The 69204-nt window shown below is 41.1% G+C and overlaps 2 protein-coding genes and 2 long non-coding RNA genes across 4 annotated transcripts; 1 reads left to right on the top strand and 3 right to left on the bottom strand.

Moving 5' to 3' along the window:
• Window positions 1-3255: 3255 nt before the first annotated feature.
• On the bottom strand, window positions 3256-10964 carry LOC125298311 (the record flags this gene model as incomplete). The annotated part of the gene is made up of 6 exons (XM_048249013.1): window positions 10659-10964; window positions 8105-8160; window positions 5703-5912; window positions 4280-5283; window positions 4099-4168; window positions 3256-3356 (listed from the first exon to the last, which is right to left on the bottom strand). Coding segments are annotated over exons 1-6 (1551 nt in total), but the record flags the coding sequence as incomplete, so codon positions are not given.
• Window positions 10965-13277: 2313 nt separating this feature from the next.
• On the bottom strand, window positions 13278-17726 carry LOC125298312. The gene is made up of 6 exons (XM_048249014.1): window positions 16196-17726; window positions 15913-16004; window positions 15205-15399; window positions 15044-15123; window positions 13473-14367; window positions 13278-13286 (listed from the first exon to the last, which is right to left on the bottom strand). Exons 2-6 carry the CDS (start codon window positions 15943-15945, stop codon window positions 13278-13280), a joined length of 1212 nt encoding a protein of 403 aa, XP_048104971.1. The 5' UTR covers window positions 15946-16004; window positions 16196-17726.
• A 22254-nt stretch (window positions 17727-39980) lies between these two features.
• On the top strand, window positions 39981-43278 carry LOC125298567. The gene is made up of 3 exons (XR_007194226.1): window positions 39981-40193; window positions 41773-41904; window positions 43202-43278. It is a non-coding gene; the product is annotated as an uncharacterized LOC125298567 (long non-coding RNA).
• Window positions 43279-46078: 2800 nt separating this feature from the next.
• Window positions 46079-46812, bottom strand: LOC125298563. The gene is made up of 3 exons (XR_007194221.1): window positions 46754-46812; window positions 46380-46485; window positions 46079-46107 (listed from the first exon to the last, which is right to left on the bottom strand). It is a non-coding gene; the product is annotated as an uncharacterized LOC125298563 (long non-coding RNA).
• Between the last annotated feature and the right edge of the window lie 22392 nt (window positions 46813-69204).

The following is a 69204-nucleotide window of genomic DNA, read 5'->3' on the forward strand; positions in this document are numbered from 1 at the left end:
TGTGTGTGCCTGTGTGATGACCACATTATGTTGAAAAGACCTTGTCTAATTTAGCTTCTTTTTTTTTAAATCACCAGTCACAAGGACAGGGTGTTTGTCCCTAAGGCCAGAGGGCGTCAACTGATGAAGGTCTACTCAGACACAGGGCTGACAAGAGAGGAGAGTGTTGAAATTGTGGCCTGTGTTCCACCCTCTCTGTGGCCAGTTCTCCAACTATGGCCACAGAAATGCCCTGTTGCCCTGGAGAAATTAATCAGGGCACTGGCGAAGAACAGTGCAGCATGTGCACTGCTTCACCCTTCACCGGAGCTGCACCATTTTGTGCAGAGGATGGCGGATGGAGCAGATGTGAAGCAGTCTGTTAATGACATGCTGTTTCTGCAACATCAAGGCTCTGGCATGGTCCTGCGTCACATTTGCGCGTGTCCAAGACGTGCGTCATTTTTGCCGTGGACGTGAAGCATACTCCAATTTCTGCTGTCCTGAATGCGCGTTAAATTGTTAAGGTTAGCGCCTGCGCACTACGGATTAACTGTGATACTCTGCCCCACCAACTGGGGGCGGTACGTCGAGCCTGAAAGTAGGACACAACCACCAAAGAAGCCTGAAACGCCTGAAGAAAAGAAGAACTTGGGATGTGCGAGCACTAAAGGAAGGAAGAGCTGATGAAGGAAAAAGCACCACGAGTACGTTCGCCTGTCTGCTGGGAAGTTTGATAAGCTGGCCCATCGCATCGCTCCATTTATCATCCACCAGAACACACACAGCACACCCGTTGGTATAGCTGAGAGACTAGCTTAGCCTACTTGCTTATTAGGCTACTTAGCCTGTAGCTAAGTGACTCGGTGCTGCGAGGGCAGCAATATTGGTGCGATACAAAGTAAAGACATTTTTCTGAACACATGCAGCAGTGTCATGGTAAGAAAGAGTTGTGCGTACAGATGTCCTCAATTAAATTTGTATTGAGTCTTCACACCTGCCTCATACCAAAAAGTATGAACCAAAAACCTGTAAATATGACGTGCCAATAAAAGTTTTGAAGTAACTATTTGTGTTCATAATGTATGTCTCACTGTGATAATGGGTGTATTTAGAGCGAGCGGTAGCCTAGGTTATTCCTTCAATTATTATTATGATAACATTATCCGGTGTTGACAGGCGAGTTTCGAGATTGAGTTCAGCATTGTTCAGGAGTAGGCTAGGTGATAATGATTGCACCTGGGAGAGGTAGGCTACATTCCCTTTATTATTATAATCACTATTGATAACGCATTATATAAGGAACAGGCGAGAATGCATCTCGATCAGCAAGTGTTACATGGGATTCGCCTGAGCGTTGTAGATAGATACCTTTAATTGGCTCTGGGTTTTGCGATTTGATTTCAGCATACGCTCATTTTTAAAAGATGCATTTAATCCGAAGTCATGCCAGCTCTCTATGCAGGTAGTAGGGCTGTCACTTTTATTCGAACATGACGTGAAATATCCGTAGTCGAACTATAAATAAACTATTCGGTTTTTAGTGCTGTGTAGCGCATTTCCCGGTGTTGACAGGCGAGTTTCGAGATTTGAGTTCAGCATTGTTCAGGAGTAGGCTAGGTGATAATGATTGCACCTGGGAGAGGTAGGCTACATTCCCTTTATTATTATAATCACTATTGATAACGCATTATATAAGGAACAGGCGAGAATGCATCTCGGTCAGCAAGTGTTACATGGGTTTCGCCTGAGCGTTGTAGATACACTCTTAGAAAATTCCCTGTAAAATTACAGTACAGTACAGGCAGCACGGTTGCCAGTACTTTACCGTAGAATTAAGGTGCGATACAGTACTGTAATACAGTTTACAGTAATCATGTGATTGCTGTTTTACTACAAGGTTGTACTGTACTGTACTATACAGTACAGTACTGTTTTTTGTTACTGTTACTTTTTTTTTTTTTTTTAATTTATTTTAGTATTCCTCAATTGCATTTATTTATTAATCAATGTATTTATCTATCAGCCAACACTTACATATTATGACAACAATATTCAGTTTAAGTATTTAAACAAGTGAAATGTTAAGTCACACAGAACAATCTTACATGAAACACTTTTATTTATCATTCTTGAAGATATTTCATTCATTTTACACAAGCTGAAACACTGAAACACATTAAAAACACTGACACACATTACAATATCATTAACTTTTGCTACACAGAGAGAGACCGACCGAGACTCTCTGCAAAGGCAACGATTTCAACATTAAGGTGTTGCTTCAATTATTTTAGTTTAAAGCAGAGCTAGTATTTAATCAAGTATTTAAACAACCAATTACATTAGTTTGAAACACAGGTCCTCCTCTACCTATAGCCCCACACACACACACACACACACACACATACACACTCATATTGCATTAAAACCATTAATGAGAGTCACTCTTCTTACTCATGCAAAGGCAACATTTTGAACAGTTGTTGCTTCAATAATTTTACATTTTAAAAAGTACAGAGCAGACTGTCAAGTTTCAAACATAACTAGTATTACTTCAAGTATTTAAACAAACAAAAGTTTGAAACAGGTTCTCCTCTACGTACACACACACACACACACACCTTCCTTCTCTTCTTATCTTTTTTCATTTTGTTTTTCATCTGGCACTGTGACGTCACACACAATCTAGTGTAATGTTTAAAGCAGAACTATTTTAACTCAAAAGTCTGAAACAAGTAAATCAGTCCCCACCCCCCCACCCACTGATACAAACATCACTCAAAGACACCTCTCTCCCCTTTTTTTTTTTCCCCTTTGTTCTCTGAGCTGCTCACACAAGTGGTATCACATACATACATGCACACACAAACATTTAACCCCCCCTCCCTCCCTCTCTCTCTCTCTCTCTCTCTCTCACACACACACACACACAAAACCTGTTAGATGTAACTGCTTAGTTAGAGGTCTGCCATTCAAAGTCCAGCAAGGAGCGAATGAAGTTATTAACGTGGGAGTTGATGGGTGGTGCTTTTTTCTGGACAATTAGTCCGGTCTTCTTGCTCACTCCCTGTCGGGCTGTGCATTTCTTTCCATCTTCCGGATTAATTCTCACCAGAAATCTATAATGTGAGATTACATTTTAACTTCCAGTCTATAATTTTATAATTGATAAAAATAAAACATACAGAATATAACTTACCTCTGAACAAGGTCCAAAGTGCATGCAGCTGACTCTTGGTATTCCATGTTTAAGGCGTATCTGATGCAAAAAAGAGTGGCGAAGGCAGCAGGAAAACTGTCTGATCCAGTGAATGTAATAGCAACTGTTCCTTCAATGGACACCATCCATCTTTTTGCTGTCATGAGCGAGGGTCCTAAAACAAAACAATGTACTTTATTTTGAATATGAACTTCAAAAATACTGAAAACTGAAACAATGCATTAACAGACCGAGTTCAGATGTACACCCTATAGAGAATATCTGAAAATCCTTGATGACAAAGCAGTGGTTTAAGGTATTATCTGGAGTCAACCAACCCATAACCCTGTTGTTTCACATTACTAAGTGCTGTCAGAAGGTATGAAAACTACAAGACTTGGTACAACATAGACCAAATGGTGAAACATCAGCCAGCACTAACTGGTAAGGGCAAAGAAGTTTCATTTTCATCTGTTAGCATTAGCAAATTTGGTCACTGTTGTCCCAAATGCTGTGGTTCTTTTACCTACCAGCAGCACTCACCAGACTCAAAGAACAGAGGTACAGAGATAGTTTCAGAACCCAACTATAGCTGCCAAACTGTGGAAGAGACTGCAAAAAGATAGGATCAAGATTCTGCTAACCAGGGATCCTTAAAAAAAAGCAGTGGAATACCCATACCCATATTCTATCAAATTCAGATTAATGAAGATTAATAATATTTATGCAATGTAACACAAGTGGGAGTGAGGTTGTTCGTGGATATCCTCTCGGGTGTAGTTCAGACAAAGGTAACCACACACATAAGGAGATCCAAGAACAACCTCACAACCACAAGTGTTATATGGCTTTTATAAAACCATTCCATTGCTAAATAATAAAGTTTACATACAAATGAAGAGGAAAAACATACTTACCAAGCATAATGAGTCTGGGTGTGTCAGGCAATCTCTCGTGCCCCTCTATGTCTGCCACGGTTTCAGTGACCTGTATAAAACAAAACAAAACAAAAAAACATGGGCATTACAGTTTGTTAATTTGTCATGCTATTACTTACAAAAAATTAAATGTTAGATGTCTTTGTAGAGCATTACTTACATCAGCCAGAATGAAGAGAGAATCTGTCTGCTCTCTGAAGAATGCCATTAACAGCAGGATCGCTGAGATTGCCATGAGGTTGGTGTCATCTAATGTCCTAGTGTCATTTCCGATCTCCGTTAACAGGGACTGGATATCCCCTTTCCATTTCAACCTCTGTTGCAAGAAGAAGTTGACAATTCGCCTGCCCTTACTCAGAAAAGCCTCTGTCAGCCTTGAAAGAAGGTCGATCCCTGTCAGTTTTTCAAAATGTAAACAAAGCCATCTCTTCTGGGATAGAAAGGGCCACTCCTCCAGTATTGTAGAAACTTGAGGAGGGGGGCTGGAGTTGATAAGATCACGTTGTTTAACGTATGTCAACTGCATAAGGTCATCAACCCTAACCATGTCCACCCGTCTAGGTCCCTCAGTTTTGTATAGAGTCACTAACATCTGCCTTTTGACTTCCAGGGAATCTGAGGTTTCACCTTCAGGAAGGTCCTGAGGTTGCCAATCAACACAACCATAACTGTCCAATTTATTAAATGAGTTCTTTTGGGGAATGCTTTCGGGATTTGCTCTCTTTGGTTTACGAATTCTGGCAAGGGTGTTGTTTCTGTTCACATGCTCAACTCTGGTTTTTAATTGATTTAGAAGGGATGTGTAGCCACATCCCAAGAGTTCTCCTTCATCAGTCACATCCCCAAAGGTTTTGGGGTACTGTGCTACCACAGTCCTGGCTATCTCAGCACACTGAGCTCTGGTTGGGTTAACACAATGCAATCTGACAGCATCTATGATAACCCTAATCATTTGAAGTCGGTCAGGCTGGGCTGCCCTTTGTTCCTGAGACATGGCATTTCTAAGTGAAACTGGCATTTTTCCCCATGGAACCTGAAATTCCTGGATCCATTGGGAAGATGTAGAGATGGCAGAGAGTGAAGATGAAGAGGAGGCAGCTGAGGGAGGAGATGGTGCAGGCAGTGGCGGAGAAGAAGTCGTTGGTGGCATTACAGAAGAAACGCCTGGATTCATCAGCACAGCAGAGTCTTGGGAGAGAAACAGAAGAACAGATAGTAGCCTTTTGCTTGTATGGTGCTTGTATGAGGTTTGTAAGGTGTGTGTGTGATAGGATGTGTTTGATGGGGTCTCAGAGGCCTAGGTTATAAATGAAAACTGATTGTGTTTATCTTCGGGAGTTTGGGGCATGTCCACAAATTCACAGGCAGTGGGCTTACACAGTGGGCTTGCTATCTCTGAAATATTTGAATCCTTTCTGTACAAAATATAATTGGTGGACTCAAATATACAATGCATATGTGTGTGTGTGCGTACTGGGGTGTGGAATTTGGGGGCATAGAACAGAGTACAATACAGCGTAAGACAAAAATGGCACAATGACAAGTGCATTCAACTAATTGAAATATCAGAACTTTATACAAACCTCTCCTTCGAAAGGCATCCAAAAATTTGCGGTATTGACATGGTGTAAGGATGTCCTTAATATCGTCTTCTGTCACGTAACAGAGATCTTGGACTTCTTCTATGCAAACAACTAGTAGAAGCCGTTCAAGAAGACTTCGCAGCCGCTCCTCATCTAATTTTGGAAGTACAGAGGTCACAACATCAAGGATGGTTTGTGACATCCTGCCATCTGCAAAATTAAACACAAATAGAGTGATGAAGTGCAACCACTGGAATGTCACATAAGTGATAGAGTGGTAATGGATAGTAGTCAGCTAGACTGTCTATGTCCATACACATGTATTCCTCCTGAGCAGTCAAGCTGTGAACCCCAACATCAATGAGCAAAACGGACACATGTTTCTCCAACATCAAAAACACTCTGTTCTGATGAAGCAAAATCCACACAATCTTGCCAAACACAATTCCCCCACTGTCATGTGCAACTGCCACAATTAGTCCCTTGCAGTATTTTGTGTTCTTGTACACTACAGCCGACAATTCTGTTGTGTCTTTTCTGAAAACAAATTTTCTGCAAAATGCCTGTTGAATCAAGGGACTGTAGAGCTTCTCCTCAAAGTTGGTTGTTGGGCCTACCACTTGAATATTGGGAGAAAACAGCTGCCCAGTGCTTAAGTATGCCTGCAACAATTGATGTCGTTCTGCCAATGAGCTGCACAAGTTTTTGAAATTGTGTACGCTCCTTGCACAGTGTTTGAAATAGCAATGTTTGCTTTCAAAGCGTAGGGTCCACAATCGAATAAGAGTGTTTCAGGCTGTTGAACATGGAATCAAATTTAATTCCATTAACAAGAGGGTGTCCATCTCTGAGTTCCAGAACACTTTCCCTGTAATTCTCCCGAGTCCTGTTGGGTCCTACCTGTCCTGGTTGTTCCTCAAATGTTGCCCTATCTATTAGGCAGTAGCATGGAATCAAATTTAATTCCACAGAAGTTCTTACTCCTGCTAAAATTTTCTGTGAATCCTGGTTGTTCCCCCACACAATGTGATCCAAGATTGTCCCCCCCGATATTGCCATTAATGATCCTTTTAGACTGTTGCTAATTTCAGTTTCAATTCCAAATTCCTCAATGTCTTTCAAATCCGATATAAGAGGCGTAAAAATCTTTTCTTGCCCAAAGTAACGGAAGTCATTCTCCCTGCACAGCAACACCAACTGCATTGGATCTGTGCAAGAGCGGTTGTGGGGTAAGATTTCACCCAGGGTCAAGTACACAGCCAATATTTTATGCTTCTTTTTACCAGACCCAATAGGGTTGGCAACCTCAAATGAATCCTGATAAAGAATTACAGTGAGAGATGAAGGGGATTCTTTCAAAAGAGCATTCTTTCTGATGGATTCCCCATCCATCAAGTCTTTTAAAACATCTCTCTGAGAGTCTGACATCAGATTCATCTTTGTCTCTGTGTACTGGTCTTTCACTATTGCCTGACTTAGAAGAGACTTTAGGGTCTCCCTTGACTGGAATGTACTGAAAGGAGCTGTTCAATGCCTGCTGCATCTGCACCTAAATAGATCTGAGTTGGTTCAACATAATTAAAAGTCTTCTTGAAAAATGTTTTGCGAGTTTGGTCAGATCGCAAGGGCCCTTCATAGCATCTTAAAGATATCTGCTTCAGTCAAATCATTCAGAATCTCATTGACCTCACTATCAGGCAGGTTCAATTTGGTTAGTTTATTTTTAAGTTTTGACAGGAGACATCTCATACCAGAATTATGAACCTCTTGGTATTCCTCTATGATGGTCTGGACCGTGCTTGCTGGAATGAGCATTTTAGCTTGCATTTTTAAATAAAAAATTGCCAGATTGTTCAGAAACTGTGTGTCATCAAGCACCATATCATCCTCCACATGTACTCTGTCCACAGGAACATCAGTGGCAATGTCATCAGACAAGTTGAACAGCTCCTGTTGCTGTGTATCTGGAGTAGTGTGACTTGCTGTTTCACACTGAACTAATTTATGATACCTACTCAAATAAGAGGAAAAGCTTGACCTAACTCTGAAGTATTTGGTGCAACCTGAGTAGGGACAATTCACCTTTTTTCCATCTCCAATATGCCATCTCAAGTGTGCACACAGATTTGCAAAATCTATGCCATGAAATGTGCAACCTTCAATTTGGCATGACATTATAACATCCTGCCTTTGAACTTGAGCTTGAGTTTGTGCTTTGTCCTGGTGATGTCTATACATGTGCGATCTAAATGACTGAAATTTCTTAAAACTGCATGAGCACTGAGAAACACCACATGCATACCAGTAATTAGCCAAATTTCGGTGTGACCTTGCATGTCTAATGTAGGTGTGTAAGAAAGTGGTCGAATAACTGCAGGCCTTGCAGTTAAGGACGGACCTACTTGGATGTCTGGCACTGTGCTCAAAACCGTCAATTCTTCTCACTCTACTCCAACCACTGTAGACAAAGACAGAAAAAGGCAAAAGTTAAAACCCTGTTCACAACCTCACATCTTCAATTATTTCCAAAAGCTAGGTTTACAAAAAGATAGGTTTTAAAAAAGAAAATGTATATATTTTATTTTTTTTAGAGGGAAATGTCACAATCCTAATAGCCTACATTTTCTAGCCTAACGTTAGCAGATGCTACCTTGCAGGGATTAGACCATTTCTAACCCAGAAAAAAATATATACAAATACATGACTAACTTCACAATATAATGCTAGTAATGTCACCAGGATAGTAGCATGGAAAAATAAACTATATCAGACAACTGTTAAACAGGGCCAAATACATGTGCTGTCTGTTTTGAAGTGCTAAAATAATTTTCGAAAGTCAGTGTATGCTGGCTTTGTGGACAAGATTATCATCGTTTTCGTTTAGTCCATGAAATAGCAGACAATATGCGATACTACATTTGTACAGATTAAAATGACGGCATAAAGAAGGCTAGATGATCTTAGTTTAAACAAATAGGCCTACCTTGCTGTTAATTCAAACTAGGGTTAGCTGTGCTTAGACGTAAGTCAACGGGCTATATGACAGACTTCACAATATACAGACGTATGTCGCCAGGATAGTAAAATGGAAAAATAAATAATATAAGACAACTATTAAAAATGGGCAAATACATTTACTATTACTTTTGAAGTGCTAAAATATCTGACGAGAATCGTCAATGTCTGCTCTAAGTGGGGACGAGAGTCGTCGACATCGTTTTCAATTTACTTAACGTTAGGCTAGCTTCTAGTCCTTGAAGTTAGCTGGTAATAACAACAGACAATACTTTTCAACGACAAGTCGATATTTTTAACTGTAAACTTACACAAGTTAAAAGGAGGGCATAAAGAGGACTAAATGATTATAAATTATCTCGATGAGGACTAGATGATTAATTTAAACAAATAGGCTATGCCTACCTTGTTGTTAAAGCTAGCTATGCTTAGCTGCTAAGCCAGAGACAATACTTTGCTATCGACACCAGGTTTGATACCAGCAAACAAGCTATGCTCGTCTTTTTACTAAACAAAAATCTACACAATGCTGGGGTAAAACTACTTAATGAATGCGAAAACCAAACTCACCAAATGTCAATGACTTGCGCTCATTCCACTATGGGTCATGTCTTCAGAAGAGGAGTAAAGTCGTCGGTTGGAAGAACTTCGTTCTCGATATTACAGCAAGGTGGCAGCAAAGTTACAGTATGGGGAAAATGTACTGTAATATATTCCCGCGTCAATAATATTACACAGAATGCAACATTAACTACAACACTGTGCTGTAAAGACATGATATTGTATCATACTGTAGAATTTAGCTGTACTGTACTGCAAAACCTACAGCCACGTTTAACAGTGTAGATACCTTTAATTGGCTCTGGGTTTTGCGATTTGATTTCAGCATACGCTCATTTTTAAAAGATGCATTTAATCCGAAGTCATGTCAGCTCTCTATGCAGGAGTAGGGCTGTCACTTTTATTCAACATGACGGAAATATCCGTGAGTCGAACTATAAATAAACTATTCGGTTTTTAGTGCTGTGTAGCGCATTTCCGGTGTTGACAGGCGAAGTTTCGAGATTTGAGTTCAGCATTGTTCAGGAGTAGGCTAGGTGATAATGATTGCACCTGGGAGAGGTAGGCTACATTCCCTTTATTATTATAATCACTATTGATAACGCATTATATAAGGAACAGGCGAGAATGCATCTCGATCAGCAAGTGTTACATGGGTTTCGCCTGAGCGTTGTAGATAGATACCTTTAGTTGGCTCTGGGTTTTGCGATTTGATTTCAGCATACGCCATTTTTAAAAGATGCATTTAATCCAAGTCATGTCAGCTCTCCATGCATGGAGTAAAGGCTGTCACTGTCTATGATTAGTTTTATTTTATTGTTTACCATCTCATTCAGTGCTATATGATCCAGGGCTCATGACCAAATCAAGCCAATATAATAGCCAGTAGCCACAATGAGCCCATGCAGCCACCCTGTTTCGACAATCAAAGGTAACACACAGAACGGCCAGCAGACAGATAATTACGTCCCCAACTCATCTAAAATGTGGTGTCTTGAAATACTTTGGGTTCTACACCATAGATGGTAAAGTGACCGTTAAATATAATGTTAAAGAATGTATCTGTGGATTGTGGCTTTACATCGGTCGAAGTTGACTCCATGTCGTGGTGTCTCATGTAACTCAAAGCCAGGCAAGTTGAGGACAGGCTCTGTTCCATCGTCGTTATGGTAACCAAACAAGTCTTCTTCTGTCTAGGTTTGTTTCTACGTTTAAGTGTTGTTCTTCTATGTGGTCCACCTACTGGAGGGGAGTGTTTACAGCAGTTCCGTTTCACACACGCGTGCGCGGGACGCAGACGCGGGACCATACTTTAGGCTTCAGTGCCCTCTGTTTTTTGACATAATGAAAAACAATGAAGAGAGCCATGTACCGCCATACCTGAGGTCACTCCTCCTGGACCTGCTGGACAGAGCAGAAAGACCATTTGTTGCCAGGAAAGAAATGCCTGAGGATCCATGTCCCGAGGATCCAAGCCTGCCACACCCCATGTCCTTTTTCCCTGCCCTGACAAAAGTAAGGGAGAGGGGGCACTATGTGGCAGACAAGCATGGAGTTCAACCTGCCTGCCGTAAAAGCACCAGTGGGCACCCCTCCCTACTTCCTGGAATATTCCTGGTGCATTGTTTGCATGGTTTGTAACTATTTCAGAATACAAGCACTAATTCGCTTTATGCCACAGGCTATTGTGACGTCCTTCCGCTGAAATGTCAGCCACCGCGATTAAGCCCGTAGCATAGGCGCCTACTTGTTTTGGTAGGTAGCTGCTACGCTTAACGTTAGTTGACAAGACATGAAAAGTCAACTTTAAAACCAGAAAGTGTCTGGTACAACTGCGTAACACTGCTGTGTACCACAGTGCCAGGCATCTGCAAAGTACTTAGTTTTTTTACTTTTCCCTGCCATGAGGAGCTGAGGCGCAGTGGATTGTCGCTTATCCGCAGGGACAAATTTAGTGTAACGCCACACCCGGTGTGTAGCCGCACTTCAAAACTGAAGACATCCGTGAACCAGCAGCAGAAACAGGTCGACGGCTGTTGAAAAGGGGCTCTGTTCCTGTGTTATTTGAGTGAAACAACTTCTCCCTTCCACCTATAAGACCAGGAGTTTGGGAGAGAAGGGAAAAGACCGCCAGAGGATGACCGGGAGGGTACACCGATCACGAGCATTCGGACGCCCCATGCAACACCACTCACGCCCAAACCTGAAGCTGCAGTCGCTGATTTGGTGTTGAGGAAAATATGTCTCTCCGGAGGAAATTCGCCTGTTACGCCAACAGATCGAGGGTCTTTACACTGAGGCAGCGGTTCGGCATTCACCGCTTTAAGCGGCCTCGACAAGGATATCAGGTTCTTTACAAGGTAAGTCTACTCTAGATATGTAGGCTGAGCCTGCGCGTGTGTGTGTTGGGGGAGATTGTAAAGTACAATGATCATGTTGTGCTGTAGTGTAGTCTAGTTAGCTGTAGTAGGTATACTGTGATGTAGAAGTTAGCTGTGGTAGGTACTGTATACTGTGATGTAGTAGTTAGCTATAGTGGGTATACTGTGATGAACCCCAAATAATACATATCCTTGCCTATTTTAAGTGGGTATACTGAGGTGGTGATGCTTTTAAGTGGGTATACTATCAATGTAGACTACACCACTAATGTTATGTTAATGTTATGACGATTATAAGCAATGAGTCAGGAGCACACTGTATGTAGGGGATTGCAGTATGTGTGTGTTGTCAGAAAACTCTTGTGGTGTAATAGTAACACCGCCACCCAGGTACATTTAATTCAAGCTATTTGTGTACATTTTGTGTAGTTAATTATGCACAGTTATTTATTATCTGTATTCCATTTCTTTAGGTTTGCATCATATGATCTACTGATGCGTTTCTGGGGCTTGATTGCAAACTCTCTACCATCCATGGTCAGTGTTCGACAAGCACAGAGAGGAGTTTTACAGAGTCAAACGCCACCCATTCCCTGCAGCCCATTGACGAAGTTTTTCTTATTTTTGAATTACCTTGCCCCTTGGGTCCAAGCAACGGGACCTTTGCTGACCGGGTACAGTATCCATCAGTCCACAGTTAGCAGAATTATAACAACCTGGAGCAACTTCCTGTTCACAGTACTCCGCTCAGTGAGGATCTGGATACCCCAAGACTAGATAATGGAGAAATCTGCCTGCAGACTTTAAGGACTACCCTGACACCACAGTCATCCTTGACTGCACTGAGCTGAGGTGTCAATGCCCATCTTCCCCTCTCCTCCAGAGTGAGGTATTTTCCTCCTACAAGTCCCACTGCACTCTGAAGGGGCTCATTGGGATCGCCACATGGGCCAGTGACATTCGCCTCAAGGCTGTTTGCTGGGTCTATCAGCGACAAACAGATTACCCGTGAGTCTGGTGTCCTAAGTCTGCTCAAACCTGAGATGGCTGTCATGGTAGACAGGGGCTTCCTCATCAATGACATTGTGCCTTGCAAGGTCTACAGGCCACCCTTCCTCTCTGGCAGGTCTCAAATGTCTGCCTCTGAGGTTACGGAGACACAGGCCATAGCCCGTTTAAGGGTGCATGTTGAACGCTCCATTCGCCGGGTCAAGGAGCACAAGTTCTTTGATTCAGTGATTCCCCTACGGGTTTTTGGGAGCATTAACCAACTCTACACAGTGGCTTGTCTGCTTACCAACTATGAAAATGGGCCACTGGTAAAGGCTTGGGCAAAGAAGCCTGAGGTCTTTCTAACATGTACATTTAAAAATCTTAATTTTGTTCAAGAATCCTTTTTTTAAACCCCTTTCAATTCCTTAATCTGATCAGTTTAGAGTTGAGTGTATATTTGTTTAAATATAGTTACATTTGTTTGTATACACCTTTTGCTACTTTGTTAAAATACTTCTTTGGTCAATCTGCTTTTGTTTGGTCTCATTTTTAATTACTGTCTCTTACCTTTTAAAACTTAAGCCATACAAAACACCGAAATGCTTAAATCCAAGTAATTTATTACTCATTGACCCTAAACATCACATCACAAATAAAAACACAATGCAGCAACATTTCACTGATGAGGTTGAAATTTATTTCCTACACAGTAGCTTCAAAAACATTTACACTGCCATCAATTCGTTAGTTTGCCAAAAAGGCATTGAGGTAGAAATAAAAAAAAGAAATAGTCAACTTTTTCTTTAATGGTTTGTATGACTTCCATGTCACAGGGAATTCTCTGGATAAACATGTCATCTGCTGTGTAAACGACAAAGTCACACCAGTCACACCCAGAAACCAACATTTGTCCCTGGACCTGCCAGTAATAAGGATGGGATTGTCTCAGTGTTTGTGTCCCATCCTTTATCATAATGTAAGGGCAGTCCACAGAGCTAGCTACGTTTGGGCATTTAATTTCTAAAAGGCCAAACACTGGCTGCCCCACAGGATCATACACTATTCCATCAGGTGTTGACCCCATCCATGGTGCCTCAGGGTGGATCAGGAACCCACATGGGTAGTGGTTGACCTCCCTTACCTTGCAGTACTCCTTTACTGCTACAGGCTCCAAGGCAAGACCCCGCCGCATGTCAGCAGTCTGATGACACGATCCCAGAAGCCTTTTTGCAAGGTTCTCAGCAGAACTTTCCCCCCTGGTGTGGCAAACTTCTCTAAATTTGGTAGATGTGATGCGGCACCTCCTCAGTTGGTGCCACTCAATGCAGGAACTCTGCTCTTGTGTGCTCTTTTCAACTTGGTGTGCTGTTTCAAAAGATGTCGCGAGGGATACCAAATGATGGTGCTGGTGTTCAGAAAGTACAAATGAACAGGTAGAGGGTCCGAGTCTGTAATATGACAGTGGTAGCTGTGGAGGGGAAGGGGCATCTGTGTGGGGACGGGTAATGGGGACTGTCCTTATTGGTAGCTGATAGGACAGCACACTTCCCTCCTGCACCGGACCGAACATGGACTCAACCAGAGGAACATTGCTGGAGAGCGCCATTGCTGTGATCATGGGAGCTTCATCTGCATTAAGTCCATGGTATGCCTCCTGAACTTTTAATGTGGAGATGTCTGGCAGAGGGCAGCTCACTCCTTTATACAAGTTGCTTCTGTGGAAAAAGACAAACAAATGTGTTCTAATCAACTCATTGAATGCCAAGCTGTTTTCGGGAGCATTGTCCTAGAGTGCCAGCAATCTAGACCATTGTTGATGATTTTTGTACAGCCACAGCATATTCTCTGTTATAGCTATGAACACATACAATAGCTTGATTAAAAGGCGAGGCTAAGCTCTCGGTGGGTGCAAACCGTGTATTTCTACACGCCTCTGTTCCTGATAAATCCCAAGCAAAACAGTGGCTAGTTTTCATCAAAATCGCTGTTTTTTTTCTAGAAATGGAGATATAACGTCTTTCATGAAATACAAAGTGTTGCCTGTTACTTACTTGTGCAAATTTTCCGGGAAGTGATCTGCGAGATCTGGCGAGACTGCCACCTAGTGATAGACCCACGGAAATGGCCTGGTTTTGACCTGACGTGCATGTGTCACTGATTCGACCCAAAGCGGAAACCGAGTTATGATAAAATGTCCAGATTGTGCGTTTTCATGAGTTTCACGATCGTCATATATTTCATTTCCATTCATCACAGAGTTCCCAAAGTCACATATAAGGCGTGTTAGAGTGTCTAGTTTCGTAATTAAAAAAAAAAGCTAAAAACGTAATATTACGTTTTTGGCACTCAATGAGTTAAGAAGTAATAGTAGTAGTAGACAACAACACATACCTTATTCCTTCTGCAAGCCTCCTCTCTCTTGGTCTGGCTGATATGATGACCATGTCATTAACTGGACCAGGTTTAATACCCTGCATCAAAATACAAACATGTTTGAGAAACATTCAAGAGATATCCATACTTAAAATGAAAGTCATTGAAAGGCTTGCTACCATGGTCCTTGGTTTGTGCCACTTTTGTTCAGTTTCTGTGCAGCTGAACACTGGGGGAACTGATGTAAGCCTCAGCTGGGAGTAGTGCGCTGTCTGATACAGTAGAGCTGCCACATGACAGCACAAAGCTGTACCGGCCACACAGGTACACTGGCATCTCTCCAACACCACCGGCTTAGAATCCCTTAGCACAATCTGTTACAAACCCAAATATTTGTTAGAAAAAATGTACCAGCTAAAACTGCAATTAAAAACAGACAGCCTTTCACACACTACATTTTGTTAGTGAAACTTTGTTAGTGAAACTTTTGTTAGTGAAAATTTGTTAGTGAACTTTAAAATATGTAAAGTGATACAGGGATTGATACAATTTAGCCTGGAGTTTACCATGTCAAATGTAATAGGATTGATAAGGATTAATATCATTTTACTCATTTTAAAATAGCAGTGCAGAATAAGTAACGATAGCTGCTAACTCCTAACAAAATCTTGCTTCTGTGGGAGTCATTCATTTTACATTCTTTCTGGTACAACCTGTATTCATATCACATGATATCTCAGGTACCATATGATTAATATAGTGCAATGATTGTGTTTTATCTGTATCTAATTCACATCAATGATATAACTCACAGAAACATGATTTTGACAAACAGGAACCTGTTTCTTTTGAACCTGAACTGAACCTGCAGGCTGACTTTCCCTTACACTCAGACAGTGAGGCTTCTGGCTTTTCCTCATAGATCGGAAGCACTCCGACCTAACCGTGACCTTTCCTCCTCCTGACTCCTTGTTTGAAACTGTGATTAACATGGAGGTTAGGGTATCGCATTTTCAGAAACACAAATGATTCACAACGTTAACCTATCACTCTGCTTACGTTGTTAACACTACTTCTTCACTGTGCTAACTTTGGCTAGTAAAAAGCCAATGAGCTAGTATAGCTTCTATCGTCGTTTGATAAACTCAAAACAGTGGCTTGTTAACTTACCTTCATAGTTGTGTATATAGCTGGCCACATACAGTTTAAATCCTTTATCTCTGTTTGCCGTTGGTGTCTTTGATGTGGCCTGGATGATTCGGTGAACATCGTTTACCGTTATCCTCGGCAGGTCCTGCAATGATCTTGTTAAAAAACGCCATAGCTAAAGCAGAGAAAGCGGGCTCTGGCTTAAGTTAACGTCAACGTAAACCGGAAGTTCTGATACGGGCTGAAGAGTCCGGAAGCATCCGAACGGAAGTCCGCGGCATATAGGCTATTGTTGTCATCTTAAATTACAACTGAAGTAGAGTTCTCAACGGGCCTGAAAATTACAACCCGACCCGACCCGACCCGTGGCTTTTAAAGCCCGGACCCGATGTAACCCGACACATCAACATGAATTATCTGCCCGAACCCGGCCCGCGGACCGACGTAAAACATAGGCTACGTTTTGACTGTTAAACCCTGACTTTATTTAGGTGAAGATTCAACACATTAGCGTGACAATTTACTTAAAACGGTGATTTTCTCCACTTCTGGCGTATTGTGACGGAAGAACCATGTAACTTTGGATGCTGTTATCTTAGCGATACTTTTTGCAATAGGCCTACCCTCGATATACATATTGTTGGAAAGCTTAGTTCATGTGAGCACAATAACTTAATTTTGTAAATTTTACCAAAGCGACGCCTTGCAGGGTGACATTTCATCAGCACCTTGCATTTTGAGCATTGCCCATAACCTGTAGAATTTTCATCAGAATCCAGCACCACTCCAAACACTTTCCAGACCTCTGATTTCCCCGCTCCTGTAGTAGCGACGGTGAATTCACCTGCGGCAAGTTTAGCCTACTTTTCACCAACTCCATCTTCTTCTCCAGGCTAAAGGCGTGCACGCAGCGTCTGCCCCTGCCCCTCTCCATGATGCACGTTGCACGCAGCAGCAGACCTTCTTTACGGTAAACAGCTGCGATGATTAATACATGTTTTTTTTTTTCACTGAGCAGAAAAGATTAAGCCCGAGGTCCGACCCGACCCGAGTCATTTGCTTATATTTTCGACCCGAACCCGGCCCGAACCTGCGGGTCCCGTTGGGTTTGTTGGCCCAACCCGACCCGTTGAGAACTCTAAACTGAAGCATCGTCATTTCTGTCTTTGTCTCACTATCAGGAATATGCTACGGATTTGAGGTCATGGTGAAGTGTGAGTCGCCAGACACTCCATTTACTGTGCTCAGGACACGTTTCAGGGAAAGTAAGTAGAAATACCACAAACAGCATCATTCATTCATTGCACTTCCATGGCAATTGCACACGGATTATCTTCCTTTATGTATATTCCATTATCTGTACTTACTTGAGTATTAATCTTTTTGGAAACTTGTGTCTTTTACTCCACTACATTTGAAAGGCAAATACTGTACTTTTGACTCCACTATATTTGAAATAGGCCTATGAGCATGAATTACTCGTTACTTTGCACATTTGAAAAAGTGAACATAGGTCAGATGTTTTCGTTGGATGTAAGGAACTAAAGGTCTATTCAAGTTTTATGACTGACCAACCGTATTAATGACCAGATAAGCATTACATTACAATACATTAAAAATGACAAATACGTGTACTTGTATTGGAGTAATATTTATTGTGTTTATGTATTTATAATTTCACTTAAGTAAAAGAATTGTGTACTTCGTCCACCTCTGCCTTTACCAGTGCCCAAGGTTGTCGTGTATGACAATAGCTGCAATCTACACCAATATGCGTTAAACCGGGACCCGGTGCTCTTTAAGGACACATGGTTCTTGGTTGATCGCCTCCACTGGAGGAACCACACAGGTCAGGAATTAGTGAAGAGCATAAACCACAAAAAGAGCACTCTGAATATGACTATGAATAAATTCTTCAAAAGTTTCACAATAATGATTCTTCATTTGGTATCTTTATTTTCCCTTTTCTATTACAGGTTGTTCGGTGGGGTATAAATTGGCTGCCTATCCTCAATTTGATGGGATACATTTGCAATTGGTGGAGCAATGCAATGCCTCACTAAAAAAACTGAAGGGCCAGTTGTCATACATGTCCCTAATATTGTTCCTGTGGCAAAAAAAACAGGACCGGGTTTGAGGCAGGACTCTACCCCCCACCTCCCCAGAGGCAGGACTCTGCCCCCACCTCCCCATGACCTCCCCCAGAGGCAGGACTCTACCTGTCATGTTCCTGTCATGTAGGGATGTCTTTGTATGTATCCTGTTCTTCTTGAATTAAGACATGTATAACATGTAAAATTATTTGTCCATGGGGTAAGTAAATGTATCTGAAATTAAGTGAAATTTACTTACCCCATGGACAAATAATTCTACTTATTTTATGTCTTAATTACAGAAGATTTTGACTTATTTTAAGTCAAATAATTGTATGAGAAAGCTCAAAGTAAGTATCTTTATAAAGTACAAAGTAAGTATCTTTTTCCTAACAATACAAACTAGATCTTTTTTATCTTAATATAAGATTATTACACTTGGTTAGATATCAGTTTTGCAGCACATGGTACAGAACACAGGGCACTGTGCCCCTGTGTTCTGTACCATGTGCTGCTTTGTTTTCCTTGTCATGTGCTTTTGTTACTTCCTGTGTTCTGTAATCTAGTTTGAGTCCACTTCCGTTCCACTGATTTGGTGTTTCGGTCCAATCAAAAATGCCTTTTGTTTTGCCTATTTGTCACAGTCGGGCATGATTTATTGTATAAGCTTTGAATGTTATGTGATGCTTGGTTATGTCGCTTGTTTGGAGTGGGTGTGTAAGTTTCAATTTACTGTCACGCCTGCCCTGATTGGACTGGGGATTCACGGGTTGATTGCTTATTGAAGCAATTAGGAGGGAAATGCATCCATTGAACTGCCCGTGGCTTCCTCCACTCTTGCACAACGGTGAAATTGTTAATGGGAGGAATTATTTGACTGTCATGCTGATTGCGGAACTGACTCCTCGACATGCGATGTGATGTGTTATCTAATGTGTGGCGTGTTGTGATCTCTACTGTTTGCTGTGATCTCTATTGCTTGCAGTGATCTCTATTGGGTGTTGTGACCTTTATTTACTGTGGGGAAACTGATCTCATGTGTGAATACATTGAAAGTGAAGTGGGGGCATTTTTTTTTGCATCAGTCATGTACTATCAGTATTTGTAAATGCTGTTTATTATTTTATTTCTTTTGGTCTCATCTGGGGGTTGTGCTATCAGTGGTATTCTGTTCAGCCTGGGCCTTGGGAGGAGGGGTAGTTGCCTAGAATGTCAGTTCTGGTTTAGCTACTCTACCAGCCTGCTGGTCCTGTTATTGTGTGTTGTGGACCATGCTCTCTGTACAATAAAATAACATTGCCAATATTTGTGTGGTATTGTGTCTCCGAACTTGTCATTGGTGGAGTTAAGGCTACGACATATTCAATTGCCTATTTATTGTAAAGTTGTCTGTCTTTAATAAATGTAATATATGTTATTGCTACTCCACGTGTGACTTTTTCTTTCCTGTGATCTTGCCCTGAGCCAGGCTATGTAATGCTTTTTGTAAAATGTCCTATGGAAACTCCCCATAGGACTTCTGGTAACCCAAAATGCATACTGACAAAAGCCTTATTGTGTGGCAACCTCTTGGTGTAGAAGCATAATTCTGGTCTCAAATGAAAGGTAACACACTGAGGTTTCTTGTAGACTATTTGGATTGTATGTCCAGTTCTGATGTAGAATGACTACACAAATAATATATAATGGAATATGGAATAATAACACAAAACACTATTTTTGCATTTTCTTTGTTGGTTCAGATAGATAGATAGATACTTTATTGATCCCCAGGGCAAATTCAATTCAATGGGTGGGTATTAGATGGACTATATACATCTGCACAATATTGAATGAATATTCAATTTCTATGGGTTCCTGTAAATATTTCAGTACCCAATATGCTGCATCTACCTATTCCTAAGGATACACACTGCAGCTAAGGTAGGGAAGCACCAAAGGTGGAGGAGAGGGAAGTGTGCATTTTTTATACAAATGAATTAAGACATATAAAGATTAATCTGACAATGTAAAAATGCAGCCTAAACAAAGGCAATGTCCTCTGTCTGTGGTAGTTTCAGAGGATGCTGCCTTCAGGAAAGTGCATGAAAGTATTGTAAAGTTTGTGTCTGTCAATTGTACCTAGGGTGATGAGAATTAGTCAACATATTAATGTTTGATGAATTCACCTTTGGTGAGCTTCCGTGTATACAAAATGCAGCCCAAACAAAGGCAATGTCCTCTGTCTGTGGTAGTTTCAGAGGATGCTGCCTTCAGGAAAGTGCATGAAAGTATTGTAACTCACAAATATGAGTTTGTGTCTGTCAATTGTACCTAGGGTGATGAGAATTAGTCAACATATTAATGTTTGATGAATTCACCTTTGGTGAACTTCTGTGTATACAAAATGCAGCCCAAACAAAGGCAATGTCCTCTGTCTGTGGTAGTTTCAGAGGATGCTGCCTTCAGGAAAGTGCATGAAAGTATTGTAACTCACAAATATGAGTTTGTGTCTGTCAATTGTACCTAGGGTGATGAGAATTAGTCAACATATTAATGTTTTGATGATGAATTCACCTTAAACTCACAAATATCGGTTTGTCTGTCAATTGTACCTATGGTGAAGATAATTAGTCAACATATTAATGAATGTAATTTGCTATTAAAAAATGCATATTTAAACATGTAATTTGCATAATAATTTGGAACCAGTTTATAAGATGCAGTTTATTATGATATTTCAAGAGTAATATGTTTGACAGATGAGTGAATTACGTGTAGCCTATACTGTGCATTTTGGAAAAATTACAAAAAATACCCGGAAAAAATACTTTGTAGCCACTTTTGTGATTGTGACCTTGAACTTCATTGTCCATTGCTACAGGTTGCTAGATAGCGCTGAACTTAGATGTCATGATCAAAGACGCTAGCGCTAGCCTACAATGTTTTGGTCATGATATGGATTTTATTTATTAGGCTACCTTTGAAAACGTAACAGTCTAAATTCACCCCCTTTGTCCCTAACTAAAGTACCTTGTTGCCTAGCTTAGTTTGGGTATTCCAGTCTAGTAATTTCATTATGTACTCCGTCTTCTGCTAAATACCATTCTGATTATTGGGCTACAAATACTAGCATGCATTAGCGAATGTAGCTAGATGTGCTTAGGTGACCTCCGAGGCTGGATTTCTAGCCTAGGCTAACTTTAATGCGCATTTTCAGCAAGAATTCCTAAATTGACAGCAAATACATGCAGATATGCATATTGCTTAAAAGGATTTTTCGAAATGTGTACAGGATATGTTAACTAACAGTAGGCAAATCCATCCCTGAGTATATAAAGAGATATTACAAAGAAATAAAGAGATTAATAAAGAGATATTACATCCTAGGATAGGCCTACATTATAAGAGCTATATCACACCAATGAAGTGATGATAATATAAGTGCAATGGTGATCTTCACAATGGATAACAATTTTATTTGCAATTTATTACCATACAGCAGACGAGCTGGCACAATGGGTGATTGTGAAATGCCTTTGGTTGACACTACAAATGTAAGTCGAGATGATGTCATAGCATGGAGCAAATTGGCAATGTAACCCCTTTCTAAAAAAGTTACAACATTGTATAAAATGTAAATAAAGACAGAATGTATATACAGTATATTACAATTACATGTAACATAGGCCTAATTGTTACAACAGAAAAATTGTAGGCTACTTATTTGGGAAATATGTCCATAGTAGTATTTGTTGGCAATTTCAGCATACCAATTTCTTGGCAAGTTGATGTTGGAGTTATTACTCTCATGAAAAGTCCCAAAAAAAATTAAAAAAGATTTTGTCCAAGGTGGGTGGTCATAATTTTCATATGTACACTATGGTTTTGAATACCTTTACCAGCATTTTTCTATGAAACAAGTTCAACTGTTTCACTTCTCTGTTTCTATTTGTGCTTTTGTGTTAATGTTAATGTACTTTTGGTGAAAGGTTACCAAGATCGCTGAAGGACCATCATGCCCTTCGTTCATTTACATGTACATGGATAAGAAGTCCATCCATTGTGCTGGTAAGCTTTTGTTAATTCTCAGGTTGCATTTATTTGGGGTGGTTGAATTAGCCTTCCGTTGTAATATAATGCCTTTATTTGTCCCCTAGTGGGGCAATTAGTTTTGCAGCAGTAGGAGCACACAAAGTTAGAAAAAATACATACATACACATAGTATAATAAATAACATGATGCACATCCTGGTCATTGGTGGGGAAACTACCTTTTCCTCCTGGCGTTTAGAAGGGAGACAGCAGAAAGAACAAAGGAGTGTTTGAATCTATTTATTTTAGCAAATGGGAGTCTGAGCAAGGAACCTGATGGTAGAAACTGAAACTGTTGATGCAGAGGATGAGACCAGTCAGACAAGATGAGTTTGCTTTCTTAAATAGCTGTTTGTTGTAGAGATCCTGTTAAGTTTCTTGTCCAAACCCAATAATAAGGAGGACAAGCTTGATGTTTTGGTTCCAGTGCTATATTTTTCAGCGTCATTATTTCATTATTGAAGGAATGCACATCAAATCTAAATTGTAATATACTGCTAAAATTTGTTTAGCTCTTGTGTCAGAACCACATCTGAGGTGAACCCATCTAGTGAGACCCTTTCCTTCACATTGTCAGTCAGGCCGACCATAGACCTAATACTGTCCCATGCTGAACCCATATTATTGTTGCTAAGCTTGTCTTCTAGTTTTCTTTTATAGGATAATTTAGCTCTCCAAATTTCCCGTTTGATTTCCTTATGTACACACATTAACTCAGCAGAATTTCCCTGTTTAAAAGCCTGATTCTTTTTATTTTATTTAAGGTATCTGCACACCCAAGGTTAAAGGCAGAGGCCAAACTGTTTCTGTCTTGTAGGTCCAGGTCACATGAAACGATTTTTGATGGACCCAACAGTCCTGGCAGCATTCAAAGAGGCCTGTGGCCAACAGCCGACAAACTTGGCACCACGAGGTAAAGAAACCTGTTTGACTTCATGAGATTCATTGGACCATGTTTTTTAAATTGTTTCTGTGGTATAGATGCAAGTAGTTTTGAAAACGGCTCAAAATTGTTGTGCAGGACAAACCAGAGAAAATGCAGAGAGTGAGGATGGCACTCTGAATCTACAGGGGATGGATCCTGAGGCCATACCTTACCATGGCCTTAAAAGCATAATTTCCTCACTTGCAAAAGGTAATTTAACTAATTTCCTGATTATGTCATATCTTTTGGCTTACATCCCACACAGCGTTACAATTACAAATAACCCAACATAAATTAAAATTCAAATTAAATTTGTATTCTCATCTGTTACAGGTACAAGGCATTTCTGGAAGGATGAAAACCGCCTGCCCTGGTGGCCAGAAAACTTGCCCTTTATCTCACCTAGCCAAAAACGTAAGAGTATTCAATGTTGAAAAAGTTATGTCTTTTAATTGTGTATTTCAGGTATTATCAATAAAATTGCAGTTCTGTTGTTTTGATTGAAGTCAAACAACAACACCAAATAACAGTCCTACTGAAATTAATGGAGGGAAAAATCTTCATATATTTTGGCATGTTTTCAAATTTGATTTTAACATATTGGCGCTTTTATCTTTCCAGATTTGTTTGTTGGGACTGGGAGACAGCGCAAGTTGTCACACCAAGAACTTTTAATAATTATGCGTGCATATCAACAGCATCTCAGCAGTGAACAATAAAAGCCTGTTTGTTCAGTCTATCCTGCTAGCTTCCTGTTTAATAAACATTCCTACAGCAGTACTGAATGTAAGTCAGGTAGTCAATAAGGCAAGATAATGTGGATCTTCTGGAGTTTCTTTTGCAGGGGCTGTGGCAACACTCTCATTAAGGTGACCGTGGGTCTGCTTCAGTGATGACAAAAGTTGACAACCTGGAAAGTCAGAATCAGAAAGAATCAGAAATAATCAGCTGTAAAATGCGTTTCTCGAATTACATTATGGGCCTATGTACGCCTTATGATGCACCAAAGTCAGTAGGAAGGTGGTTTAGGTGGTCAATTCAGCTGTCCCTTAATAGTATAGCCCAAGATGTGTCAGCTGTACAATGCGTTTCTCGATCTACATTATGGGCCAATGTACGCCTTATGATGCACCAAAGTCAGTAGGAAGGTGGGGCATGTCTTAATGTATATTAATTGACATCTAGAGGCTATAGGCTTTCAGAAAATATATGGTTTAGGTGGTCAATTCAGCTGTCCCTTAATAGTATAGCCCAAGATGTGTCAGCTGTCCAATGTGTTTCTCGATCTACATTATGGGCCTATGTACGCCTTATGATGCACCAAAGTCAGTAGGAAGGTGGGGCATGTCTTAATGTATATTAATTGACATCTAGAGGCTATAGGCTTTTAGAAAATATATGGTTTAGGTGGTCAATTCAGCTGTCCCTTAATAGTATAGCCCAAGATGTGTCAGCTGTACAATGCGTTTCTCGATCTACATTATGGGCCTATGTGCCTTTTATGATGCACCAAAGTCAGTAGGAAGGTGGGGCATGTCTTAATGTATATTAATTGACATCTAGAGGCTATAGGCTTTAAGAAAATATATGGTTTAGGTGGTCAATTCAGCTGTCCCTTAATAGTATAGCCCAAGATGTGTCATCTGTACAATGCGTTTCTCGATCTACATTATGGGCCTATATGCACTTTATGATGCACCAAAGTCAGTAGGAAGGTGGGGCATGTCTTAATGTATATTAATTGACATCTAGAGGCTATCAGAAAATATATGAAAGCCACAACCATAAACATAAACAAAGCGACAACCATATCTAGCAAAATCACAGTAAAAGTAATGTAAAAGTGACGTAAAATACCGGTCAACTGTCCTCTGTATCCACCGCTGCAATAGACCATGATGTGAGGATGCACTCCATAACACAGCTGTTAATGGAAGCAAGGACTGAGGTGTCAAGGCCAGCATGCTTCAGCCTCTTCAGGAAGTAGACAAATGAGTAGCCAAACAAGGACAATCAAGGCCTTGCTTGCATGCTGGCTGTCTTGTAGTTTGACACCACTCTCCTTTCTGTGAATTTTCTGCTGGAGTCATATAATGAAATACAACCCATACATCAGGATATCAGGAGCAAGGATCTGTGAAAACATAAGTAGAGGGGGCACATCAGGACACCTTTCTTTCCTTTTTCATTTGATCACTACTGCAATTCATTGACATATGTTGTATACAGGTGAGACAAGGGTAAAACTGATGTGGGTATTTATTTTATTATAGAATAGGCTACTAAAATATAACTCCACAACTTCAAGTGTCAACACTGTAGTTTTGGAGGAGTATTTGTAGTTCTTATGCAGGAAAATCAGTATCTACTTTGGACATTAAAAGCTGCATGCACTACGTAGTACACACATGCGTACAATGCATTATTTTGGAGATAGAAATGCTGTTGTACTTCTTTGTTTTGCCTATAACAGAATTTTTTGTCACATGAATTACCCAGACCAAAGAAACCAAGCTTATTAAGTGAAACTGACCTGCTTATAATTTAATGTCAAACACCATCTCAACTAATTGAAAAGCAGGATTGTATCACCATCGCACTCATTTCGATAATTTAACCATAACGTGTCGTGAACAATGATTTATTTGGCTAATTATTACGTATTTGTCCACGTCTTTTACCATTATAAGACATTGAATTGTACTAAGAAATTGCTAATTTCAATTACCCAGAGCCAAAGAAACAAATAGCTTATTACGTGAAACTGACCTCATTGATTGTATCACCATTGCATTAATTTTGATACTTTAACCATAACGTGTCGTGAACAATGATTTATTTAGCTAATTATCACGTATTTGTCCGTCTTTTACCCTTATAAGACATTGACTAAGAAATTGCACTAATTTCGCGTGATTCTAGTTGTTTTACAGCATGAAGGAGTTTTAGTCAGGATAAGTATCCCTATATTTTGTTCGAAACAACAAAAAAACATTATTATTATTATTTACTAAATTTACGTAGTTTAACTTACCTTACCCCACACAGCCAGCTACGATGCGTTTCCGCTTTCTTGTGGTGGCGTGTGTCACATGACAGCAACCAGCCTATCACACTGGGGCTCTTCGGCGTTTTTCGAGCGTTTACATACCTCACCATGGGACCTATCTTTCAAAAAAATTTTAACAGCAGTCTATGGTGAAAAATAAATTATTTTCTGGTCCCGGTTGACTTGTGCCTTGAATTACCCATATTGTGTTTTTTTTTTTCAATTTTAAAGACAATTTTTCATGTAAAGACATTTGCAGTTTGCTTTGTAACTATTGAATTACAACATTGTGAAAGATCGTAATTTCAACGACTACAAACCCATCAGTCGCACTAGCCCATTCACAGCCACACCGGATTGTTCAAGCATATAACGATAACTATAACCATAACGATAAAAGCGTTCACACTGAACAGCGATAAGCAAAGTCTCTCCTTGTGTTAATGAATGTGACTGTTAAAATTTGATGGGTTCTGATTGGCTGTTAGCTTTTTATCGTTCTGAAAATCGCTCTGAAAGTGATCCCCAACTATATTGTTCTTCATGTCGTTATCGTTATAGTTTATGTGTGAATGTCGTCATTCATATTAACGAGAACGATATTTATTTATAGTTATCGTTCTTGGTGTGAATGGGCCTTTACTCGGGCTTCCCTTGCCGATGGAAATACCATGAGTCAGAGGATTAGACACATCAGGTAAGTTGTATTCGTCCATAGAGTGTACAGCTGGTAGCAAGATCCATCAACCATCAAGAACCATCAACTAACATAACAGCTAGTTGTATAGGGAGGGAAAGTAATCTCATCGCCACCTACTGGTTGCGTTCCTAGAGTTTAGCGGAGTAGATGGGATTTTTTTTTTAGAAAAAATATATCTCGGTGCACATTAGGATCTTAATTGAATGCCATCCATATGTTAGGCACTGGGGTGACCTCTATTGCTTCTAGTGATCATACCTTATTTTTAGGATCAGTTGAATTGTTTTGAGTTTTTGTCTTAACGTGGTGATAACGAACTACAGTTGCATGTGACGTCACAGGTTTGGGCACTTAATCTCTAACTGATCAATACGGCAATTTGCTTAACCGGCTTAACATAGTTTTGTAATAACGGAGCGTGATGTAAACCGCGTGGTGATTACCTTTATGTCTGGATAACTGGTGTTGTGCTTTGACACATGAAGAGCTGGCATTAAGTGTTAAGTGTCAATGCTAACCAGGCTAATAAACAAACCATGCTACTGTGAGTAACGTTGAAGGGTAAAGTCACGTGACTTCTTTTGTAGTCTGTTTATGAAACAAAAGGAGCAATTTCGATTTTTTAAAATAAGGCATAATAGGGCCTGACATTTTCACAGTTATAAGATTATTACTCTATACACACTGAAAAATATTTTTGGTGGATAACTTTGCTGATTTGGCTTCACAATATTTTTTTTTAAAAATAGGTCTATGGGACTTAACATTGGAGCTGCTCTTCGATAGGAACGCAACCACTTGGGGCGCTGGTTTTCACTTTCCCGAGAGATGTAGTCCACTGAGCGAATTCGCACGAAACCAACATAACTTTTAAAGTCTATCAAACAGTACTTTCTTGACGTGAAAAAATATCTTTTAAATTCACACACATATGTGAAATTCATGGCGCAATTCAAACGGGACCAACAAATAATTGTTATCTCTCCATTGACTCCCGTTCATATTTTTTTTGAAAGATAGGTCCCATAGACCAGAAGTAGAAGGGTGTGACTTCGGCTCTCAATGGTGTCTGGCTGCTCAGCCAAATTGATTAATCCGGGACCAAGGGGCCTTGTTCAGACAGGTAACCAAGGACCCAATGGGATTGAGATCCAGAGTTCCTTTGAGAAGATGAGAGAAGTGTAAAGAAGGACAATCATCAGCCAAATGTGAAATTGTTGAAATGTGAAATGTACCTGCACCCTTTATAAGTTAGAAAACAAAATATAAATATATCTAACCCAAATAAAACCAACAGACACTTAACTAATATCAGTACCGCACTGAGAATGGACAACCTGACAAACACAGGACGTCCCCTAGACTTTGGGGAAGTTGTATTCGTCCATCGTGGCCTACTGGTCAGCGCTTCGGACATGTAACCGGAGGGTTGCCTGTTCGAACCCCGACCAGTAGGCACGGCTGAAGTGCCCTTGAGCAAGGCGCCTAACCCCTCACTGCTCCCCAAGCGCCGCTGTTGTTGCAGGCAGCTCACTGCGTCGGGATTAGTGTGTGCTTCACCTCACTGTGTGTTCACTGTGTGCTGAGTGTGTTTCACTAATTCACAGATTGGGATAAATGCAGAGACCAAATTTCCCTCACGGGATCAAAAGAGTATATATCCTTATACTTATACTTTAAGTGGACATTCACAACGTCCCCAATGTTCTCTAGCGGACGTCACCAGGACGTTATTTACGTCCGGAGCAAGTTCTCCTATGTCAGGGGTGGCTAACCAGTCCATCATGAAGAGCCAAAAAAAAAAATCCACACAACTCAAAAGAGCCGCACAACAAAAAAAAATGCCCACACTACAACAGCGACTTAGGCCTACAAAAATAGATCTTCTCTTTTAATTTAAAGTGAGACACTTGGCAGATGCTACAAATTATTGTTTTCAGGAATGAGTAGCAAGCAACAAAGATATCTGACACACATCACAAATTTCCCCTCACTGAATGACTTATTAGCATGATAAATGCTCCAATGTAACAACTGATTGTGGTAGTGGGAGCTGAACTGGAGTGCATCACTTTAATATCTGACAAGAGGACCCTAAACAAACTGATCAACATCTTGGACAATGAATGTCATCCGCTCTACAGCACTATCAAAAACCAAAAGAGCTTGATCAGCTGGAGACTTTGCTCACTGCCATGCACAACTGAAAGGCTGAGGAAGTCATTTGTTCCTAGGACCATGGAACTGTTCAATGCCTCACTAAAGGGAAGAGGAGAGATAGACTTCTCTGCTTAGTCTGTCTGCCTCTCCACCCTCTCCATGTCAATGTTTTTTGAGTACTGACTGCCCACTACTGCTTACTACTGTTTTACTATTGTACACAGCCTAATGTTTTTTCACTACTGTTTTACTGCTACACTGTTACCTCAACCTGTTCTTGCACTGAAATAGTTTTTTATTTTACCTTGTCTACATTACACTTTACTCTCCTATTTGTCTATATTATTTATGCTGGTCTCTAGACCTTACTGTTGCACTGTTGGACTACTTTTTGCACCTTCACCATGACACCCACTCTCTTGAGCACCTTGCCAGGCACACACAACTAAGGACTATGGTTGGACTACTGTTTGCACCTTCACCATGACACTCACTCCCTTTAGCACCAGTCCTGGCCTTGACACTACAAGCGTCTTATGCTTGATCACCCTCAAGCACATTGGACTTTTTTAATTTAACTTATATAGTGCATTTAGTATTGTTAGTTTCTTATCTTATCTTCTACTCTCTTTATTGTACAGTGGAGTTTAGTTATATGTTTATACTATACTAATGTTTACCATTTCTGTTGTAAGTGCATGTTGTGTGTTATGTCTGTATGCTACTGAGACCCTTGAATTTCCCCTTGAGGATCAATAAAGTATCTATCTATCTATCTGATATGCTGCCAATGTGACCGTCAAATGTTCCGTCTACTGTTCAGTACATTTTTTAAAGGTAAACTATGCAGCATTGGCATATTCCTTACTGTTTTCTCGGTTTTTGCTTCTTTTTCACTGGCTCTGTCATGACGAATGTCTGAGAAACTCCATCGCTACCTTTTTCTAGCCGGTGCCTGGCGTGTGTGTGTATTTGAATGCAGTAAAGCAATTCGTTACACTCCTTATACTTCCTAACACTGAGGCCGTCGGCCCGCCGGCCCACAGTTGCAAGGGTGTTTTTTCCACTCACAGGCGCTGCAGGGGAAGCGAGACGGCCACCATTTAACCCGAAAAAAGTCATATAACCATTCCAATGACTCTGAAGCTGTTAAATTAAGGTAAATTAAGCTAAAAAACTTGCACATTAAGTTAAAAAAACTGCATAGTGTGCCTTTAAAAGAAAATACACAAAAAGAAAACGAGTCTGATTCTCTGACTGACGTCTAGCCTACCTTTCTTTACCTTGTACTTGCAAAGGTCAGTGCCTTTGGGAAATGTTCAGGTTGGAAGCTTTATGCATCAGTTAAGTCTGGCATACTAAGTACCAAACTAACGTGTAGAACACGTTTTTTAATGGTGTTATTTAGGTTACGTTGACTCCACTGCTTGGTTGAATTTCCCATTGTCCTACGTAATTTAGAACGACCATTAAAGGAGAATTCCGGTGTGATATTGACCTAAAGTGTATTGAAACATGATACTGAGTGTGAACGTATGTCTCATAGCCCATCTCGGCTTGTCCCCTGCACTCCAAAATCTGGCGCTAGTTAGCCGATGCTACCAACAGCTCTTTCAATAGTGGTGCTTCGGCATCGGGCTAGCCATGCAAATAAATCACTGTTTTACACCCATTTACGAGGCTCAATGCACAGTATCTCCACACTTCATTGGTAGACTTCCGAGGGCCCTGACATTTAAAACGAGACATTGAGAACTTTGAAAAAGCACTGGTAGTTTACTTACAAGACGATTTATATAGACAGTATCTTCATGAAGTTTAGCGTTTGCAGCCATCTTGAATTTAGTCCGCGATAAGTCGAACAGCAGTAAGAATGAACAGGTATGATAAAGGGATCAGATTCCAAAAATAATTCAGTGGAAATGCATGGTTCCAGTTGCTGCTACTGGAAGAAACTGCAATCCATGCATTTCCTCTGAATTATTTTTGGAATCTGATCCCTTATCATACCTGTTCATTATCGTGACTAAATTCAAGATGGCTGCAAACTTAAACTTCGATGAAGATACTGTCTGTATAAATCGTCTTGTAAGTAAACTACCAGTGCTTTTTCAAAAGTTCTCAATGTCTCGCTTTTAAATGTCAGGGCCCTCGGAAGTCTACCAATGAAGTGTGGAGATACATTGAGCCTCGTGAAATGGGTGTAAAACAGTGATTTATTTGCATGGTTAGCTTCATTCGATGTCGGCACCACTATTGAAAAAGTTGTTGGTAGCATCGGGCTAACTAGCCAGATTTTGGAGTGAGGGGACAAGCCAAGATGGGCTATGAGACATACGTTCACACTCGGTATCATGTTTCAATACACTTTAGGTCAATATCACACCGGAATTCTCCTTTAACCGTATGTTATTTGCACACCTATGAAGTAGATACATTTTGTTGGCCGTATCACACTTGTATATTAATTCGCCGAACTCGTGAAGTTTAAATGAACTGTCACGTTGCATCCGAGCTGTAAAATGTGAGAATGCAGACGTTCAGAACATGGCAACAGTGTAGCATATGACGGAGGTGGCTTTTAGCTAGATGGATGACAGCAGGCTAAGTAAAATAGCGATGTTTCAAAGCTAAAGTTCATCAGAATCTTGGGATACGCCCGCTTGATAACAGGAGAGATAGAACTAACGACTGGCCGTAGCAACCATCCATTTAGAACTAGTAACGGCAGTTTGTCCTTCAAGTTGAGGAATTAGTTGATGTGTCGGAAGAAATTAGTTCTACAAACAAGACCGTTTTAGCGATTAAAACGTTTAAATTGTAACAGGAAATGAACACAACGCAAGTGGCAACAGTCTAATAAGCAGGATGATGGACTCCACAGTGGTCTGTTCACAGCAATTAATGCACTTACGAGGTTTTGCGTTGGGGCCGTTTTACAACCTCGACCGTGCATTAACTTCTGTGAACAGACCACCGTGTCGTCCATTATCCCTTACATATTAACTCATTGAGTGCCAAAAACCTAATATTACGTTTTTCATTCCCATGCGTTGAGTGGCAAAAACTTATTACGTTTTTAGCTTCTTTTTTTTTAATTACGAAACTAGACACTCTAACACACCTTATATGTGATTTTGGGAACTCTGTGATGAATGGAAATGAAATATATGACGAGCGAAAACTCATGAAAATGCACAATCTGGACATTTTATCATAACTCGGTTGCCGCTTTGGGTCAAATCAGTGACGCATGCACGTCAGCTCAAAACCAGGCCATTTTCGTGGGTCTATCACTAGGTGGCAGTCTCGCTAAATCACTTCCCGGAACCTTTACAGGCAACACTTCATATTTCATGAAAGACGTTATAGCTCCATTTTTAGAAAAAAAAAACGATTTTGATTAAAACTAGCCACTGTTTAGCTTGTGATTTCTCAGGAACAGAAGTGTGTAGAAATACACGGTTTGCACCCACTGAGAGCTTAAAGTCTCACCTTTCAAACGAGCCATTGTATGTGTTCATAGCTATAACACAGAATATGCTATGGCTGTACAAAAATCAACAATGGTCTAGATTGCTGGCACTCTAGGACAAAGCTTCCGAAAACAGCTTGGCATTCAATGAGTTAACTCATTGAGTGCCATGCGTTGAGTGCCAAAAACGTAATATTACATTTTATTTTAATTACGAAACTAGACACTCTAACACACCTTATATGTGATTTTGGGAACTCTGTGATGAATGGAAATGAAATATATGACGATCGAAAACTCATGAAAAAGCACAATCTGGACATTTTATCTGGACATTTTAACTCATTTTATCATAACTCGCTTTGGGTCGAATCAGTGACGCATGCACGTCAGGTCAAAACCAGGCCATTTCCGTGGGTCTATCACTAGGTGGCAGTCTCGCCAGGTCTCGCTGACCACTTCCCGGAAAGTTTACAGGCAACACTCAAGGGGGCAGGCGAACGTTCGAAGAGCGTAGACACTATGGCGGATCTGAGGCTAAATAGTAGACCAGTTCACCTAGCTATCCCCATTGAACCCCATTACATTTTGGCGCCACTTTGACATCAAATAACATTACAGCTGAAGTGTTTTAAGCCTTTATATTAACTTTTTTTTTATTTTCGGAGTAATACAACATTGTGTGATTGGCGTCATAACCTCGTAACTGACTTACCGGCTGAGTAATAAACTTTTTTCCGAAATCAATGCTATAGTGACGTAATAAGCATACAACCAAAGCGGGTGAAAGCGTCGCACAGGAGCAAAATAACCGTATTCTCTGGATAAGAACGAAAGCATCGGAGCACAACATTTCAGCGAAGTTTTGATGGATTGACAGTAGCCTAGGCTATGAATGTGGCGAGTGCTGTTTATATTAAATCACATTTATCTACGAACAACTAGGACATTTAGAACAGTAATGTAGACATGGTGGTAACGAAGTGAGTGGCTACATACCCCAGGGTTCTTGCAGGTTTCAGTAAGTCAAATTTAAGACCTTTTTAAGACATTTTAAGACCATAAAGATTGAAATTTAAGACCTTGTGGTGGAAAACTATCCACTTTCCCGAACCTCCAATCCAACTAGCACTCTGATGTCAAAGACCCGAAGGAGAACACCAAGACGAGAGAAGCTGAAGACTGTTGATCCTTTATTCACCGTATTGCAGTGATAATACAATCCAAACAGCGTCAGGACTGATCGTCAGGCAATAGAGTGATGAGTGGCAGCTGCTACCCCGATGAGATCCGATCTGAGTGTGCCTGAGCTCTCTCTTTTATGCTCTCAGGGGCCTGGGAGGCGTTCCTATCCCCAGGAACGTCACCAGGCCCCTTCTAGCCAATCAGAACGTTTTGGGACCTGAGATATTGGTGGAAACTCCTCCTCATATAAACATTAAAAAATGTGTGTTGCTGGGCAGAATACATGTGTCCAGGTTCTATGTGTAATCTGTTGCCAGGCAGGGTACATTTTGATTTGGTTCTATGTGTAAGGTCCCTGCCTTTCCTCTTTTGCTAGCCCTTTCTATTTCTGCCCTTCTGGTAAGCACCTTTCTCCCCCAGGCCCTGTCTTGTTTACTTTCATTCTTAGCCTTTGACAGTCCAGTCTCATGACTTCCATTAAATGTTGGCTTCCTCAATAAACCAGTACACACACACAAGTATTATCATTATCATGCCTAGACATGTCCAGACAAAATCACCACAACCTACACAACGCATTACCAAAAAATATTAAAATCAAATTCTTAAAAAGAAATTCTGAAAAAATCATTGAAAAGTCGTTGAAAAAGCATTCATTTAATTTACAGATAAAGCAATCAAACTAGTAACCTTCCACACCCAACATCTACAACCCAACTGATTTTTAATTTGCTCACTTGTAGTATACTCAAGGAAAAATATCCGTGTCACGTACCAAATGCCCTAAACCTTAAACCCAAAATGAAAATAATCTAAAACAAACTAGCCCTCAAATAGAATAGATTTCATCAAGAAAGTCAAAAATGAGACTGGAGTTGAAACTGGGTGTGAAAGTGTGTTTTGGGTGGACACTCTGCACTGTGTGGGTGGGGTATGTGTATGAGCCTTGTCAAGGACGTCGTTAGGCTTACAGTATTTTGGGGGAGCTGAAACCACCCAAAGATGATCAAAAGCCCTCCTAAAAATATATAGTATTAATATGCGTCCAAATTCACTTCCATTATTCTCTGTTGAATTGCTCACAGAGTACTTATCTCCACAAGTCGCACAGACGTCACTTGAAAGAGCGAAACCGGAGCTTTCGAATGATGTTAGCGGCTAGTGCTGATAAACAGTTTGCATTTTGCGGCTATAGCTTATGTTTCTCTGCATGCTCTGGCTTGTGACCCCAGCGCCTTCACACCCAGAGTCCCTAATTGAATATTTTTTTTTGCAAAGTTTGCAGCGAGCCTCGTAACCGGAGCTGGGTACCACTTGTAACCAACAGCAGACATCGCTGTGATCTAGCCAGTGTTGCCACAGTTACCTTGAAAAAGTAATCTGATTACTCCTTTATAAAGTAACTTAGTTACTTTTAAAGGCACACTATGCAGGTTTTTTAGCTTAATATGCAATTTTTTTAGCTTAATTTACCTTAATTTAACAGCTTCAGAGTCATTGGAATGGTTATATGACTTTTTTCGGGTTGAATGGTGGCCGTCTCGCTTCCCCCTAGCGCCTGTGAGCGAAAAAAAAAACACATTTGCAAATGTGGGCCGGCGGGCCGACGGTCTCAGTGTCAGAAAGTATAACGAGTGTAACAAATTGCTTTACTGCATTCAAATACACATACACGCCAGGCACCAGCTAGAAAAAGGTAGCGATGGAGTTTCTCAGACATTCGTCATGACAGAGCCAGCGAAAAAGAAGCAAAAACCGAGAAAACAGTTAGGAAATTGCCAATACTGCATAGTTTACCTTTAAAATCAAGTAATCAGTAAAGCAACTGAGTTGGATTACAAGTTACTTTATTAGTTACTTTCAGCAGCTGCCGACAACACCCCCCGCCGCCTCAACATAAAAATGACAACCGGTTTTGCCAATACTCACTTTATTTGAAATGCATTTTAACAGTAATGTCAACAATGTAGGCTATAGCAGACATCCCAACCCAAATAATATCTAGTCAGATAGAAATTGTGATGATAAAATATGTAGATTTTGGTTTGGGCTTTTCATTTTCAAAAAGAGAACAAACGGGAGAGCGTGGTGTTTGCAAAGAAAAGGCTTTTCATGTAGCCTTGGCAACTAGCCATCTAGTATATGCCTGAATAATAGCAAATTAAATGACACTTGTTAAACTCACCTCAACAAGTCTTTTGCAGCCATGGGCAATGCTACAAACAGTGCAGTGTGCAAGACTATCATTATGTTTTACTCTTATGAGACAAGGGTACACTTTTGTGTAGTCTGATGTGAAATGGGTCTTAAATGTTCCTTTTTGGGGGCCACTGACTCTGCCATGACGCTCCTGTTCCTAGATACACTAAACTGATTAATTTAGTTTGGGAGAAAAAAGATAAAAGCCCACCTACACTGAAAATTGATTGGTTGATTTAGCAAAACAGGCCAGGGTGCTCTCTGTCTTGGTTGCGCTTTAGGCACACACGCACCACTCCTCTCTCTCTCCCTCTCCGTCGTGTGCGCGCTAAACTCTGCACACGCACATTTGAATTCCCGGTCTGGCTTGCGCACTCTTGTTCGTTCTAGATTCCGGGAGATTTTATCTAATTTGCGGGCGTCAGGAAGCCGCTATCAGGAGACTCCCAGAACTTCGGGAGACTTGGTATGTCTAGCTAGACAGCACTTTGTCACCAGCACAGAGTGTACAACGTACCTTAATGTTATCATGTTAAGTGGACACAAACTCAAAATAATGACTGTATAGCTAAAATGCGCATCTCTCTCCTCCCTCTATTGTTGTTTATGTTTGTGTTGCTGCATGGTATTACACGTGAGTCATCATGCTGAAAACGTGAGCGTTAATCCCAGAGACAAGAAAAAAGCAAAGAATATACATTTTCCTAAGGTAAATGACAAAAATAGTAGGCCTAACGCACAGTGACTAGGATAATTAACTTTAATCTGATTGCTAGAAATAGTAGCCTGTTAGACTCGTTCAGGAAAAAAGTGGTCAAAATAGAGTAAAGCGTTACTGGCATCACTTGATCTACAGTAGCCATGTCTCGTTGAAAGTAGGCCTACACTTTCCCATTTTCCACACGTAGCCGAACTTTAACAAATTCTGAGGAGACGCAGACGTATTTTGCGGGCAGGTATTGCATTTATCACCGGATTTGTAGATTTATCACTCGCGTAGGCTGATGCCGACACCAATATCCCCCCAGAAAGAACTACAACACACTGAACCAATGTTCTGAGCATTCTGCTGGTTTTGTTACAATGGTAGCAAAGACGCTAGAGCTCTGCTTTGCAAGCTACGACTCAATACCTTTTTGCTACTTTGCAATAACTTTATGCAGCCAGCGTTTCTGGAAATGAACGATGGTAAAATATTTTTTAGACCTGACTCAATTAATTTTAAGACCTCGGAATGAAAATCTGGCCGTTTTTAAGACGTTTTAAGGCCTTAAATGTAAAGTTCTGAATTTTAGGCTTTTTAAGACTTTTTAAGACCCCGCGGGAACCCTGATACCCAATCTCTCGGTGCAGCTATCACAAGAGTTACACGAGTCAGACTACGTGCCTACGTAACTTACATTTACGTTCCCTGAGCCTGTGCAGAAAGCCTTGTCGACCAACAGGAAACGGTTGAAATTTGCTTCACCCGCCTCAATTGACGTCTACGTAATGACTCTGTCCATATCTTTTACTGTCTATGGCAACACTTTATATTTCATGAAAGACGCTTTATCTCCATTTCTAGAAAAAAAAACAGCGATTTTGATGAAAACTAGCCACTGTTTAGCTTGGGATTTCTCATGAACAGAGGCGTGTATAAATACACGGTTTGCACCCACTGAGAGCTTAAAGTCTCACCTTTTAAACGAGCCATTGTATGTGTTCATAGCTATAACACAGAATATGCTGTGGCTGTACAAAAATCATCAACAATGGTCTAGATTGCTGGCACTCTAGGACAAAGCTTCCGAAAACAGCTTGGCATTCAATGAGTTAACCAGAAAGGCTATGCTAGCCTACAAAAATATGAATCCTCCTTTTGAATGTCTGTGTTCCTCTTTCTATTTACGCTTAGCGTCAGGGTTTTCCTAATTGCAACAGTATCATTACACCTGGCTAAAGAAACAAAGTCTGCTTCTTTTTGGGCTAGATTCCTATCCATAACATGACGGTAACATTATTTTAATTTAAACATTGCAGCCTAACTATTGGCAGTACTATCAACTTATGAAAAGCATTTTCATTTACCAGAAATAATAGGCTATTTTAAAAAAAACTCTAAATTCAAGGAGAAGTGAGAACATCAGTTGAGCAGCCGCGAGCCGCACGAGAGGAGGCAAAGAGGTTCGCCACCCCTGTCCTATGTGATGTCCAGTGTCGGACCTTTTGGGGACGTTTCCGTGAAGTCCCTCGGTGTCGTCTGCATTGGGTCATTTCAAAAGCATCCCAAGGACGTCCTTGTGAGGGCCCGACAATAATGTTATACCGGGGACATCAAGGGGACGTTTGATTGCTAAGTGCACGCGAGGCCGTGGGAAAGCGCTCTGGCTGCAGCCTGCAGGAAGGAGACATCCACATCCATGTGCGACTTCACATCTTACACGTCATTACGTAGCAACATTGAGTTCAGCTCAGGTTCAGCTACACAGCATTCAGACAAAGTACACCATTGGTGACCACTGATGAAAGTAACATGTTTGGCTGTGTATGTAGCTGATAAAGTTTTCAATAACTGAATAACAAGTTGTCCAATGTTAATGTATAAACGTTCTGTAATTTTCCTCTGGGGATGAATAAAGTATCTACTGTATCTACCTAACGTAGCAATTATGCTAGCTCACCTTTAGCAGGTTAGCAGCTAGCTTCTAACCTTTAGCAGGTTATTTAATGAGCTAACCTCTAGCAGGTTAGCAGCTCATTAGCCTACCTTAGTCTACAGCAACCCAGTTTATGAAGTTGTGTGTATATGAACAAAGTAGGTTCACTGCAGATATATGAATTATGTAGCACTTACATTTTGAGTTTAACGTTAATGTATACAAACTAGGGAATGGATTTTATCAAATCCATGTTAGCTGATGCGATGCTTGGTGTAGCTTACAATGTGCATTCCTTCCGATAACATTACGTGATGCATGTAACATGCTCTAAATAGGCAGTGGTTTATCTAACCAAGTCATTATCTGTTTTATTTTCAGAACCACACACACGGCCGAATTGGGGCAGAACAGAGGACTTTAGATGTCCCAAAAAATGTCTGCGGGAACCCAATGTCGAGGAGGGGACGTCGTCCGGACTTTATTTTGTTTGCTGGGAATGCACCTAACAAGGCTAACAGTTACCTTACACCACATGTTTGCTACAAATGTTAGCTACCAGCAAAACATTTATAACCCGAATTAAAAGCAAATAGTGTTCAATTCAATAAAACATCAATTAGTCGACAGTAGGGCTGTCAAAATAACTGATTAATTTAGATGAATTAATTTGAGAAAAAAGCCGTTCTAGTCAGTAACCATTAGACTGTAAAATGAAGGAGAGAGAAGAAAATGTGCTGCCTAGATCATTGATTGGAACATTTACTTTTAAAAAAACAGCCTGATTGTGTTGATAAAAATAAAGTGTTGATTAAAATAAAGTCATCTGCAATGTCTGCAGCAAGAAATTTGCATATCACCTGAGTTCGTCAACTCTAAAGTCGCACATCAAATTCAATGCAAAGAAATAGTGTTGACATTGAGGGGAGTGTTAATCTATTTTCATTGTGTCCCCTAGGTTTTATCTGTCGCCTGAAATGCCTTGTATGTGAAAAAAAAAAAAAAAAACTTCTTCCCGAAGCACTTTTGAATTTATTTACTCAGCATATTAGGTCATATCACAGATTATTATGGCCATTATTTGAACAGTGAAAATAACAGACTACTTTAATTGGTCAGTCTGTCAACAGATTATTTAATGCCAGACAAGTATTTGGCACCACACTAGATCACTTATAGCAGTGGAGTCCTGGCTAACTAATGTTAACCAGCTATGTTAGCATGTTAGCTATTCCCTCAGTGGGTATTTTCCAATTTGTTACAGAAAGATTAAGACGTGGTCGATTTCCAATATTATAATAATGTCAGTTTAGATTGTACTATTTAAGTGAAATATACTGCACTGATCATGTTAAGCAGAGACAACGATAAATGTTATGTTTTAGCAAGGCAGAGGAGGAGGGGTCTAATAAAAATTCTGCCCATCAACCGTTCCTCCTGCTTCTCAGTCCACACAGACACATGACTCCATGACCATGTGTCTTGCTGCTGTGACAACGGGCTCTGCTACTACATTAAATGGTAGGTGAACTTTCTGATGAACTTGTTGAAAAATGTAAATTCTGATAACCGAAAATTATGTTCAGTTCGACCAATAGTTAGCTAAATGTTTGTTTACGTGATTAACAACCTGAGAAAACTAAAGGTAACATTAGCTTCGTTGTTAGCATGCTAGGAGTCTTCGGACAGTTAGCTGATGGTAGCTACCTTCCAATGGGTGTGTATGGCAGATTATAACAATGTCACATATGTTTTCGTGTAAATATACTTGTCTTGGTGCTACTTAGTTTAATTCAGACTTTATCATTGAAATTGGTGATTCTGTCTGTAGACAGTTTTAGCTAACAATAGCAGCACATGTTGGTTAGCTTTTGGCTAATGTTAGCCGATGTCCATTCACTTATTACTTATTTGTTGCATTCATAGGTGATATTCACCTTATTCAGCCCCCCATTTTTTTTTTTTAAATTTCCGTTGTCTTTAAACTTCCGGTTGACTAGCTACGTCTAGTTAGCTTCATTGGGATAACACGGCAGAAGAGGATAGAGAGGCTAACTTACAGAACAGCCGCTCCAGAGTCAGTTTTTTCCTAACTTCAGATAGGAAAGCTGTATAACAGAAATGTCTTCAGTCACCAAAATCCTAAATAAACGTTCCTAACTTTAGGATGACCCATAATATATGATGCCAGTAATCTCGATAGAGCTCTGCTATCTCAATGTATCGCAATGGATGTACTGCTCAATCGGAAGTTTGGAGACAATGTGGGCAAAGCTAGCGCCCCCATGTTTGTGCGCGGAATAAGGTGAATAGCAAACTTTTATTCCAACTAAGTAAATGAACTAGCCTAGAAATCTAGACGCGCCCCTAGAGTCTAGCAACTCTCCGTTGGCTTGTGAGCTCCAGAAATCGAAACTTAATCAGGCCAATGAAATCGTTTATAGAGTCGTTAGGTGGGCTTAACATAATGATTGATGGCAGAGTTGCAACGGTTTGGCTTGAATTCCCTGCTACTTGAAAACAAATAAGATGGATGTTGCTGTTGGCGAACAGTGTGACACGAGTTAAGCTTTTATTAAGTTGGCAAACATTTGAACTAACCAACTAGCTCCGCTGGTGGGAAACGCATGGGACTCATAGCGCTGCCGCTGTCCTATTGCGTGCGGAGGGAATTTGAAAGACAACTGATTATCCCGCCCCTCGGACTGAGCACTGCAAACTTCTTCCCGAAGCACTTTTGAATTTATTTACTCAGCATATTAGGTCATATCACAGATTATTATGGCCATTATTTGAACAGTGAAAATAACAGACTACTTTAATTGGTCAGTCTGTCAACAGATTATTTAATGCCAGACAAGTATTTGGCACCACACTAGATCACTTATAGCAGTGGAGTCCTGGCTAACTAATGTTAACCAGCTATGTTAGCATGTTAGCTATTCCCTCAGTGGGTATTTTCCAATTTGTTACAGAAAGATTAAGACGTGGTCGATTTCCAATATTATAATAATGTCAGTTTAGATTGTACTATTTAAGTGAAATATACTGCACTGATCATGTTAAGCAGAGACAACGATAAATGTTATGTTTTTGCAAGGCAGAGGAGGAGGGGTCTAATAAAAATTCTGCCCATCAACCGTTCCTCCTGCTTCTCAGTCCACACAGACACATGACTCCATGACCATGTGTCTTGCTGCTGTGACAACGGGCTCTGCTACTACATTAAATGGTAGGTGAACTTTCTGATGAACTTGTTGAAAAATGTAAATTCTGATAACCGAAAATTATGTTCAGTTCGACCAATAGTTAGCTAAATGTTTGTTTACGTGATTAACAACCTGAGAAAACTAAGGTAACATTAGCTTCGTTGTTAGCATGCTAGGAGTCTTCCGGACAGTTAGCTGATGGTAGCTACCTTCCAATGGGTGTGTATGGCAGATTATAACAATGTCACATATGTTTTCGTGTAAATATACTTGTCTTGGTGCTACTTAGTTTAATTCAGACTTTATCATTGAAATTGGTGATTCTGTCTGTAGACAGTTTTAGCTAACAATAGCAGCACATGTTGGTTAGCTTTTGGCTAATGTTAGCCGATGTCCATTCACTTATTACTTATTTGTTGCATTCATAGGTGATATTCACCTTATTCAGCCCCGCCCATTTTTTTTTTTAAATTTCACGTTGTCTTTAAACTTCCGGTCGGCTAGCTACATCTAGTTAGCTTCATTGGGATAACACGGCAGAAGAGGATAGAGAGGCTAACTTACAGAACAGCCGCTCCAGAGTCAGTTTTTTCCTAACTTCAGATAGGAAAGCTGTATAACAGAAATGTCTTCAGTCACCAAAATCCTAAATAAACGTTCCTAACTTTAGGATGACCCATAATATATGATGCCAGTAATCTCGATAGAGCTCTGCTATCTCAATGTATCGCAATGGATGTACTGCTCAATCGGAAGTTTGGAGACAATGTGGGCAAAGCTAAGCCCCATGTTTGTCTTGTGAATAAGGTGAATAGCAAACTTTTATTCCAACTAAGTAAATGAACTAGCCTAGAAATCTAGACGCGCCCCTAGAGTCTAGCAACTCTCCGTTGGCTTGTGAGCTCCAGAAATCGAAACTTAATCAGGCCAATGAAATCGTTTATAGAGTCGTTAGGTGGGCTTAACATAATGATTGATGGCAGAGTTGCAACGGTTTGGCTTGAATTCCCTGCTACTTGAAAACAAATAAGATGGATGTTGCTGTTGGCGAACAGTGTGACACGAGTTAAGCTTTTATTAAGTTGGCAAACATTTGAACTAACCAACTAGCTCGCTGGTGGGAAACGCATGGGACTCATAGCGCTGCCGCTGTCCTATTGCGTGCGGAGGGAATTTGAAAGACAACTGATTATCCCGCCCCTCGGACTGAGCACTGCGAACGGTTGAGTGCCTAGACCCTACATCTTAATGTGGGTCTGGCTCGTCAGGCTAGAAATGAACATGAACTAAAAGTTTGTTTTCTTATGTTTTTATTTATAGGTTCTTCATCTACAGTGGATGTGGAATATTTATAAGTTTAAATCTTGTTTGTTCATGTTTTATCAATAATAAAAGGCATTCCTATACATTGTGATGAATTTCTCTTCAATTTTTAATAAAACAAGGTAAATTAATACAGTAGCCTAATCTTAAAATAAAAAAAAAAAACAATAGGCCTATCTACAGAACTTCATATTTTATATTTTAATGAGCTTTTTAACATGCATTTTAACCTAGGCCTATACTAGTTATTTTATACAACTGCAACTTCTGAAACAATAATTTAAGTGAACTAAAGATTTTGAGTAAAGACTACTAATGTAAGCTCAATTTGTCTACAGCATCAACATAAGGTTGTTAGTTGACACAACTAAACCTGTTTAGTTTTATGTTTGTAAAAACTAAAATGGTTTAAGGCAATCGGTTTCCACACAATTTTCTAGTAATGACAACTAGTTTGGGTTTGGAGTGTAACGTCACCAATATTTCCTAGTAGGTAAAACACGGTGTGAAAAACAAAAATACCTGGGATGTTACATTATTTAATTTAAAGACATTATATTCAAAACTCTGCAGCCAGGCTCCTCACCCATACCAGACGATCAGCACACATCACCCCCATTTTCCATCAACTCCATTGGCTACCAGTTCTGTCCCGGATCAAATGCAAAGTACTCACCTTAAAAGCCCTCCACAACCTTGCTCCCCCCTACATCTGCGACCTCCTGACCCCTTGACACTCCTTCCCGCTCACTCAGATCCTCTGACCAAAACCTCTTGGCTATCCCCCGCTCCAGACTGTCCAGGTCCTTCAGTGCCTTGGCCCCCAAACTCTGGAACTCCCTCCCCCAACCTCTTCGTGCCTGTCCTTCTCTTCCTTTCTTCAAAGCACATCTCAAGACCTTTCTGTTTAATGATCACTTCTCCTTCACACCCAATACCTCCATACAGATAACTTGTCTTTGTTGTATTGTTTTGTTTGTTTTTGTGTTTCCCTGTCTTTGTCTCTGTTGTATTGTTTTGTTTGTTTGTTATTGTGTTTCCCTGCCTTCCTACTATGTAAAGCGATCTTGGGTTTGAGAAAGGTGCTATATAAAATAAACGTATTATTATTATTTAAACATTGTGTAGACAAACTTTGAGGAAAATCAGAGTCGTAGCTGCAACCATTTTCCTGGATTTTGTCTGATTTGACACGGAATGACGGATGTGTTGAAGGCAAAAGCATGATTTAAATGGCATGTAACATAGCTAACGTCAAACCCCGGTCTGGGAACTACACATTCATTTTCTCATATTTGAAACGTGGTTTACAAATGCCCACAGCTATTTATTGGGCCTACGAATGTCTATCAAATGCGTCTGTACGTAGCTCATAACGGCTTCGGTGTGTCGTCATCGTCTTGCTGTCCCGCCTCCGTTCTGTGATTGTTTCCACCTCAATGAAGGAACCAAAGTCCATGGAATCCAGGCTGCCTAGCAGCGTGAATAAAATCGTAACCTGATTCAAAGCGCTAACCTACACACTGGACCTACGTGGTGTACAGACATGGAAGTAAGACCATACATTCTCAAATTAATTAATCAAAATTAATCAGTTATTTTGACAGCCCTATTTTTTTTTTTTATTATTATTCACGGGGAGCATGCTCCTGGTCCCCAATAGCTTAATTGTGGGGGCATTTTTGTGTATGTGCCCATGGCCCCAGTGGCTCATAATCCACTAAAAGCGTTTCAAAATCATTTTGGTAATACACTGACTTAGAATACGGATAATGGCATTTGTGACGACCCTGGTGGGTCTCTTTGGCCCCAGCCACTTCTGTGCCTGTGCTCTGTCTCCCTCTCTCTGTGGCAGGTGACTAGGGCCCAGGTGTGTGAGATCACCCTTGATTTGTGTGTGGATAAGAAGCCTGCTCTCCCCATGCTGAGGGCTCTCTTCTCCCGATGTTGGCTTTTGTTTTCTGTTTCGCTGTACATACCCCCTAGACGCTGACTGGCACTAGTTTTATTTTACACTCTATTATACTGACTTTCTTACTCTTCGCTACAATATTCTTCAATAAATATACTTTATTTACTTATCATCTGCGTGTGGCCCTCTATGTATCATGCTTGAGCCGGCATGTTACACATTTCTGACTTTGTCGATGTGAGCCCAGAAAGCTTGCTATTGCACCATGTAACATTGTTGTCACAGGTAAAGGTATGACCTTTTTATCAGTTTTAGATGATTAAGGTGACATCAAATGAGGATATTCACTTTATTTACGAACAGGCTCTGCAGCAAAAAATGTATCATACTAAACGTTTTGTAAGACTGCAATACTAGGCTACATGTGCACAACAGCACACCAGTGGCACAGTTTATTATTAGCGATGTTGAGCCAAATGAGTCAGAAAAAGGCACTAATCTTTCCCCTCTTTATTTTCAACTTGTTTCAGAAAAAGGAAACTGAAAGATGTGAAAAAGAAACAATATACAAATTCTGTAAAAATAGATGTTGGAATGCTGTAGCTGGTTGGGGGCTGTAGAGCTGCTTGAGAGTGAATGAGAGCAACAAGGTGATTGAAAAGCACATTTTTCAAAATCATCAGTACCACAGAGAACCAATAAACTTCTGAAGTAAGTCTGAAGTAAAGGCTCATCAGGGTTCTTTGGTCCCCTCACCTGAGTCCTGTGTTGATGAGGGCGTTCATGCTGCGAGAGGGGTGACGTTGAGCACCATGTACCCCAGTGCCAGCTCCATGTCCTCCCTGATGAAGCCGCTGGCCTCTCCAGCTTTCGGCAGCAGTGTCTGGGCTGTGTCCTCGGCCTCCGTGTCCATGCCTCGCCCCAAGTGAGCGTGCAGGTGGGCCAGCGTCACCATGGCAGCACGGGAAACCATGGAGCGCAGGTTCTTCACCTGGGTGTGTTGAGAAAGGTAGAATGACAAAATGTTACAAACTGTGATGAAATACATAGAACACAAAGAATGTTTGTAACGATGCTCTCATACTGTCTACAAAAGTGAGTCCAGGCCCAACATGATCATACATAGTAGTGGCACCAAGACGAGTAAGCTTATTGAAACTGTGCAGCATAACTAAGTCTTTTGAATACACATTCTCTATCTGGTCTGGAACAGAACAAATGCAACATGAACTCTAGCTTGTTTTCCAGCAGAGAGCCTCTGACCTCGTGGTAGACGACCAGACACACATCATGCAGCCTGGGCAGCAGCACCTCAGCGTGGTGCTGGGACAGAGACCTGATGGAGATCAGGGCCTCAATCTTCTGCTCCCTGCAGAAACAGCACACACAAAACGCAGAGGAGCATATACTTGACTTTCTCCAGCTTAGCTCTAAAGTGTAAAGACCTTGCATAGGGTAGACTGTCTTCTATAAAAGACACTCTTTCAACACAAATATGTCATTGTTTCAGACTGTATCTTAGCTAAAAACCTTTATTTTGTCTCAAGTAAATATGTTAAAGTAGCCTATCATAGCTATACCTTATAATTTGCATATATTTAATGTGTTAGCCTAGCCTATTTTGGCTATACTCCCACCAGTCATCGTCTCTGAGCAGCCTGAAGGCCTGCAGGAAGGCCTCCTCGGGACAGGACACGGGGCAGTTTGGCCAGCTCTGGGAGCTCCCTGATCTGCTGGGTGTTGCTTGTTTGCTTCTCCACTATCACTCTCTTCTTCACCTCCTTACACTCCCTCACTTCCTCCTTCCCTGCCAGACACTCCACGGCTCTGGGAGGTCAAAGGTCAAATCTGTTTGTCTCTCTACACTGCCATGGTAAATTATGCTATGGACTGATGTTTGAGTAATGTTAAGTTGTCACGACTGTATGAGATGGTCTGGATGTGCTCCTTGGGCCTGCACTCATGCGTAATTAAGTTTGATTTGTAGATCCTATTCTTGTGTTGCAACCAAAACTATATCATACAATACGATCAGTGTGTGTGAGTAAATGTGTATGTGTAAGAGGGGGTTAGGGATATGTATCTAACTTTACTGACTTCACTGCTCACCTGTCACAGCAGTGGCCACACTAAGTGAAGCTGTCTTCTTGAGGCGTGGCAGTCTACTGACGAACCGTCTCTGATTGGTTGCCTGGTGTTTGGCTGTCTCTGGAGGGACAGGGACAGCAGAGGCAATGGGTGGAGTGGGGGTGTTGAGGAAGGGCAGAGCACGCAGTGCGGACGGGGTCCTGAGGTCCACAGGGCTGAGGCTGCTCGTAGAACTGCCTGCGCGGTCTGAAGCGCTGGCATTGCCACTGAGGACACTGTTACAGCAGAGACTGGTGAGTCTGATCTCCTCAGCAACATGCAGGGCCTCCAGTCGGAGGTTCTCAGGGATCTGGTAGATGTTTAGGGGTTCCAGCACACACCCCATATCCTGCTCCTGCTTTGACTGCATTGTATGCTTTACCTGGGGTTGACAACCGTTGTCATGGTTTTGGCCACTGTTTATGTTGTCCTGTTGACTGCTGGTTTTCAGGCCAACATCTTGAACAGTTTTAATACAGCGCCTGGTCTTGATCTTCTTCGGCTCGTTGTTATGACTTTTGCCCGTTGCCTTGGTGATGACAGGTGGAGTAGGTGCCATGCTGCCATTGGCAACGCCACCCGGGGCTCTGTTGTGATGGAGTGGCATCAGTGGGTGAGCCCGATCAAGGCCTGTCAAATTCTTCCTGCTTAGGGAATGCGGAGCACCTCCTTGCGGAATTGCAGAGAGCCGTCTGTCACCTAGCAACAGCTGGACCGGGGCCTGGCCCTGGGCAAGCGCAGGCAAGGAGGGGAATGAGCCAGAAGACTGCTGCTGCTGGGCGTGTGCAGGGGTGATAGGGGGCAACAGCTCATGCTGATCAGACGCTACTCCGGCTCTGTGCGGCTGCAGAGAGCCGCAGAGCATTGTGGGATTGTGGTCTGGCAGTGTCACAGGCACAAGATGAGGATGGAGATGTGGGTGAAGCAGCTGATGATGACACTGTAAACAGGGAGGAGGAAACATGTCAAACATGGCCACCACCTGCACCCATCACCACAAATTCCCACAAATACACACACACAGTTCAGTATATGAACCTAACACGAAAGTTACTATAAGTAGCCCATGGTATGATTTCTATAATTGATTAACAGCTAGATTGAGCCAAAGCCGTTTTCGTATTGGCCCCAGGGAATATGGGCTATTAAATTTACATACCGGTAGTATCTTAGGCTATATTGTACTACTACTAGATTTTATAGGGAACTCACACATGCTGGGAAGCAGGTCCTGGAGCCGGTGTACTGCATCCGCTCCAAGTTTTCCCTCAGGAGTTGCTGCATTATGTGTTTCATCTCCTGGTTTTGGGCATGGAGTCTATCCAACTCCTCTTCAAGGCTTTGGGAATCCATTGAACTGAAAATGTCCAATTCACTGACTGGAGCTACATTTCAAAATGGTGATGATAATGGGCTGAAGTTAAATGTCCTGAACTTAAAATAATATGGTATCAAATTAGGTAAATTACGATTTAAAAGACATATATTAGAATATAATCGAAACGGAAAAACAAGCGTGTATATCTGACTGAGAAGTTTCTACAGGTGAAGCAAAGTAGTATTTTGGCGGTGGATGACAGCTACGCTATTGTGAACTCACCATTATGACGCATTTTGGAGTTCTGGGACGTCTGTGTCTTCAACAGACCATTCTTGAAGGTTCAGTAAACGAGTTCCATAAGCCTAGAGGTCACAAACTGCCTTTGTCTATAATTACAAGACATAAACTAACCAATAAACATCAGTAAATGCAACCTTATGTAGTCTTCATCCGTAGATGCCGCATTGAACTCCAAAACGCATGTAAACGGCGCCGCCATATTGCTTTGCTAATGGCAACAATCGAGCGATAAATCAATGGAGGAACAGGTGTCTCTGAGTGGAAATTATCGTAAAACAGACCCTGTGGGGTTCGCTGCGCCTTCTCGATATATGGGGATAGCCTTGTACGTGTAAAAGTGCACGTTTTTTTTTTTTTGTTAAGACAGTATTAGGCTTGAGAACAAGTTTGGAGTTGGCTAGCAGTGACTAGTGTGTCAAGGCTAATTTCACGTCAGTTAACCATGGTTTCGTTGTAAATTGCAGGCAAATTAATAATGACAAAATTCAGAAACGTAACGCTACGCTACTCACGTAGTCACTTTATTGTAATAGTATTGATACTATATTAACCTGTTTAATGTTTGAAGGTAAGTTAGCCTACCTGTTATCTCGTTGCTGCCATATCCATAGCTGCTACCATAACGAGTGAATGAATAAAGCAGCCAGGGAACGATAATTTCAGGCAGTGTCAATTTATTTGCCCAATTGAATTGTTAAACATGTCATTTTCTGGAGTTATGTAAAGACGAAGGTTTCCACTTGTCTAACGATATCTGTATTATCTGTCTAAATGCAGTCATTTGAATATGGGTTGTCAGAAAACCTGCCATAGTGAATTATCGCAGTTAAATTGTGCCAGCTTCTAACGTTCGAAGTGGCAAAATTATGCGCGCGCTAGAATCTTTGATCATGACTGATCTCCCAACAAGTAAGGGATAATGTATAGAACGCCGGTCATTATGGGGAAAATAAGTCCCGACAGCGCCAGCGGAGGGGTCTTGTTTCGCCCTGAAGGGACTTATTTTCCCATAATGACCGGCGTTCTGTACATTATCCCGCTTATTATACGGCTACTTGCCAAAACGGAAAAATAAACTCCATGATATGTCTCTTTACACTTATTTGTTACCGTTTTCGCCGCATTGGCTTTTGCTGAGAAACAAATAGTTCGCAACACACGCTGAACTTGAATCAAACATTCTTTAGAACACAGCTGATCAACCGTCTGCTTTCACTTTTGAATGAAATTCCAAAGCGCCAAACTCCGTTGCCATTGACAGCGGTCATTCTTGTTTTCAGAGGTCCTTTCCCAAGAAATAATGACCGCTAGAACTTTCGGAAATCCCATTCAAGTCAATGGAGCATTCTACTTGCATTGCACTCTAAAAAATGCTGGGTTGAAAACAACCCAAACTGGGTTGTTTTCAACCCAGCCGCTGAGTAAAATGGGGTCCAACACAGCATTGGGTTATCTTAACCAAGCAAATTGAGTTACTAAATTTAACCCAACAACTGGGTTGAAATTTAACCAATATGTTGGGTTATGTTGACACAACTGTTTAGTTAAAGTTACATAATGTTTGGGTTATGTAAACAAATCCCCAAAAACTACTGGTTGATTTTTAAAATACTCTGTTTGTACAAACTTTTAATAACTCAAAGTTTGTATTTACTTACTTTAAAGTCACACCTTCTGTTAACAGCTTTAGGCCTGATATAAACAGTCTATATTAAATGGCCATCAAAAGCCATGCAATGAAATAAAACAGTTCGACACAATTATTTATTTTATAGTTTATATTATTTATTTGATAGTTTTCTTTATTTTTGAATAGATAGCCTAGTATAAAATGCATGTGATACTTCCATGAAGGCAGGCCGATTACAAAGTCCGTTTTGAGGGTCAGCCCTGTCAATCAAAGAAACAAAGAGTGCATTTTAATCACTGTTAGCCTACAGAACTTTATATCAAGACTTGCATGAACCATTACCAGTGAATGATATTGACAGACATAAAAATCCACCAGGAGACAAATTATTAGTGCAACACACTCGGAAACCATGACCACCAAATATTATGGAGTTGTTTTAAACATAATACCGATAATAGCCTACAAAACGTGCGTTTATGTCAGATGAGACATAACGCTAGCAGAACGCTAACATTACCATTAGCCTAACATTAGGCTGACAAACATAAGTTAAGCAGTGCTAACGTTAGCTAGCTAATGTTAACACATTATTCAGTTAGTGAATCCAAGTTAATGTTACCACCAAGAACCACCCAGTAAGTTACATGGCTATAATATGAGGCTACCCTGAATGATTTAATAAGATGTTGTTTGGCATGATTATTATCGTAAGTTACGTGTTGTGAAGAGACTACTTCGACTGTGTTAGCTAGTTGACAAACGTTAGCCACGAAGCATATTTAATTAGCATAAAGTTTCCAAGTCTGCTAACGTTACCTACCAGCTGCTGGTATGCTAATTGTAGTTCGTTGTAAAAGTTTGTTTTGTTTCTGTTCAGCAGTTCCTACCCAGTGAATACAGAACTATGTTTTTATGAGTCTGTATTTGTGTAGATTTAACATTAAAAGTAGCTAATATTAGCTGGAATGACACCTGCTAACCTGCTTGAAGCTGAACGAAATGGCAGGCAGAATATTCCTTGATATCACGAAGGGTATGTCTCTGGGTGGACTTTTAAAATCCGTCTGGAAAAAAAATAAAAATAAATAAAAGCAGATACATACCTTCCGAAATCACCTGATTTCCATTGCATGTTGACAGCTGCTGGACTTGACGGTTGAAAGAATATGCCTTCCTGCCTACCTGCCTGACGATTTTTTTTCTCTCAACCTTCAAATAACTATGCAGCTGTGTTGAAGTCACCCTGGTGCTGGGTAGTGTACTCCACGTCAGGTGGGGGACAGGAGGGAGCACAGCCCTAAACTATCAACCCAGCAGTGATAAACTATCAACCCAGCAAGCTGGGTTACAGAAATTACCCAATATGAGTAAAAACAACCAAACAAAATGACCCAACAACCTCAACCCAGCGTTTGGGTTGAAAAAATAACCCAGCATTTTTTAGAGTGTGTGAAGAGCTGTATAATAATTTGTGATAATAACTAGAACACAGTATATAGTATAACTGTACCTTTTTCAGAAAATGTAATTTAACAGCGAATGGCAATAGCCTATATTTTGAGCCTGTAAAACCTGCATGATCTGAAACATACTGTATGATCTGAAACTGACTACATGCATGGCTTTTAAATAGGGCTGTCAATCGATTAAAAAAATAATCTAATTAATTACATACTCTGTGATTAATTAATCTAAATTAATTGCATATATAATTTTTGCTGTGAAAGTATTTTAAATATGTAAATTCAAATGAATCATTGAATAATCAGCATTAGTGACATTAAAGTTTAAAGATTATTTTATTATTATTTTCACTGTTCAAATAATTGCCATAATAATCTATGATATGACCTAATATGCTGAGGAAATAAATTCAAAAGTGCTTCGGGAAGAAGTTTTTTTTTCACATTCACGGGTTGGCTTCGATGTGAGTGGTTGAAGTAGTAGCACGTCAATAGATGACAGACAAGTGGCTTATTCAATCATATGCAAGCATTTTTTTATTAGGCCCAGCCTTCTGAAGCAACACTTCAATGGATCGGTTCCAGATGGATGAGTGGAGCTAGGCGGAGCGAAATTCATCTGGCTAGGGTCAGGTTAAAAAAACACTCCCCTCAATGGCAACACTTATTTCTTTGCATTGATGTGCAACTATAGAGTTGATGAAATCCGGTGATATGCAAATTCCTTGCTGCAGACATTGCAGAGGACTATTTTCAACACTTTATTTTTTATCAACACCATCAGGCCGTTTTTTAAAAGTAAATGTTCCAATCAATGATCCAGGCAGCACATTTTCTTCTCTCCTTCATTTTACAGTCTAATTTTTACTGACTAGAACGGCTCGGGGTCAAAGGTCATACGGAATTATCGATTAATCTGCACTAATTTTTTTAATCAGTTAATTTTTCTCAAATTAATGAATCAAAATGAATCAGTTATTTTGACAGCCCTACTTTTAAATGCATAATGCTCAAGACATAGTCCTACCGTTTTCTTTACCAAAGCAGGCATCTGTTGTGTGGTCAGAAGTGGGACTAGACATGGGCCATGGGTGACAGCTGACCAAAGGGCTAATTTCCGTGTCCTTTCCAATAGTACCCTTGGCCTTAGGAGGACAACGGAAATCAAATGTGAGTATTGAGTCACAAGTGCACACTGAAAAGACAAACGTTTTTGTATTTGGATAAAAAGGACACAATTTTAATAGACTGATATTGATTAATTTTCCTTTGCAAGATTAGTTTAAAAGCAGATATCGGGCTTACATAACTTACATTTGAGGGTGGAGGTGCACATCGCAGGGATCCATGAAAAGGTCTTGATTACCGAAACAAATAAATGATCGTTTTAATTTTCCACACAGGAAATATCAGATATATTTAAGTATATATACTGTACAGATATATATATATATCTATGAATTTGACCCATCATGAGTTGTCAATACTTATCAGCGTTTCCTTGGAGCTTCATCCATCTTTGCAGAGTTGTTTTCTCCAATTCACCTTACCACCTGTCCACCTATCTACCACTGATCTGCAGTTATTGCTCTATATATGTATATATAGTACTAGGCCACTACTATTAGTAGAACACAGACATCAATTGAATTTGTACACAGATATCATTGGAAATTGTACTAATTATCATACACCTTATCCACTATATCAAGTAAATGACATGAGATCCATAAAACAGATTTTATTTTAGACTACTGCTGTATATTCCTCCTTTCCTCTTCCATCTCAAACAAAGAAAACAAATGGCAAGATTGTTATTAATGCTTGACTGAAATAATTTTAAGAGAGCGGTTATGGTGAAATCATTAAGACTCATTTACCACTTTCATTATCCTCTACCTCGTCCACCTTCACTTTCAATAATTTCTGGCATGCTCCTAAAACACATAATAAAGATTAGAGTTGTCAAACAGATCCAACACCATTGTACATAGAGTGTGGCACCGAAAACCCAAACTATACCCAACTCTAATTGTAATAGCTGAATAAAGTCTTTATTGCAATAAGCAACAGCTTACCAATCGTTGCTTCACATAGCCTTAGCTTACTGAAAGGGCGCTTGCCCAGCCTTCCCTTGAAGCTAAAAGTTGACCAGATGTCATTGTTGCCCACTCGGCGGAGCATTCGCCTAACGGCAGCATTTAGGTTTGCTCCGCTGAGTGAGCGCAGGTACATAGTCTGAAAGACACGGAGAGATCATTGTTAGCTGCCACTGTCCTGTTATACGTCATCATCAGCTCAGTTGTGGGCACAATGATGAAGATGACTTTATTGTGCTATGTGTATATAATCAAAATGCATACCTTTGGAGAAATGTATACCTTAAAATATACCTTTTATATTTCCCAGCCCTATAACCCTGTGTGTGTGTGTGAAATGGAATTGGTCACCATTCTTTGTTTTTTTGCCCTGTCTTCCAGAAACTTCTCGCAGGGATGGTCGAGTAGGTCGTCTGTGTCATTTACAGGTGGCATGTTTTGTTTGGTTAAATTTAGAATTTGTTGTTGCTGTTCAATTATTATGACCGCCGCTGGCGAAGCGGTCATATAGGGATTGTCAATTTTTTTTTTCCCCCGTCATCTACTTCTTGAATTTTTGGTCAACGATACCCGGGACACCGAAACACCAGGGCACATGAAATTTGGTGGGTATGTAGCCCCCCTAGACTTTTACGGAAAAAAATCGTTTGGTCCCCGGGGGCCATTGAACTGAATCTTGTAACTCATATGATAGATAGGCTACACAGAAATTCTTCTCCCACTCCCTTTGCCTTCAAACTCATCAAAGTTAAACATTTATTATGACCGCCGCTTAGGTTTAGTCAGATTTTTTTATTTTTTTTTTCGCATGCCCAAATTTCCGTCAATGATTCCCGGGACACTGAAAGACCGGGGTACACGAAACTTGGTGGGCATGTAACCCCACATGGATAGCATGGAACCATCGTTTTTCGTTTTGATCAGTAGCCCCCCTGCTGGACTGGACCCCCCGAAAGGAGGGTAGGGCAGACACAGTTTTCTGTGAATATCTCGAAAACCGTAGGGTTTAGGAGGACCATTTTTTTTTTGTATGTTGATCTCAAGGGGCCATGTCAACCCATTCCATAACCACTCATTTCATGTATAGCGCCACCTAGTTAAACACAAAAAAGTAAAAATGAGGTGTTGTAATTGAAGGTATCTGTGACCTAACATAGTCAAAACTGCACGAAATTGGAATTGTAGGATCATTATGACACCCTCTGTATGCACGCCAAGTTTTGTGGAATTCCGTTCATGGGGGGCCACACAATAAATTAATTTATGTTACTATACACCAACTGGCCTGTAGGTGGCGGAGACAGTTTTCTGTGAATATCTCGATAACCGTAGGGCCTAGGAGGTCCACCTTTTTTATGTATGTTGGTCTTAAGGGGGCATGTCAACCCATCCCATTACCACTTATTTCATGTATAGCGCCACCTAGTTAAAAATTAAAAAGCAAAAATTAGGTGTTTTCATCACAATATCTCTGGCTGACAAGGTCAAAACTGCACGAAATTAAAAGTGTAGGATCATTATGACACCCCTCGAATGCATGCCAAGTTTTGTGTACTTTCGTTCATGGGGGGCCTTACAATAAAATAATTTATGTGTACATTTAGTGACGTACACCAACAAGGATTCCGGGACACTGAAAGACCGGGTACACAAAACTTGGTGGGCATGTACCCCACATGGATAGCATGGAACCGTCATTCTTCGTTTTGATCTGTAGCCCCCAGCTGGACTGGACCCCCGAAAGGAGGGTAGGGCAGACACAGTTCTCTGTGAATATCTTGAGAACTGTAGGGGCCTAGGATGACCAATTTTTCCATTATGTTTGCCTCAGGGGTCATGTTAGCCCATTCCATGTGCACACATGTGCATAAACAGATACACACCACACACATACATTTACAGTAATCATAATTATGACACATACTCACACAGTAGACATATGTACACATGCACAAACACACATACGCGAGGCAAACACACAAGCACACATACCCATACACACACACACCCACACACATAAACATAAATTTGTACACGCACACATGCACATAATTCAAGAATTTTTCCCCGTCATCTACTCCCTGAATTTTTGGTCATTGATACCGGGACACCGAACCACCGGGGGTACATGAAATTTGGTGGGTATGTAGCCCCACTAGACTTTTACGGAAAATGTCATTTCGTCCCGGGGACCACCACCAGCCCCCCACCCCACCTGGGCTGGGCCCCCGAAACCAAAAAAAACAAACAGTTTTTCCTAAATAACTACCTGAACCGTGGCACTGAGGATGAAGAATCTTTTATGGTATGTTGGTCTCAAGGGCCCACATCAACCTGGCTCATAATCACTCATTTGTGATTTGCACCCCCACCCGGTAAAAATGAGAATGCAATATTATTCTGCTTTAATTGCCCCTATCTTCAGTTAAGATGTTCAGAACTGCACCATTTTATGTGTATGATTGACCTGGCATTCTCTGGGGGGTATGCCAAGTTTCTCAGTAGAATTTCATCCATGGGGTCTAAAAGTTAGGTTATGTGTACATTTAGTGACTGTACACTCATTGGCCTGTAAATGGCGGTGCACATATACACATGCACACACACAGGCACCCACATACTGTCGGTATTAGAGCGGCCGATACATAATTACAAATTCAGTAGGATTAAAGAAAGCCAAAATAAATATTCATCATCATCATCATGGCTGCATTTTCAGTATTGGCGATAAGTAGTCGTTTGTCCACTAGATGGCGATCGTTGCAGTGAGGCGTAATTTTGTTGGAAGTTAAAAGTGGGTTGGAAAAAACAATGGACGCTTCCTACAAGGACTGTAATTTACACTTGAGCGGACATCTAATAAGGATAGGGCGATGTTCACATGAAGTGTAATTCCCATTTCTTCTTGAAGCGAAATAAATCTGAGGATGTTTATCGGACATGCTTGGTTTTACTGCAGGTACGTTAATCTTGTAATATCAATAAGGACCTAGGTAATGTTACCGTTAGCGTTAGTTGAGTGATGGAGGCATTTGATTGATTGCATTTGTAGAAAACTATAAATGCGGTTATACCAAGCAATTTGATAGCAGCACTGTTTGTATCTTTCGACTGTCATTTATTGCACGTGCTACAAAATCATTATGTGCAATGGAAGATTTACCAACGTTACACCGGTCTGATACAGTTTTGCCTATACATGCGTGAGTCTGAGACGCCTGTTTATTTTGTTTTAAGTGCGTGTGTTACCGGCCTCAGACCTAGGGGAATCTGGGCAGGTACAAGACCACAGGCTGGATAGCACTGTGGGTTGAAAAGAAGTGGAGATACAGAAATTATGTCTTTCTCAAGCACTGGACGTTTATTTCCGAGTAAAAAATCATTCAAGAGAGCAATAACAGATAGGCCTAGCACACACTATGGCACTGGACATATTCCAAAATATACAATTATAAAATATACTATAATAATATAAAAACTACCATTGAAACTGTTCATGTGACTGTCATAACTATTCACCAACACAACGCATCGGTCTGCCGTTTGCGTGTGTCTACATGCACGCGCACACCAACTGACAACACTGGCGGCAACGTACATTGAGAACCTGACAGGCTCTGGCTAACAAGATATACTAGCAAATTAGAATGGAGCACAACTAAACCAAACAAAAGTACAAAGTACTGAGAAACTTAACATACATGTTACATACACTTAAACATTAAAATACTGACGTTCACTCGACGCTATACCTGTTTTATAGTTCATACAGAAAGACGAGAGAACGGAAGCTGAACTGACGGTAGCTTGCTAACTTAATCTAGCTTCTGCTAGCTCGCTAGCTACAGTATAAAGAAAATACTTCTAAACTATCTAAATCACATTTCTACACATGACATGACTTTTTACACTACACAGACAAACGTACTGGTGAAATACTATTTTGATACATATTAACAGAAATTGGAAAGGTTTAAAAATATACCTGTGGGTTGAAAAGAAGTGGAGATACAGAAATTATGTCTTTCTCAAGCACTGGACGTTTATTTCTGAGTGCTCGAGCTACCGTCTCCACGGCAACCCACTACGGTAAAGCAGTGTAACATCGCCATCTACTGGCATGAAGTAAAATACATGGGAATGTTATCTTAAATGTAATAAAACAAAAAAAATAGGAGGGGGTAACTGTTTAATTAAACTAATATAAGAGGCCATTTTCTCTACCCATTTACACTCTCCCCTACTTTAAAAGATGTCTCCTGACATCCAGAACTAAACTGGACTACTGGCTACAGTGGTACTCACAGACTATCGGTCAGGACGTCAAGTAAGTACGGTCTTCAGGAGTCATCAGTCTGAACAGGAAGTAAGCCAGTATGTCAGTCACAGGTAAGTAGTATGGAGGTAAGGTTCTATGTCAATGTCAGTGTCTTTCATGTCCTGGTCAATGTCAGTTCTACTATACATCCATACAGCTGGGGGAGGATAGTAGCACATCTCATGGAACACTGGGTAGGCCAGCATGGGCAAAGGGGTACAGTACATGGCATTTGTTCCCATTCTACAAGGCTGGTAGGAGGGTTCTCCTGACTGGTCATACATGAAGATGCTTCTGGGTTTAACTGGGCGGGTGGACCTCCTCAGTTGCTGATTTACCTCTCTTACTGGCTGAGGAACAGGCACAACATTTATCTCAGGATCCTGAGGACTTCCACTCTCCACAGCATCATCACTGTGTTGTTCCGGTCCTTCTACAGCTGGGGACAGATCTACCCTTCTTGGTACAGGCATTGGCTCTGCTGTCACCAAAGGGTCAGATGGTCCTGGCCACCATACATCCTCAGACTCAGGTGCTCGGCTCACTGGTTGATATTCTGGAGCCACAGCCCTCAGCTCACTGCGTCGCTCGGGTTGGGGTGGGTGGTGTCTAACAGCCTTCCTCTCATACACAGGCAAGGGTCTGAGGTTGTAGGAGCACTCTCCCTCATCATCTGAGGTGCCGAAATCAGACTTGGCTGCTTCCCTGGGTGGCATATGACGTCTCCGTCTTTGGGGCTTCTGCTCCACACCAATGTCACGTACCTCAGGGCCGACTGGCAAGTCACTGACGGGCAAGAGGAGGTTGCGGTGGAGCACCCGGAGGGTCTGGTCACCTGTTTCAGCTTGAATTCGATATACCGGTCCATCTCCCAGCCTCTCGATGACACGGTGGATCTTTTGTTCCCAGTAAGATCGAAGTTTGCCTGGACCACCTCTCTCAGACAGGTTCTTGACAAGCACACGATCACCGGGTTGCAGCAAGGCTCCTCTGGCACCTTGGTCGTAGTGCCTTTTCCCTTTTTCAGACGACTTCTTGCTGTTCTCAGAGGCAATCCGGTATGCATCCTGCATCCGGGAAGCCCAGGTCTGTGCATACTCTTGCCGTGTCTGTGCCAGCCGATCTGGGTCGAGGTTGAATATAAGGTCAATGGGCAGCTGTGGATGTCTTCCAAAGAGGAGGAAGAATGGTGAGTAGCCTGTAGAGTCATGCTTCGTGCAGTTGTAGGCATGGACTATGCTGGGGAGATGGTCTTTCCACTCTGCCTTCTTTTCCTCATGGAGCGTCCTGAGCATCTGGAGAAGTGTTCTGTTCAGGCGTTCAACAGGGTTCCCCTGCGGATGGTAAGGAGTAGTTCGGGATTGAGAAATTCCCGCCAGCTGCTGAAGTCTCTGGAACAGGGTGTTCTCGAATTCTCTGCCCTGGTCATGGTGGAGCTTTTGAGGGTACCCGAAGCGTGGAATGAAGTCATAGAAGATCTTTTCAGCCGCTGTTTTGCCAGACTTGTTTCGAGTTGGGTAGGCCTGAGCAAAACGGGTGAAGTGATCTACTACCACAAGGACATACTCGTAACCTCCTTTACTGGGATCAAGGTGAAGGTAATCAACAGAGAGCAGCTCAAACGGTGCACTAGTTGTGATTGAGCCCATTGGTGCTTTCTCATGCACAGCAGGTCGCTTTTGCTTGATGCATGGGCACCGGCGGATGACATAGTCCTCGATGTCGCGCTGCATAAAAGGCCAGTAGAACCGTTGCCTTGCAAGGTGGATAACTTTATCAGCGCCAACGTGTCCCATGTCATCGTGCAGGTGTTTGAGCACTGTTGACTTAAGTGCTTTGGGAAGGACCAGTTGTTGATTTTGTCCTGCATGCCTGTACAGAATACCATTATCCAGTTTCAGCCTGTTCCACTCATGCATAAGCCGTCGTGTTCTTGGTTGCATTGGACTCCGGTCTTTGTCTCGCGGATTCCATCCGCTCCCTTTCAACTGTATCACCTCAGAAATGGACTCATCTCCTGTCTGGGCAGCTCTGATGTCTTCTAGGGTGAACATGGGCGTACTCACCAGAGGAGGGTCGTCATCACAGGTGGAGATCTGAAGGGCGGCAGCCCAGGACACATCCTCATCCCTCTGAGCTTTATTCCCCTGCCAGATGGCGGATACAACCTCGGGTGGCATTGTCTCAGATTACTCCTTCAGGTGGTCTTGGAGTTTCACTGGAAACCTGGACAGGGTATCCGCGTCAACATTCACCTTGCCTTGATGTTGAAGTGGAAGTCGGCTAATTCACCAACCCAGCGATGTCCAACAGCATTTAGCTTGGCCGTGCTCAGGACGTAGGTGAGGGGATTGTTGTCTGTATACACAGTGAACGTTGTTGCATAATACAGATAATCACGGAACTTATCGCATATGGCCCACTTCAGGGCGAGAAACTCAAGCTTACTGGAATGGAGATGGTAATTCTTTTCAGCAGGCGTGAGCGACCTGGACCCATAAGCAATAACCCGGAGTTTGCTGTTCTGTTCCTGGTATAGCACAGCCCCCAAACCTTCATTGGATGCATCAGTGTGCAGGATGAATGGCAAATCGAAGTCAGGGTAGGCCAAGATGGGGGGTTTGATCAGCATGTCCACAAGGCGGGACACAACAGCACTGTGTTCGGGTGTCCACTGAACTGGTGTCCTGGATGGTAACTGACCACTGCGTTTGCCCTTTTGGGTGGACTTGGCTGCAACAGGACTCTTGTTGGATGGGGCCGGATGTTCTTGAAGTTTAAACAGTGGCCGGGCTATTCTGGAAAAGTCCTGGATGAATGAGCGATAGTAGCCCAAGAAACCAAGTAGAGCTCGGACCTCTCCGACATTCTTTGGCTCCCTCTCCTTCATCTGCAACACAGCTTCCAGGTCTTTGGGATCTACCTGAACACCTTCACTCGTGACCAAGCGTCCAACATATCTCACTTGGCGTTTGAACAGCTCACACTTTTTCGGGCGCAGCTTCACACCATGCTCTCTTAAGCGACACAAAACCTGTCTTAAGTCCTCAACATGGCCCTGGAAAGTCTTGGAAAAACAGAGCACATCATCCAGGTAAGGAGAGCAGCATTCATCTCTTAGACCGGCCAGCACGCCTTCCATGCAGCGTTGGAATGCTGCTGGAGCGTTGAGTGAGGCCAAATGGGGGCGTACCCACTCATAAAACCCCAAGGTGTGCTAAAAGCTGTCAAATGCCGGCAGCTCTCTTCAACAAAGCCTTGGTGGTAAGCACTGCCCTGGTCTAGTATAGAAAACCATGAGTTGCCTCCTAAATTGTCAAGCAAGTCTTGGATGCGTGGAAGTGGGTGGCGGTCAGGGATGGTTTTGCTGTTCAGCCCCCGGAAGTCAACACAGAGACGTAGGCTCATGTCCTTTTTCCTCACACAGACCACAGGAGAAGAGTATGATGAGGTGGATTTCCTGATCCAACCACGGTCAAGCAAGTTCTGAACATAGTCTTTTACCTCTTGATACAAGGGCTTTGGGATGGAATTGTAAGACTTTTGGACTGGTGTTTCATCTGTAAGGTTGACTCTAAGTTGGAGACCAGGCATACAACCAATGTCAGCATCGTCTTTGGCGAACACATCAGATTGCTCAAACAACATTTCCTTCACTAATCTCTGTTGATCCTCAGCTAGATGTGATACGTCAACAGGAGGGTGCCACTTGTCTTTAGCTTTAGACATAGTCTGTCTGCCTTGTTCTTTGTTTAGGTAAGTCGCTGGATCTGTACTTAACTGGGCTGAAAGGGTTTGGACAACGCCATGCGGCATATGCTCAAGACTCCGGACAGGTTTCATGTCGGCCATTTCCTCAAGAGTGCCAAGAGTGATTCTTTGGGTCAAATAAATGGCATGTCGGGTTGCATTTTGGATGGGAATTTTAATGCATTTTGAGGGCCCACAGGGAATGTCAACTAATGCAGGGAACAGTTCCAGACCCTCAGGGCAGGTGTTTTCTATAAGAGGCTGGAACAGCATGGTACGGTTCCCTGGTAACCCCCTAACCCTGCACCTGACCTCATAGACTCTACCAGCAGGGATAGTGACACCTTTCTTGCCTGTGTGTACCTCACACAGGCAAGAACCTTGGACCTCAGTTACACAATGCAAGGGAACATGAATCAGCCTATATTTGCACGAACAATAACGGACAACAGCTCTTCAACTTTGGCCCGTTAAAATGTGTATGAACAGTCTAGCGACGCATTTCATCAAGGTCCATTTGGACATGTCAGTTATTTGCACCACTGGTTAGATGTAAAACAGCATTTCGTTTCAGACTAGGCTACTGTTACTTAATTTGTGCATTAACAATAACGTTTCAGACTACTGTTACTTAATTTGTGCATTGACAATAAAGTATTACATGAACTAAAGATGACTAAAATCTGTAGAAGAAGAAACATTCACAAAAAATCCATCCATCCAAAAATGACCTTTGTTTTTGATAGCTGTTGAAAACGGCATGGAACTGACAGAGATGTTTTTGTTTTATAAATACACAAAAATAGATAAATAACATTATGCTGATACCTTTTGCTTTTCCCAAATACAATGTAGCCTACAGGTGTAAGTGACCTTTCATCAATCCAGTTGCAATGGATGAACTGTGATTAACTGCCCTACTTGTGATTGTTTAGAGATTTTAAAGGTTTTATAACAATGCTACATCTTCTTTGGCTATTCTACAATCTATTCACCTTTTCAGCACCAGTAGGCTACTTTCTGTGCAGCACACACACACTCAGGCATGCCAAACAAGCATACACAAAAAGTTTCAAAGAGTGGGGGATGGAGTAAAATATGGAGACAAATTGAAGTGTGATTTATTTTCGCGGAACGGATGTACAGGACTGAGCGGCGGTCATATTTTGTACCGCTATGCGGTACATCTAGTTTATGTATTATTATTAATATCATCCTCACAAGTGATAGCAAGTTGTGTTAATGTTGAAACTACCACACATGATCATCTTCAAAAACAGTCATGGTAAAACAAAACAAAAAAGTTATAGCCTTGAAGCTAATCTTCTTTCCACTTTTCCGACCTACGGTCAATCCATCGAAAACCTCTGAAATGATTATTAGTGCCGTTTTTCATTAGGCATACTTGCCTCTATGCAATGCTTTACCTCAACATAGCCTACAATGGTATTGTAGGCTACATAGCTTTGTTCATGAGTTTCCGTGCTGGCTGGACTGAGCTTCTTATCCAAACAATAGGTTATCCCCCTACGGTGCGTTAGCTTCACTACAACCGGACATGCTAAACATTCTTCTTACGGGAACCTAACGTTACGTAAGAGGTAGTCGAGTCTTGTTTTGCCTTTTATTGTTTATGTAGATAACACAGAAGCTACAATATCGGCACAGGATATATGCTATATTATGAAGTTATGGTATTTAACAAAAAAATCCTAAAATGAATGGGCTTCTATGGGTGTTAGCAGAGAAGTGGTCCCTCCAGCCTCCATTGATTCTTCTACTTCCGGGAATTCGCCTGCCCCCTTGATTCCACCACATAACAACTTCTAAAAATGATGTAATACATAAGGGATAATGTATAGAATGCCGGTCATTATGGGGAAAATAAGTCCCGACAGGGCGAACCGGACCCCAACGCGCCAGCTGCTGCCTACTGCCCCCATCAATGCAGATATTTCAAATAAAAACTAAAAGTATAAAACATATATCCTTGATTAACCTATGTTGGGTTTTGTGGAAGAGAAAATGGACTGTTTTAGTAGTAGTATTAGGCAGTATGCAGTCAGATAGGTCACCATGGGCATATTTGGATTAGCTATAGATGGATTCACAAATAAATAAATTAGCCTACATTTGGCAGGATACTTGATATACAGGCTAAATGCAAATATGGCAATGTATTATATTATTTTACATTAACAAAATGTAGGAAAATAGAACAGACTGAAAATAAAGTAGTCACTGATCTTTAAAATCCTTCCTGTAGCCTAAATGTTGTCAGTCATTCTTAATATTCGCAATTGGTGCACTGGCATGTTTAACTGTTACCTGCAGTATAATGTTAGATTATGTGTAAGTTAAGTACAGAACTGACTGTGCGCCCAAATTTTTGTCTGTGCTCCTAAATTTTTTAACTTGGGCGCACAAGTGCTCCTGAAAAAAAATGTTAGTGTAGAGCCCTGCAATCAGAATTGATTGGCAAGCAGCTGCAGGTACTTCTGTTTAACGCGGTATTGATTGTCATTGGTTAATGTTTTCAATAAAAAGCATCCTATCTACAATTAACAGAGAGAGAGAGTTAGATACAGAATATGGTGGGGAAGCAATGTAAAAAAAGGGCACCAAGCTTCTCGTCAGAGGAACTTGAAGTTTTGCTGGACGAGGTGAGCTTGCACAAGGTGACACTGTTTTCCAGCTTTCAGAATAACTTTTACTAATGCAACAGCAACAAAAAAAAGCTATGGTGTGACATAGCAAGGAAGATGGCTGCCTCCGGATCAGGCACACCAAGGCAGGACGTCAGGAAAAAATGGCATGATTTTTCAAGCCAGGTTAAGGTGAGAGGTTCTGCTGTCCGTAGAGACCGGGCGAGGTCAGGTGCAGGGACCAGTTCGGTGCAACCCTTAACAGCACATGAGGAGAAGGCACTGGCGATCATGGGAGACACAGTCTCACATGGAATCCCTGGGAGGATTGACATTAGAAAAGGTGACGCTGAACATGCCTCATGCTCCTGGTGAACATTGAAAAGGAGAAGTTGGTCGTGTTGCAGGACATTCAGCACCAGTTGACCAAAGCAAATGAGCTCATTCGCCAGTCTCTGGAGCTGAAGAGAGCCAAGCAGCAGCATGCCTTATCAGAGGCGCAATTCAACAGGCCCTCAATCTCGGTACCTATCTTGCTGCCAGCTGGAGGTGAGCCAGTTGTTCTTGGCTTATAGATTTTGATGTTCCTTTCCTCACAGTTCCTAATCTGATTTTGGTATGTCTTTGTCTTTATAGATGCTGAGCAACAGTCACATCAGTGAAAATGCATCATCAACAAGATTGTATGTCATCCTTAATTGAGTCAACAACTGATTCTCTATTCAAAGTTCAAAGTCTGCTTTATTGTCAATTTCTTCACATGTCAAGACATACAAAGAGATTGAAATTGCGTTTCCTACTATCCCACGGTGGAGACAAGACATATTTTACCAATTAGGTCCACAGACAAACATAACATTCAAGTAAACAATATAAAAAGTAAAAATAAGAAGGCACATACAATGAAGAAATAAGAGCAGCAAAATTTGGTAGAAATTGTGCATTCAGTAGACAGTCAATATAATAGTGCAAAAGTCAGGCCAATAAATGGCTGAGGTAGTTTTGTTTGACCTAAGTATGCAAGTGGCATAGTGGTGCAAGTAAGAGCAGCAGAAGTGTGTTCAGAAGTGTTCAGGACAACAGGACAACAACAACAAGTTGCAAGTGTACAAGTGGAGTAGTGCAAGGCAGCCATTGTGGGTCTAAAAGTCCAGGATGTTATGTAGTGGAGGGGGGAGAGAGTTCAGCATCCTAACAGCCTGGTGTATGAAGCTGTTGGTGAGTCTGGTGGTGTGGGGGCGCAGGCTTCTGTACCTCTTCCCAGAGGGCAGTAGATCAAACAAATTGTGGCGGGGTGACTTGCATCACTCCTGGTGTGGTAAGCCTAGCGGGTGAGGTGGGAGGTGTAAATGTCCCTCAGGGGGGAGTGAAGCACCAATAATCCTTCCAGCTGTGTTCACTATGCTGCAGGGCTTTCCTGTTGTATTCAGTGCAGCTTCCCCACACAGCGATATAGCTGGAGAGGATGCTCTCAATGGTGCCTCGGTAGAATGTGGTCATGATGGCTGGTGGAGCACTTGCTCAGCCTGAGTTTCCTTGGGGAAGTACAGGCGGCGCTGAGCTTCTACCGCCAGTGATGCAGTGTTGGTGGTCAGGAGAGGTCTTCACTGATGTGCACCCCCAGGAATTTGGTGCTGCTCACTCTCTCCACCACAGCACCGTCGATGGTCAGTGGCATTTGAGATTTGAGAATGAGATTGCCATTGCCCACGTGTAAAATCTTGCTCTGTCTATGAGATACCATATTTATCCACAAGGAAATTAAGCAGTGTCAATCTAAGTGCACATTCAGATATATAAGGCTCGTTTGAAGAGGCTGCATAAAGACATTAGTTTGTGATGGACATTATCTGTGTGTTTGACGATGCGTAAGATTATGTGTAACCCACATGGATAGCCAACTTATCACTACTAAATAGCTTTTAGACGCATGCAGAGACTGATGCGGTTTAGAGGGGGAGAATGTAACCCACATGGATAGCCAACTTGCCTATTGTGATGTACCAATAGTTCTCTGGTGACCCCGAGAGGGTGCACGAGACAGGTTCAAACAATAATAAACAACTGCTAACTGTTACTTCAAATTAAAGACAGACGTCGGAACGGATAGGAGAACGATACGGAAAGATAGAAGAATAATATTACTCAAAACAAGAACTAGATGTACCGCATAGCGGTACAAATATGACCGCCGCTCAGTCCTGTACATCCGTTCCGCGAAAATAAATCACACTTCAATTTGTCTCCATATTTTACTCCATCCCCCACTCTTGAAACTTTTGTGTATGCTTGTTTGGCATGCCTGAGTGTGTGTGTGCGGCTGCACAGAAAGTAGCCTACTGGTGCTGAAAAGATTAATAGATTGTAGAATAGCCAAAGAAGATGTAGCATTGTTATAAAACCTTTAAAATCTCTAAACAATCACAAGTAGGGCAGTTCATCACAGTTCATCCATTGCAACTGGATTGATGAAAGGTCACTTACACCTGTAGGCTACATTGTATTTGGGAAAAGCAAAAGGTATCAGCATAATGTTATTTATTTATTTATTTATTTATTTATTTTTATGTATTTTTAAACAAAAACATCTCTGTCAGTTCCATGCCGTTTTCAACAGCTATCAAAACAAAAGGTCATTTTTGGATGGATGGATTTTTTTTGTGAATGTTTCTTCTTCTACATAAGATTTTAGTCATCTTTAGTTCATGTAATACTTTATTGTCAATGCACAAATTAAGTAACAGTAGGCCTAGTCTGAAACGTTATTGTTAATGCACAAATTAAGTAACAGTAGCCTAGTCTGAAACGAAATGCTGTTTTACATCTAACCAGTGGTGCAAATAACTGACATGTCCAAATGGGCCTTGATGAAATGCGTCGCTAGACTGTTCATACACATTTTAACGGGCCAAAGTTGAAGAGCTTTTGTCCGTTATTGTTAGTGCAAATATAGGCTGATTCATGTTCCCTTGCATTGTTTAACTGAGGTCCATGGCTAGTCTGGCTTTCATCAGACCAAGCTCAATCTTTTAAGAAATCAAAAAATAAATAGCGGGCAGATCAGGCTGGGTTCACCCAGCCTAGTCCATAGGCACCCGATATTGTTTAATTTTCCGATTGAGATATACGTTATATATATTGTGTGATATATAAAAAGCGTCAGCCAAATGTAATGTAATGTAATGTACTGTCCTAAAATTGTGAGAATTGTTCTAAAAACGTACTGTTTACCATGTTGTTAGTCGCTTTGGTTAAAAAGCGTCAGCCAAATGTAATGTAATGTAATGTACTGTCCTAAAATTGTGAGAATTGTTCTAAAAACGTACTGTTTACCATGTTGTTAGTCGCTTTGGTTAAAAAGCGTCAGCCAAATGTAATGTAATGTAATGTACTGTCCTAAAATTGTGAGAATTGTTCTAAAAACGTACTGTTTACCATGTTGTTAGTAAACTTTGGTTAAAAGCGTCAGCCAAATGTAATGTAATGTAATGTACTGTCCTAAAATTGTGAGAATTGTTCTAAAAGCATTACTGTTTACCATGTTGTTAGTCGCTTTGGTTAAAAGGGTCAGCCAAATGTAATGTAATGTAATGTACTGTCCTAAAAATTGTGAGAATTGTTCTAAAAGCGTACTGTTTACCATGTTGTTAGTCGCTTTGGTTAAAAAGCGTCAGCCAAATGTAATGTAATGTAATATACACGCTCTGGCTATTCTAAATGCAAAAATGCATCAGGGAGTTATGACAAAACGGTAACTAACAAACTAGATCCTAATAGAAAGCTGTTAGCTTCCCTAAGCTACAGGTAGGATTATAAGGTAGGCCCTATTTACAACATAAATTGTCAATAGGCTATGCTGGTGACACAAATAAAATCTCATTTGAAACCAATGGCCCCCTTACAGTATCAAGCGGACTTAAACTGTCATATCGTGGCCGAAAAGTTGTAATAACATTCACACAGCTCCATGAGTCAAGGAAAGCCGAATGAAGTAGCCACTTCTAAATGGGACCCACTACACATAGCTTAAGGTGTTTTGCTAAAGCAGCCATAATGAAATGAAGGTGTCATTGTTTGGATACTTCACACACCGTGCTTTTTTAATTTCACAGACTACAACTACCAAGCTGTAATCAAAGCACATCGATTCCCCTCTCACACCCTGCACACTTAAAACAAAATAAACAGGCGTCTCAGTCTCACGCATGTATAGGCAAAACTGTATCAGACCGATTAATAGCGTTGGTAAATCTTCCATTGCACAGAATGATTTTTAGCACGTGCAATAAATGACAGTCGAAAGATACAAACAGTGCTGCTATACATTTGCTTGGTATAACGCATTTATAGTTTTCTACAAATGCAATAAATCAAATGCCTCCATCACTCAACCAACGCTAACGGTAACATTACCTAGGTCCTTATTGATATT

The sequence above is a fragment of the Alosa alosa genome, chromosome 7 (genome assembly GCF_017589495.1).
Source record: "Alosa alosa isolate M-15738 ecotype Scorff River chromosome 7, AALO_Geno_1.1, whole genome shotgun sequence".
NCBI classification, from domain to species: Eukaryota; Metazoa; Chordata; class Actinopteri; order Clupeiformes; family Clupeidae; genus Alosa; species Alosa alosa.

What these genes read in the sequence shown, in the direction of transcription:
- LOC125298312 (XM_048249014.1), bottom strand. Translation starts at nt 15,945, where the DNA reads ATGAGGAAAAGCCAGAAGCCTCACTGTCTGAGT. An exon ending in GGCACAAACCAAGGACCATG is followed by an intron (nt 15,124 to 15,204) that starts GTAGCAAGCCTT and finishes ATTTTGATGCAG; the next exon opens with GGTATTAAACCTGGTCCAGT. An exon ending in AGGCTTGCAGAAGGAATAAG is followed by an intron (nt 14,368 to 15,043) that starts GTATGTGTTGTT and finishes CTTTTTCCACAG; the next exon opens with AAGCAACTTGTATAAAGGAG.